This window comes from Carettochelys insculpta, chromosome 7, assembly GCF_033958435.1.
Source record: "Carettochelys insculpta isolate YL-2023 chromosome 7, ASM3395843v1, whole genome shotgun sequence".
Classification (NCBI taxonomy): Eukaryota; Metazoa; Chordata; order Testudines; family Carettochelyidae; genus Carettochelys; species Carettochelys insculpta.
Genome location: NC_134143.1, coordinates 2,529,391 through 2,599,252, shown reverse-complemented (window position 1 = coordinate 2,599,252; position 69,862 = coordinate 2,529,391). Strand labels below are relative to the sequence as shown.

The 69,862-nt window shown below is 52.8% G+C and overlaps 1 long non-coding RNA gene, 8 other non-coding genes and 1 pseudogene across 10 annotated transcripts; 5 read left to right on the top strand and 5 right to left on the bottom strand.

Annotated features, from left to right (window-relative positions):
- Positions 1 to 10,988: 10,988 nt before the first annotated feature.
- LOC142016228 (small nucleolar RNA U3) lies at positions 10,989 to 11,188 on the top strand (annotated as a pseudogene).
- A 3,817-nt stretch (positions 11,189 to 15,005) lies between these two features.
- TRNAS-AGA (transfer RNA serine (anticodon AGA)) lies at positions 15,006 to 15,087 on the top strand. The gene has a single exon. It is a non-coding gene; the product is annotated as a tRNA-Ser (tRNA).
- A 3,778-nt stretch (positions 15,088 to 18,865) lies between these two features.
- On the bottom strand, positions 18,866 to 18,947 carry TRNAL-UAA (transfer RNA leucine (anticodon UAA)). Its single transcript has one exon. It is a non-coding gene; the product is annotated as a tRNA-Leu (tRNA).
- A 9,933-nt stretch (positions 18,948 to 28,880) lies between these two features.
- Positions 28,881 to 28,953, bottom strand: TRNAA-UGC (transfer RNA alanine (anticodon UGC)). The gene has a single exon. It is a non-coding gene; the product is annotated as a tRNA-Ala (tRNA).
- Positions 28,954 to 32,979: 4,026 nt separating this feature from the next.
- On the top strand, positions 32,980 to 33,053 carry TRNAT-AGU (transfer RNA threonine (anticodon AGU)). Its single transcript has one exon. It is a non-coding gene; the product is annotated as a tRNA-Thr (tRNA).
- A 3,014-nt stretch (positions 33,054 to 36,067) lies between these two features.
- LOC142016031 (uncharacterized) lies at positions 36,068 to 51,773 on the bottom strand. Of its 2 annotated transcripts, none has more exons than XR_012646274.1 (3): positions 51,734 to 51,773; positions 48,246 to 48,333; positions 36,068 to 36,567 (listed from the first exon to the last, which is right to left on the bottom strand). It is a non-coding gene; the product is annotated as an uncharacterized LOC142016031 (long non-coding RNA). The 2 variants fall into 2 exon arrangements; XR_012646273.1 differs by lacking the exon at positions 36,068 to 36,567 and adding an exon at positions 41,144 to 41,516 and having other exon boundaries at positions 51,734 to 51,767.
- TRNAT-AGU (transfer RNA threonine (anticodon AGU)) lies at positions 38,313 to 38,386 on the bottom strand. The gene has a single exon. It is a non-coding gene; the product is annotated as a tRNA-Thr (tRNA).
- On the top strand, positions 46,284 to 46,356 carry TRNAK-CUU (transfer RNA lysine (anticodon CUU)). The gene has a single exon. It is a non-coding gene; the product is annotated as a tRNA-Lys (tRNA).
- Positions 51,774 to 59,721: 7,948 nt separating the features above from the next.
- On the bottom strand, positions 59,722 to 59,795 carry TRNAI-UAU (transfer RNA isoleucine (anticodon UAU)). The gene has a single exon. It is a non-coding gene; the product is annotated as a tRNA-Ile (tRNA).
- A 3,113-nt stretch (positions 59,796 to 62,908) lies between these two features.
- On the top strand, positions 62,909 to 62,981 carry TRNAF-GAA (transfer RNA phenylalanine (anticodon GAA)). Its single transcript has one exon. It is a non-coding gene; the product is annotated as a tRNA-Phe (tRNA).
- Positions 62,982 to 69,862: the final 6,881 nt, after the last annotated feature.

Here is a 69,862-nt window from a genome sequence, read left to right as displayed (position 1 = left end):
CCCAGGCTTAATCCCTCTCAGCCCAAATCTGACACCCTCACCCCCAGGCTTAACCCCTCTAAGCCCCAAACCTTCCCAAATACCTCACCCAATCTGAGGCTTGAATGTACCTCTGCTCCTCCAACTCAAGTCCGGGGGGCCCGACTTAGGACAACGCAGAACCTGCCTGACTCCCCTTCCAGCAGTGGCAGCAGCCAGACCTGCAAATATTGCGTTAAGCCCCGTGCAGCTCTGGAGCCACAGGTTGCTGACCCCGAACGGGGAACCCTGACTGTCACTTTGGGAACACCGATTGGGGAACACTGGCCGTGTGAGAGGTGACAAATAAAGACACATCAGTGACAAGACTGGAGCTGAACTGAGATCTTTGGGAAGTGGGTGGAAGACGTCTCTGGCGAGCCCCAAAGTTGCAGTGCTGGGACTTGAAGCCTTTTATCGGAGCAGGTGTTTACTCCCTGGTGTGTGAGGGTTGCAACCTGGCACTTAGGGAACTGGCCTTGGGAGGGATAAAAGGTCTCAGTGTGTGGAAGTTGGTGTCACGCTGGAGAAGTGGTTCCGTCTAAGGGTGGGCAGTTTGGACTCCCCGGAGACGGAGGAGAGGGAAACTGGGACAATGTAGAAAGGGAACTCCAGAGAGTGACCACATGGCCCTCTGGCAAACACCAGACACCAGTCTCTGGGGATAGGGGAGCTGCTCTCATGTGTCAGGCCTTTTCCGTGATGGGGGGCTGCTGCCTCATGATGAGGCCCCAGAGATAGAGGTGCCACAGCGAGATGAAGGGGTGCAGAGAATGGGGGATCCACAGCCCCCTCGTGGGGGTGTGTGCTGAGAATAGGGGCCCTGAAACCTCCCAGGAGAGGGGCCAGGGAATGCAGCAGCCACCCCATGGCAGGGGTCCCTGGAAGTGGGGCTGTCATGTTGGATAAATGTGCGGCTGTCCCATGGAGGAGATTCCCCATAGCAGGAGCTGCCCCCTGAGTTGTGCCATGCCGGTGAATGAGGCAGCTGGCCCATGGAGGAGTTTCCTGGCAGCAGAGTGACTTGCGGAAATAACAGCCTAAACATGTGACAACTATGGCAGCACCAGTAAGGGAGTGGACAGAGCTGAGGTCTCTGGGGAGTAGCTCTCTGCTGTGTGAAGGACCTGCCCTTCCATCTTCCCCAGCCCTCCCAACAGGCAATGCGTATTACAGTGACTCTGGTGGCATTTCAACCCACAGCCTTTGAATGACTGACCTTAACTCCACACAGCCATGGCAGCTTAGCAGTCCAACATGTTTTCCATTGCACCCCAGAGCCCTGTGTGCTATACAGCACATCCTCTCCTCCGGCACTCAGACGCCAGGGGCACCCAGCACATGGGGTCTCCTCACTGACAGTCCTGGCTAAGAGCCATCAACGCACCTCTCCTCCGGGGACTTAGCTCATTCTTTTAGGTACCCAGCTGGGGTTGTGCCCTTCACAGCACAGTGACACACCTCTGAGACCCCAGAATTTCGGAAAACAATTCAAAAATGAGATTGATCCATGCATGGCCTAAAATTTTCAAGAGACAGACAGACAGACAGACAGACAGACAGACAGATTATTTTTTATGTTCCTTTATTGTTCCAGAGTCTTAGGGTGGATGACTTTGTTTCGGTCTTCACTGACAAGTCAGATGAAGGATTGCCTAACATAGTGAATGCTAGTGGGAAAGGAGTAGGGTTAGAAGTTGAAATATGAAAAGAACAAATTAAAAATCACTTCAAAATGAGATGTCTGCAAGTCACCAGGGCCTGATGAAATGCATCCGAGAATACTCAAGGAGCTGATAGAGGAGGTATCTGACCTTTAGCTATCATCTTTGGAAAAATCATGGGAGACAGGAAAGATTCCAGAAGACTGGGAAAGGGCAAATACAGTGCCCATCTATAAAAAGGGGAATAAGAATAACCCAGGAAACTACAGGCCAGTCGGCTTAAATTCTATTCCAGGAAAGATAATGGAGCAGGAAATTAAAGAAATCATCTGCAAGCACTTGGAAGGTGGTAATGTGATAGGAAACAGTCAGCGTGGATTTATAGACAACAAATCACGTCAAACCAATCTGATAGCTTTCTTTGATAGGATAATGAGCTTTGTGGGTAAGGGAGAAGGGGTAGATGTGGTATACCTAGACTTTAGTAAAGCATTGATACAGTGTCACATGATATTCTTATAAAAAAACTGGGCAAATACAACTTCGATGAGGCTTCTATAAGGTGGGTGTATAACTGGCTGGATAATCGTACTCAGAGAGTAGTTCTTAATGGTTCTCAGTCCTGCTGGAAAAGTATAACAAGTGGGGTTCCGCAGGGGTCTGTTCTAGGACTGGTTCTGTTCAATATCTTCATCAATGATTTAGATATTGGCATAGAAAGTACACTTATTAAGTTTGCAGATGATACCGAGCTGGGAGGGGTTGCAGCTGCTTTGTGGGACAGGGTCCTAATTCAAAATGAACTGGATAAATTGAAGAAATGGTCTGAGGTAAACAGGAGGAAGTTAAATAAGGACAAATGCAAAGTGCTCCACTTGGGAAGGAACAATCAGTTTCACACACACAGAATGGGGGAGACTGTCTGGGAACGACTGCAGCAGAAAGGGATCTAGGGGTTCTAGTGCACCACAAGCTAAATAGGAGTCAACAGTGTGATGCTGTTGCAAAAAAACACCACACATGATTCTGGGATGTGTTAACAGGTATGTTGTGAACAAGGCACGAGAAGTCATTCTTTTCCTCTGCTCTGCGGCGGTTAGGCCTCAGCTGGAGTATTGTGTCCAATTCTGGGCACCGCAGTTCAGGAAAGGTGTGGAGAAATAGGAAAGGGTCAAGAAAAGAGCAACAAGAATGACCAAAGGTCTCGAGAACATGAGCCATGAAGAAAGGCTGAAAGAATTGGGCTTGTTTAGTTTGGAAAAAAGAAGATTAAGGGGGGACATGATAGAGGTTTTCAGGTATCTAAAAGGATGTTATAAGGAGGAGGGAGAAAACTTGTACTTGTTAACCTCTGAGGATAGAACAAGAAGCAATGGGCTAAAACTGCAGCGAGGGAGGTCTAGGTTGGACATTTGGAAAAAGTTCCTCACTGTCAGGGTGGTCAAACACTGAAATAAATTGCCACGGGAGGTTGCATAATCCCCATCTCTGGAGATATTTAAGAACAGGTTAGATAAGTGTCATCAGGGATGGTCTAGACAGTACTTGGTCCTGCCACGAGGGCAGGGGGCTGGACTCAATGACCTCTCAAGGTTCCTTCCTGTCCTAGCACTCTATGATTCTATGATCAGTAGATGCCAGTAAATATCCATTTCACTCCAGAAACTGATGTTTCTTTTCCGATTTGGAATTACTGAAGGGCACAGACAGGGCCCAGAGGGATGAGGCGATGGGAGCCCTTGGCAGAGTTGGATTTCAGGCTGTGGAGTTCTGAGGGTTCCAGATCTGCTCTTGACAGTTTTGGTTTTAACGGTTACAAAGTTTGGAGTTTGGAGTGGGTGTCTGCTGCCATTCAGTAAATACTGTCTGAGCACCGTATTGTCTCACCTCCTGCAATGCAGAGCTTCCCACGGCTCTGCCCATTGACATGGATAAAACCTTTGCAGCTGGGAGCGTGTCAGGAGATAAATGTAAAATACTGTAAATATTAATTCTGTCAGAACTATGGATTAAATTCACTGAATGCTGCCTAGGGCTGAATATCACCCCGTAGACACACCCAGTTCTGGCAGCTTATCAGGAGTGGGGGATTCTCGTGTCCAGGTGCAGCCCCAGTGACCTGCCACAGCAGCACAAGTGGCAGATTGCAGGCTGGGCGCCCAAGTGTGGTCGGCTTTTCCCCAAAGCCCCCAGGGCTGCAATGACACCAGCTGGCTCTGCCCACTCCAGCCAAGAGCCGAGTCAGTTCCGGGAAGGGGAATGCCCAGTATTTGCTGCAGGCTGGGCCTAGTCTGAAGTGAGGAAGCTGAAACTAGCCCTGTTCCCCAGCCCCGAGGGCGCCAGGGCTGCAGTGAGCCCTGTGAAAAGTCTCCAGGAGGGAGCGACGTGTCCCGTCTGTCTGGAGCAGTTCAAGGACCCCATGATTACAGAGTGTGGGTACAACTTCTGCCCAGCCTGCCTCAGCCAGTGCTGGGGGGGGCCCGATCCATCCCCCTCCTGCCCTCAGTGCAGAGAGACTGTGTGGCAGGGACACCTCCGGCCCAACAGGCAGCTGCAAACGAAGTGGAACTGCTCAGAGGGCTGAGTTTGCTGGCAGTGAAGGGAGCCGGAGGGGACGGGGTGTATGGGGAGCATCAGGAGGCTCTGAAACTGTTCTGTGAAGAGGATCAAAGCCCCATCTGTGTGGTCTGTGACGGACCCTGGGCTCACCGCGCTCACACGGTGCTGCCCACAGAGGAGGCTGCCCAGGAGCACAAGGGCGGGAAATTCAGTCTTACATTTAAATCGAATCACTGGCTAATTTGATTGGCACTTTCCTGACGCACTCGTCATTCAGCCCGTGAAGCCTTCCTGGCACAGGAGAGGTTGTAAGGAAATAACGGATCTCTCAGTGCGGGAACAGAGGCAAACGCTCCAGTGTCAAAGGAGAGCTGGTGTGGGGCACTTCCTGTGAGGTACTAAACCCTTCTGCAGGGCAGCCCCCGCTGGGGAACTGGGCCACTTGGGAACGAGGGGAAGGGGTTAAGGGACAGTGAGGCTAAATGCTAAGGGCTGGGGGGTGGTTTACGCCAGAGTGCTGCCTTTGGGCTGGAGGAGAGGGAATTGGGAACTGGAGTTGCTATCAGTGACTTATATCATAGAATTTCCTGATATTACCTGTGTTTCCATCTCAGTACTTGTGAGAGACCCTGAGGAGACCTGGACTTTGTGCAACACACTTATACACACCTACACTCATCCACCCTTGACTCCATCTGCTGGGCAGCAGACTGTGAGGTAAATTGGGGTAGTGACTGCAAATTCTGGTACATGGTGAGAAGGCTTCCACCCTCCCCCAGTGTCATGGGTTCACATCACATCCCCTCCTAGGCAGTTTCTTTCTTGCATTGATATTGATTTTCTCAGCCAATACAGCAGGTCTCTCCCAGCTTGCACTGGCGTCTTGGCCTTTGGTAGCACACGGCTGTTCTTGTTCTCCGATTTGGTCGAAGCAAAGACAGTACAAATGGATAATTCCATCCTCTTTGGAGTGTGGCAGAGGATTTTCTTCTCTTCGTTTCTATCCTCACTTGCCCAAGGAGGAGAGAAGAAAACTTTTCCCCAGCTGACTGTCCCCCTTCAGTGCTCTGCAGCTTCAGGGCTTTCTGCATTCGCTCCAGCTGTGCACTGGGCATGTACATGAGCTATGATTATCCAGGGGACGGTGAGAAATGTGGAGCTCGGTGCTCATCCGACTCACTTACACAAGGACAAGAGATGGAGAGTTCAAAAGTGTGATGGGAAAAGTGTCATTGAGAAGGGGAAGGTGATGGTTTGTGTTAAATAAACCTGGGGCTGCCGGAGGGGAGGTGGCAGCCTGGCTGGGGTGTCTGTGGCTGTCTGCAGGGCAGGCATGACGGTGACCCCCTGAACAGTATGGAACATACGTGCTATTGGGAGAAAGCTTTTGCACATGCTGGGGACAGGAGCGGAGCAGTCACTGAAGCAGGCAGCTTGTGCGCCATTACCTGTGCAGGGGCTCAGAGCTGGGTAGAGCAGTAAAGGTGGAACAAGCCTGCACTGCTGTGAGGAAGGGACACTGAGGCAGTCCTACTGAGGAGTTTAACTCAGATTGCAAGAGGCAGAGTCCTGAGCTCTGTGCTTTACACCAGAGGACCGGCTGCTTGTGTATCACTGACTCTTCTCTCCCCCAGCTTACACGCTGCACTCTGCCTTTAGGGCTTGTTTGCATCTGCTCCCTCTCCTGGGCCTGGCAGGGCTGTGACTGTGCTGCTGGACCTCCTGTGCACTGGGGCTGGAGCCTGGGAACACCACGTCTGCCTCTCCTAAGTGCTCTGGGTGCAACCAATGGCAAGAAGAGAATCCATTGAGGGTCTTGCATTTTGCTTTCCTGGTTTGTTGAAGGGGTCCCTGGGTGGTGGCAGGAAACATTGAGCAGATATGAACATTGTTGGTTGGAAGGTTTGTCTCTGTTTCTCCTCCTTGTGAAAAAGGCAAATTGGAGAAGCTGTTGCACCACTGCTACTGATGAAGTTTTTAGAAGTTCTTCGTGCCCTTTGCTTGCCCGTTCTTCGAAGGGAAACTTGCTGATGCACTAGCTCCTGTGAACACTTCATAAAAGCACCAAAACACCAGTGTGTATTTTCTGCAGTGTCGTGGTTAGCACATTGGTTGAACTTGTAAATAATTGCTTGTTCTAAGCCAGGTAGAAACAGTCCTGCTACCTCTTCTGTGGGGCCAACTCATTTGTGGAAGAATCCTTAAGAGCTCTGCCTTCTTCCTCATTGGTTATTTTTTTCCTTTCATGAAACTTTAATATCTAAGGATGGGGGAGAATATGAGCCAATGGCTACGTATACACGTGCAGCCAACATCGAAATAGTCTATTTCGATGAATAACGTCTACACGTCCTCCAGGGCCGGCAACGTCGATGTTCAACTTCGATGTTGCTCAGCCCAACATCGAAATAGGCACAGCGAGGGAACGTCTACACGTCAAAGTAGCACACATCGAAATAGGGATGCCAGGCACAGCTGCAGACAGGGTCACAGGGCGGACTCAACAGCAAGCCGCTCCCTTAAAGGGCCCCTCCCAGACACAGTTGCACTAAACAACACAAGATCCACAGAGCTGACAACTGGTTGCAGACCCTGTGCCTGCAGCATAGATCCCCAGCTGCCGCAGAAGCAGCCAGAAGCCCTGGGCTAAGGGCTGCTGCCCACGGTGACCATAGAGCCCCGCAGGGGCTGGAGAGAGAGCATCTCTCAACCCCCCAGCTGATGGCCGCCATGGAGGACCCAGCAATTTCGACGTTGCGGGACGCGGATTGTCTACACGGTCCCTACTTCGACGTTGAACGTCGAAGTAGGGCGCTATTCCTATCTCCTCATGAGGTTAGCGACTTCGACGTCTCGCCGCCTAACGTCGAAGTTAACTTCGAAATAGCGCCCGACGCGTGTAGACGCGACGGGCGCTATTTCGAAGTTGGTGCCGCTACTTCGAAGTAGCGTGCACGTGTAGACGCAGCTAATAAGAGCTCCCATCACTTGGGTGCTTGGTTGCCCCCTATTTAGCAAAGATGATGATAGAAGAATTCCAACCCTCAGGGTGGCAATCTGGCAGTTTCTCCTTCATCCATTTCTTTTCAGCTAATGTCAAAGCACGTCCCAGCATTAGGTCAGGGTGACTGTGTCTAAAAACCTGCTGTGCTGGAGAATGGCTGTTTGGTGTTGAAAGAGTTGTGCTACAGTTGTGTATGGAAACTGTCTGCCTGACTCATAAAATATTAAAGAAAATTAGTGGCTCAAGAGCATTATTTCCAGCAGTGTCGAGACAGCTGCGTGGTCTAAGGTGCCAGATGTAAGATACTGTCTTTCCTTTCCCTGGATGTTCTGGCCTCCAGAAGGAAAGGTGGGTTCAAATCCATTTCCTGAGGCGAGTGGCTTTCTCCACATGCTGAACTGGCCTTGATTCAATGCCTCACCGAACAGCGCACCAGTGGTTGCTTTGGATTTCTGTTAGAGCAGGGGCAAGACTGAGGCAGAATTCAGATATGAACCTCTCAGGAGAGTGAAGGTGAACCTCCCACTCTGGCAGTGTGACCACACAGTCAAGGGGCCAACACCCACCATCTGCACCAGGCTTCTCTTCTCTGCTCTGAGAACTGCATGAATGCCAGCTCTGTAATGCAGCACAGGAGCTGTGTCACCAGCCCCACCGGGTAGCTGAGCCTTGGGTTAGTTGGCTGATCTCAGCCTGTGGCCAGAAGGATGCCACGGGAAGGGGAGGGAGACACACACCTGTCTGTGGTGCCTGCAACGCCCTGGGGGTGTGGAAGGGAAGGGAGAAAAGAAAACAGGCTGAGTCCCTCTCTGCTCACACAGGGGATGGGAACTGCTGTGGAGATTTCAATAGCATCAAGGGGCTCAAAAAGAGCCAAAGGCATGAACTTGATCCCATCAAACTCCCTTTTACACTTCCCTGTTTCCTTCCCTCCCCTATTGCTCTGCCTCTGGCTTTTAAAGCTGCTCACCCAGCTCAGGCCTTCCCCCTCCTTAGCCACACAGGGCAGGCTGAGCCTCAGGCTGATCAAAGGCAACCAAGGGAACAAGGGATCAAACCCTCCCAGACACACAATCCCACCTGACACCATCACAGAAATCAGCTGCAATCAGCATCAAACGGCAAACACCCAGCGAACTCACTTCACTCCCACCAAACCACAATGCACTCACTGGCACCTCTCCAGCAGCGCCTTCTGCTGCTCCCCATCTTACGCTCCCCTGTCTCAGGCCACTGGCCAAGACTCCATGTTAAGTCACCTAAATTGTTCTGTCCCAAATCAGGGCTAGTTGGCAGACAAACGACTGGGGGGTCCCAGCCACCGTTCCCTTTTTGCTGCCTTACAAAAAGAGACTTGGGGAGAAAAATCACCTACTTGAGCAAGTTCCATCTTTGTGCTGCAGCCGCCGTCGGTGTTCCCTGTAACCGGTGGGCTCGTGCGAGTGCTCAGCAGAGTTTCCAATGCTCCCCAGCCCATTAGCAGAGCATCCCCAGCTCGGTTTCTTGTTTCTACTGATGGTGCACATTTGCTCAGTCACGAGTGTGCATAAAATGCATTCCACACCTGCATGGAAAGGGTCAGAGGGAACATTGACCCCCAACTCCTGGGACCTGACACCATTTTCATCCCCACCCTGAAAAATGGCCTCATCAGATTGGGTTGGACCAGAAAGAGACGGATCATCGCTTAATAAATAATATTTACAGCCCAAGGCAAAGGGCACAGACCAGGCTTTCACCATTTGGGGCCGGAAGACCATGAGCATCAGGATGCCTGAGCTGGGTCCACAAGAGCCTAAAAGATGAGGTGCCTTGATTTTAGCCAAATACCACCACCACCAGCAGCTTCGGCTGAATTGGAAACACCACCTGGGAAGTGAGACTAAGACCTTGTCTATATTACATCATTAGGTTAACGTCGGCTGCCCTGCACTGACCTAGCTGTGGAAGTGACAACGATTCCTCAGCTCTCATCCCCTATTAACCCTCCTCTACTTAAGATACCTTGATGACATTTTTATGATTTGGACTCATGGTATAGAGACTCTAGAAGAATTCCACAGAGACTTTTACAATCTCCACCCCACCATCAACTTATGCCTCAATTACTCCACGCAAGAGATACATTTCCTGGACACTGCAGTACTAATCAAGGATGGTCTGATCAGTACCACACTGTACCAGAAACCCACTGATCGCTATACTTACCTACACCCTTCTAGCTTCCATCCTGAACATATAACGAGATCCATTGTTTTCAGTCAAGCCCTCAGATACAATCGCATTTGCTCTGATCCAACTGACAGAGACCAAAAACTACAAGATCTCTACAAAATATTCATAAACTTGAATTACCCACCAGGAGAAAAAAAAAAACAAATTGACAGGACCAGACAAATACCCAGAGACCAGCAACTCCAAGACAGGCCCCAAAAAGCCAAGAACAGAACACCACTGGTCATCACCTACAGCCCCCAACTCAAACCACTGCAATGCATTATCAAAGACTTACAACCTATCCTTAATCGGGATGCCACACTCCAGAAGGCCCTTGGTGACAGGCCTGTTCTCTTCTCCAGACAACTTCCCAACCTTACGAGGATTCTGACCAATATCTAGAGTCTATCCCGCAGGAACACCAGTTCTGGGACTTTTCCTTGCAACAAACCCCACTACCAGCTTTATCCACATATCTTTTCTGGAGATACCATCACTGGACCTAACCAGATTATTCACAGAATCACAGGCACATTCTCATGTTTCTCTGCTAACATCATTTATGCCATCATGTGCCAACAATGCCCGGGTGCTTTGTATATTGGACAGACTTCAAACTCTCTGCGACAAAGAGTTTTTGGGCACAAAACAGACATCAAAACACTCCTGATCCACAAAACAGTTAGTCTACATTTTAATGGAGTGGGCCATTCTGCTAATGAGTGAAGAGTTTGCGTCTTATTGAAGAAGAATTTTCAGTCTGCTTTTGAAAGAGAAACTGCTGAACTCTCTTTCATATTCTAATTCCACACAGTAACACTTGGTTTCAACCAGGATGCGAATTTTCTGGGACATTTTAGGGGCTCTTTTGCATACTTGGTTTAATCTAATTCTTGACCCTCACCCCGCCCTGCCACTCTGCTCTCTTATTTGCTCACATTGATAGTTTTTTTCTGATTTGTCAACCTTGATTTCTGTTTTTGGTTCTCTGTGTCTAAAATATTGAGTCTGTTCTGGGCTGGCTCTGGTCTGAAGAAGTGGGTCTGTCCCACCAAAGCTCACCTCATAAATTCTTTTGTTAGTCTTTAAACTGCTACTGGACTGCTTTTTTGTTTTCATTTCAATTGGTGCCTGTTGATTTCAGTGCCTCTCTACTTTCCTTTTACATCACCTGCACAGCTGGCCAGAAGGAACTAACCTGTCAGAGTCCTCTGTGCCTTATACCTGTCACATGAGAGCCTGTAAGAAAAGTGGCAGATTGGGGAAGTAAAAGTGAGAGGGTTTGATTGACTCCAAAGGGCGCTGTATGCTAATCAGGAAGGGTGTGTCTGCAAACAGCCACATGCGACAGCCTCTGATACACTGCGTCCCAAAGCAGCTGAATTGGGCTTCAGTGAAAGATGTGGTTGGTTTTAGACTTTTGTCCCTTAGTTCGAGGAGGGTGGAAGCAGCTGTTTGAAAATGTTCCCCATGGGCAGGAAGCTTGTGCGTGTTCTGCTGGGTGTGCAGCTGAGGAGTATGTGGTTAAGACTGTACTTTTAGGGATCATTTTTGTAGTGTGTAGCTAAAGAAGGGCATGTGGGTGTTCTTGGTTTTGCCAACCATGATGATGAATTGAAGTGTTCTCTTCTGAGCATGAGGTAAGCAGGCAATGCTGCTGTTTGCTTTTGATGATTGTTCTTGTTTTCTCTTGGAAACAAGAAGAAGAGAACTTAGTCTGAGTGGTTGGTCCTTATTGTAAAGTTTAAAACAAGTTTTTAGAGTGAGGAGAATTGCGTTAGCTGCTTTTCCATGAAATGTTCAGAAGCAGACAGAGTGAAAATGGTGTTTAAAAGTTTCTGTTTCTTAGTTGTTAAAAGAATTTTATCCTTTTTTGATGTACACACACATTTCCTTTGTTACACTATGCTGCAATCTTCACGTGGGGACCTGGTTCTGCTTTTCTACCCTTTTCCCCGTGGCTGGGTGAGTCTACACCACAGTGTGATGTCAAAAGGCAAACTTTCCAAAGCCCCCTTCTGAGAGATCAGCGTTCGAAAGTGAGCGTCCACACGCCCCAAGCGAAAGGAGATTGTGAGCCGCTCTTTGAAAAGACCAGGCCCTTGGTTTGCAAGGAAGCAGCCACATGTCACCGGGTGCTCTTTTGGGAGAAAAGGGCCAGAAAATGCCGTGGCTGCGCTAGCAAGGCAGATAAGCCCTTCTGGGGGCTGCAGCCTGGTGCTCCTTTAAAGGGCTCCTCCAAAACACACTCATTCTGCACATGCCAAGGGCTGGCTTGTACCCAGAGCACCGAGAACTCAACTACATGGAGAAGCCACTTGGTGGCACACAATGGCCCCCAGAGACTCCCTGGTGCCCGACCCATCCAGGCCATGGTCAGCCTGTAGGCACTGCTCCGAGCTGCCACCCTCCAGCAGCGAGTGATGGGACAGGCTGGTTCTGGGGGACTGGAACGACACCCGCTGCCCCACAACTTCAGTATGACAAAGAGGCGATTTCTGGAGTTAAGTCATTGGCCCTCCCCGGCCCCCCAGCACCATGACACACATGTGCCGCCCACACTCCCCTTGCACAAGGGGGTAGCCATTGCTACTTGAAGGCTCACTACCCTGGACAGCCACAAGTCATTTGGCCATCAATTGGGGGTGGGCAGGGCCACCATTGTGGCTGTTCTGCTGGAGGTAGGGCATGCTTGGGGCACCTCCTCACCACGGGGAGGAGGGCTACCAGGCAAGGGGGACCCTCAGAGACAGGGGAGAGGGACAGGGTGGGGTGGCTGGGACCTGGTGGCAGGAGGGGAAGGGGATGCATGGAGCACCCCACCACGCACACATGGACATTTTCTCCCCACACACCATTCAGGTCTTCTGGGCAATCAAAAACAACCTACTTTACTGGGTTGTCCGTGTCTGCGATCTGCAAGTCACCCTCATGGGTGCTGAGAAGCTGGACTTCCCCAAGTGCTTCAGAGCTCTCGATGGGACCCACATTGCTATCCAGGCCCCAGAATGCAGCACAGGCATCTTCATCAATTGCAAGGGGTACCATTTTGGGGTGCTCCAGACCTGCGTGGACACCAAGGGGCAATTTATGGCATTCTGTGTGGGTTTGTCTGGGTGAGCCCACAATGCCCGTATCTTCCAACTCATGGCTCTGCTGCAGCATGCAGGAGAAGACATCCATCCCAGCCTGGGAGCTACCAAATGGGGACACCACTAGCCCCCCGATATAATGCCCAATGCCATTTACCCCTTGCATGAGTGGCTGAGTGGGCCCTACATGGGCCACACTGAGCCCAGCCAGGACGTTTTTATTTAGTTCCTAAACTGGGCTTGCAATATTAGGTGGCTGAAGGGCACTTTCAGGGCCCCCTCAGGATACTGGAGGTCATCCCACGCAATGTACCAGATGTGGTGGGTACATGCTGCTCCCTCCACAACACTGTGGAGGTAAAGCAAGAGCCGTTCATGCAGGGGTGGGTTTTGGGTCTGGCCACGGCTCCAAGCAGCTGGCTGCTTTCCCATGCTGTCAGGCACAGAGGGTCAGGGTGCAGGTCAGTAAGTTCCTCTGGGAGGCCTTTGTGCGGGGGCCCATGTGACCCCCCAACATACAGCCAGCACCACAACTCCCTTCCCACGCACCCACCTCTCACTATTAACGCCCCCCCCCGACACTCCCATACCCTCCTGGCCTCCGAATAGACACCAGGGACAGGGAGTGTTGAGAAAGAAAGTATTTCATGAAACTCTTGCAATGGATTCCAAACTGCATAAACAGAAGTGTAAACGATTAACAAGAGGGATGGGGGACTATAGACAATGGGGTCCTGGGGTGGGCAGTGGGGGCAATGGAACTTAGAGGAGGTCTTGGAGAGGGGGTGGGGTAACAGAACTCAGAAAGGGCTCTGGGGAGCGGGTGGGAGGCCACAGTCCATATTCTCACAAGGCTGGGATGGAGCTGGGACCATCAGGAGGTGGGGACAAGGAAGGGGTCCAGTGGGCTCAGGCTTGGGCTCACTGGGGGCTACAGGAAGGGAGGGAGGGGATGGGGGAAGGTTGGGGGGAGCAGGGCAGCAATGTCAGTGACTGTGGGTGGAGGGGTGGGGGAACTGTGGGACACTGTGAGGGACGTGTGGAGGGAGGAGCTGCAGGGCCTGTGGGAGGGACTGCTGATGGGGTGGGAGGCTGAGCCAGGCACGTGGTCACAGCCTGTGTGAGGGTGTCCAGGCTGCCTGCCACCCACCCCCAGGCCTCCTGCTCCATCACCAGCCTCTCCTGCGTGACAGCAGTCATGTCCTGCAGGGGGGTGGTGTGAGCAGTGACAGCAGCAGCTTCCTCCTCCCCACAGTGGTACCAGCACATGCCCCAGCACTGGCCCCATGTGGGCTCTCTTAGGGGTGCAGTTCCAGCCCCCTCGCCCTCTGGTGTGGGCCTTTCTGGCTTGTGTACAGGCCTTGTCTGGCCACTGGATGGTGCAGCTCTGGAGACAGAAGGGGACCCAGGGAAAGGCCATCAGTACCATGACCTGGCCCTGGGGGCTGTGTGCCCCCCTCCACCTTGTCCCCCCATCTGTCCGGGGTCCCTGAGGGATCTGTGTGGCTGGGGGGTCCCTGCGTGGGTGGGACATATGCGGTGTAGGTCAGCCTCCCTCCCTGGGCATGCAGCCTGTGGTGCTGTCCACAGGGCCAGGTGCTGAGTGTTGCATGAGGCCCCCATTGAGGCTCAGGGAGCACGGCCATGTGGGGTGCATCCAGACTGGAGCTGGTGGCTGTGTGAGTGGGCCACTGCTGGCCTCCCCTCCCCTTGTGCCAGGCGTCCAACATGCACGAAACCGACCTTGGTGTCCCTAGAGGAACTCAGGGGAGGCCCTGGTGGAGGGGGCCCAGATGGAGACCTCTGAGGACACAGAGATGATGAGGGCCCCATTGCTGGAACCCCTGTCATGGCTCTGGGCTTCTGTTCCTGTGCCTGTTGGGTGGGAGCTGCCGCCTGATACAGGTCCTGACACCTCCTGCCGCCCCCTGGCAAGCGCCATCTGACCTGGTGGTTTGTAGGACATGGAGGGTCAGTGCTGCCTCCTTGGGTCCCAGGAGGCCGTTGAGCTCCTGTAAGTGGGGCAGGTAGCGGCCACTGCCCCTCGGGTGGCTGGCCTCATCCTGGGCCTGGCAGTTGGCCTGCCACAGTTCCTTCACTTTTCTCCCCAGTAGTTCAGCTGTTCAGGTGGGGTGACCCTCGGAGCTCAGGCCAGAGAACAGGTGGCTGAAGGCTGCAGCATCCTGGCACCAGCCAGTCATGTGGAGCAGCAGCTCCTCATTCCCCAGAGTGTCAGAAGTCCTTAAACTCCGTCTCACTCCAGGAGGGGCCCTCATCTGCGTCCCCTGGCTGGGCTCCTGACACACCTCAGACGGCTTGAAGGTGGCCGGGGCTGAAGAAAGGGGAGGGCAGCAAACCCCCCCAGCTGTCCGGCAGTGTTCCTTACCAGCCTCGGCCCACCGAGCATTCACCAGGGTCTCTGGCCTGGGGGGGGGCAAAGGTGATCTCACAGCTGTGATGGTCAAGTGGTTAAGGTGTTGGACTAGACATCCCATAGGGTTTCCCTGTGCCGGTTCAAATCCTGCTCACAGCAAGGCTGCTGTTTTAGCCACATCCTGGAACCAGGACACTACAGCAGCACACACCCTGAGACACTGCCCAGGGGCTGTCTGTGACCAGTGTGTGGAAGAGGTCAGGGGAGTCTGTGCCTGGGGGAAATGCTGACCCTGGGGTGTGGTCACTGCTCTGGCTGCTGCTGGGCCCAGCCTGTCTCCTATGTCAGCCCCACAGTGCTACACTCACCTGTGTAATGCCCTGGCAAGGAGTGGGCAGCCCTGGTTCAGCTGCAGCCAGTGATAGGGCAGCTGCCTCTGAGGGAAGGGCCTGTTCCCAAGGCTGGCTCAGGGGCTCTGGTCTCTCCCAGCTCCTGAGCTGTGCAGTACACAGCTGGGAAAGGGACAGACACTTGCCCAAGGGGGAATGAAAGTCACAATCTCCTCTCTGCCCCAACAGCAATAGACTGATCTACACAACCCGACACAGGCCAGTCTCCCTTCCTATGGTTCTCCCACAGGTTGTGGGGACCAGCTCAGTGCAGGGCCAAAAAGGGGGCACAGCATAAAAACTGTCATCACCCCTGTTCTAGGGGCAGCCGCCACAGCTGGGAGACCCCAGCTCCTCTGCTCTCTGGGGCAGAGTCAGTGATGCTCCTTTGCATACCCACAATGCATTGCGTGGTGTGTCCAGAGTCCCTCATCCACAAGCTGCCTTTGCTCCTGGAGCCTCTGGTTCTGGGGCCGAAATTCGTCTGGAAGCACCTCTGGGCAATGGGCTGCACAAAGGGGAGGCTTTGTGGGTTGTCTGTGTCATCACTGTGATGTGAGAAGAACTTGCTTTCCCCCCGCTCCAGCTCCTTCAGCCGGTTTGGTGTGTAATTTTCCCTGTAATTTTCTCTTCCTTGCTTGTATAATTTTTGTTTGTTTGTTTGTTTTTTAAGCTGTCTATGCAAAGGGACATGTGAGAATTTTTTTCCAGTTTGTGGTTGATGTGTGTTAATAGTTTCAGTTTTTTGTGTATTTTCTTGAATGTTGCTTGCTGTTTAACACCTTTTTTTTCAAATGTACTTGCTGTGCTGTGTGGATGATGCTGTGATTTTGTTAAACTTTTTGTGTGTTGTATAATTTTTGGCTACGTCTACACGTGAAGCCTATTTCGAAGTAGCCTATTTTGATGTTGCGACATCAAAATAGGCTATTTCGATGAATAACATCTAGACGTCCTCCAGGGCTGGCAACGTCGATGTTCAACATCGACGTTGCGCAGCACCACATCGAAATAGGCGCAGCGAGGGAACGTCTACATGCCACAGTAGCACACATTGAAATAAGGGTGCCAGGCACAGCTGCACACAGGGTCACAGGGCGGACTCAACAGCCAGCCGCTCCCTTAAAGGGCCCCTCCCAGACACACTTGCACTAAACAGCACAAGATACACAGAGCCGACAACGAGTTGCAGACCCTGTGCATGCAGCCTGAATCCCCCGCTGCAGCAGCAGCAGCCAGAAGCCCTGGGCTAAGGGCTGCTGCACACGGTGACCATAGAGCCCCGCACGGGCTGGAGAGACAGCGTCTCTCAACCCCCCAGCTGATGGCTGCCATGGAGGACCCCACTATTTCGACGTTGCGGGACGCAGATCGTCTACACGGTCCCTACTTCGACGTTGAACGTCGAAGTAGGGCGCTATTCCGATCCCCTCATGAGGTTAGCGACTTCAACGTCTCACCGCCTAACGTCGAAGGTAACTTCGAAATAGCGCCCGACGCGTGTAGCCGCAACGGGCGCCATTTCGATGTTAGTGCCGCTACTTCGAAGTCGCGTGCACGTGTAGACACAGCTTTCGCCTTTTTAAGCTGTGGGTCATTGTATTCTGGAGGAGCAGGGAGGATAGGTAGTAGACTGAGGGCTCTATTTGCGTCAAAGGAGACACATTGTAAAAAGATCGAGGGTTCTCTCTTTCCAGAAGAATGAGGCACTTTCTAGCACAGAGAACGTGTGTTATGTAGATGTGCAGCAAAAGACAGAACCATTTGCTTCCCACCTGAGGCAACTCCCCCAGCCTTTTCCAATGTGGGCTTCTTTAATATTGTACATTCCTCTAATGCTGCCCTGACTGCACTTGTATCGAGGGCCAAAAGGAAAAGCCCCCTTTACCAGCAGAAGTTGGATGAGCAACAGGCTCTTAGTGTGGCAGTGAAGGGCTCAAGTCCTTCTCTGGGCAGCTGGCTGTTAATTTGCTTTGTGCCCTGGAGCCCAACAAGTCCTGCCTACAGCTGGAGAAGTGGGCCAGGCTCCAGACTGTGGGGTGATGCCCTAGAAAGGAAAGCTCACTAAAAAACTTCCCTAGCTGGCCATGATCGTACAGTGGTTAGTACTTTGCACTGTGGCTGTAGAAACCTTGGTTCAAATCCAAGTCATAGCAGTGATAGCCCAGCACAGGTCTGCTACTGCTTTTATTTTCCCCAAAAGGGCGGTGAAGAACTGCAATGCGTTACCTGAAGAGGTGGTGAAATCTCCATCCCTGGAGGTTTTTAAGCCCTGGCTTGACAAAGCCCTGGCTGGGATGATTTAGTTGGGGTTGCTCCTGCTTTGGGGAGGAGGCTGGACTCAATGATCTCCTGAGGTCCCTTCCGGCCCCAGGATTCTGTGGTTCTAAGCCCATAGCCACAGGAATGGGCCTGGAAAGCAGATTATCTGTCTGGTGGAAGCTTTGTGGGGCCAGGTGCTGAGAAAGCCCCAGGCAGAGAGAGGGAGTCCTGGGAGACACAGGATCTCCAGAGAAGCAATGAGGACACAGTCCATGCTGCCAGCTGAGGGTGAGAGGTGTCCAGAGGGCAATGCCAGCCAGCCCCAAAGGGTAAGGGGCCAGTGGGGAGGGCTGGAGCCATTGTTCACGGCTCTGCTTCCTCCAGTCTGAGTTCAATGTCAGAGGCACCTGCTGGGGCTGCCTTACTGAGGCACAGCCCTAAAGCTCTCTGAGCTGCTTCCTTCTCCTGTCCTGCACGAGAGTGAGTGGGGTGACTGGCGCCTGTTGGAGCCAGGTCTTTGGCCCAGCCGGATGGAAGGGTTCAGGCAATCGGTTGGTGCACTGGAACTTGGCAGTGTGCCCAGAGATCCCTGGAGTCCTGATGCTGGTGTGGTCTTGTGAGCCTGGGCCAGCCCTCCCTGGAAATGCCGTGTCTCTCCTGCTGAAGGCTCTGGTGCAGAGAGAAGTGATTTAAACTCCCCACTCGCATGTACACAGGGCTCTTCTGACCCCAATAGGCCCCCTGCTGCCCACCCCTGCAGTGTGGGAAAGAAAAGTTTGTGACCAAGAGAAAACAAAGGAACAGGACGGGAGGTGTTACAAGGCAGGTCACAGACATACAAAGCCTTCAGAAGCCTTCTTCCACGCCGTGCTGGGGAGTTTGCAGGCCTGATGTTCCCTCTACAACACACCCCCAGCTGGGGCGGGTCATTCAGTGCTTTTCTCAGAGCTCTGCTTGTCAAAAGGTGACCCCAGAGGGGAGGAGCAGGAACCTGGGAGAGGTGCAGCCTTCCTCTGACCTTCCTGGTGATATGTGGCTTGTGTTTCCTCTGTCCCAGCCACAAGCTGCCCAACATGTAACCTGGAAGCCTCAGGGTTATGTGCATGGGCATGGCCAAACCGACCTGCTGAGCCTTCAGCTGGGCCCAGCAGCAGCCAGAGCAGTGACCCAACCACAGTCTCCCCTGGCCTCTTCCACACACTGGTCACAGACAGCCCCTGGGCAGTGTCTCAGGGTGTGTGCTGCTGTAGTGTCCTGGTTCCAGGATGTGGCTAAAACACAGCCCTCGCTGTGAGCAGGATTTGAACCTGCGCAGAGAAACCCTATTGGATTTTAAGTCCAACACCTTAACCACTCGGCCATCACAGCTCCAAGGCTATTTTTCCCTGAAGGCCAGAGACCCTGGTGAATGCTCGGTGGGGGAGAAGGAGGTTCACTGGCCCTGGGGCAACTTGTCACTTGATAGCTGTGTTTTGAGCACACTGCTGTACACCAGTGAAACATGGACTTTGCACTCAAAACAAGAGCAGCGGCTCAACACATTCCACATGCGCTGCCTTAGGCACATACTCGGTATCTCATGGCAGGACAAGGTCCCCAATAGCGCAGTGCTTGAGAGGGCACCGCCTCCATGGTCACCCTTCTCAAACAGAGGCGTATGCGCTGGCTGGGCCACGTCTCACGCATGACGGATGGCCGAACACCGAAGTGCCTCCTCTTCGGCCAACTGGCGTCTGGAAAGAGGCCGAAAGGGCGACCTAAATTGCGCTACAAGGACACGTGCAAGTGTGACCTCAGTGCTCTCTCCATCAGTGCGAACACCTGGCATTCGCTCGCCTCAGACAGGCATGTCTGGAAACAGGGAGTGAAGGAAGCGCTTGTTATGTATGAAACTACCTTGGTGAAGGAAGCGGAAGGCAGGAGAGCCCTCAGAGAGGTCCGTGCCCGTGACACCAGAGCGACGTCTGCCTCCTGCTGCTCACTGTGCGGAAAGGACTGCCACTCCCGCCTTGGACTGCACAGCCACAGGAGACACTGCGCGAATCAGTCCAGCTGGGGCGCAAACCCAGGATCCCTTGGGATCGAAGGATGCCTACAACTAATGAAAAAAGAACCGGGGTGGGGTGGAAACCACATGGTCAGTAATTCATATTTCTGCATGTTGCCCTTTTAGCCCCCCTCCCAACCCACAAAGAGGTGCTGGTGGTGTAGTGGTTAGCATGGCTGCTTCCCATGCAGTTGGTTGGGTTCAGTTCCCAGCTAGCACAGCTTTGCTTCTTACTTCTTCTCCCCCCAGCAAGTGCTCTGTTGGAATTGGAGAGCAGGGATGATTTGCTCCTTGGTGAGATGGGGGGTGTTGGAGTTTTAACCTGTGGTGCTTGGTGTGAGCTAAGAACTGTTGGCCAAAGCTTTCAGGCAGCTTTTGTGCAACCCCTGTAATGTGGTCAAAGGGGCCCAGGACAAGGGGAGAGCAAAGCAGCTGGGGTCACCAGGAGCTTCAGGTGTCTCCAAACAGACCTACCCACATGGAAATGAGAAGTGGGAGGAGAAGAGTGAAATCAAGCTGCCTCCTGGGGGCTGAGGCAACTCAAGGCCTCCTGGGGCTGCTCTGCTCCAGTGGAGTAGTGGTAGAAATGCCGTCACCACCAGGCTGTGGGTGTTTGCCGGCTTGTCAAGAAAACTGGCAGCAGAAAAATCCTGAATATTTAATACCCAGCCAGCAGTTCCCCTCTTTCTGTTCTTTCCAAATAACTACAGAGAGCCTCTGGTGCCCTTTCATGTGAGAACAATCTCGTGACTGATGCTCACCTGCCCCGACTGCCCTGCCTAGACAAGTGTCAGGTGTGAAGAATCAGAACTCTCCAAGCAGAAATCTCCATCCAGCCCTTCAACACGCACCATCCCCTCCCCCATCTCAGTAACACTTTTCCCATCACCTTTTTGACCCTCCATCTCTTGTCCTTGTGTAAGTGAGGAACAGGAACGCTGAGCTCCCCATTTCCTTACCGTCCCCTGGATATACGTAATTCATGTCTAGGCCCAGTGCACAGATAGAGCTGATGTGGAAAGACATAAGACATAAGAACGGCCATACTGGGTCAGACCAAAGGTCCCTCTAACCCAGTGTCCTGCCTGTTGACAGTAGCCAATGCCAGGTGCCCCAGAGGTGCTGAGGGGGACAGTCAGCTGAGGAAGGGTTATTTTCTCTCCTCTCTGGGCAGGTGGGGATAGAACTGAAGAGAAGAAAATCCTCTTCCACTCTCTGAGGATGATGGAAATACCAATTTCTCCTCTCTTCACTTCTACGAGAGCTGAGCACAAGAAGAGACTTTTCCTGCCTTAGGCCACGATGTCAAAGGAAACAGAGCGAGAGAGAGAGAGCAGAGCCCTGGCTGAGTGTGTCTTGGGGTCATGACTACAGCTATTTTGAATATTTCAAAAAGCTCTTTTAACATAGGGACTGTGTAGAGAGGGAATAGTGCCTGGTTCAAAATAAGCCACAATCCTTCCAATGACTGTATTCAGAATAGGCTTCGGTGTCTGCAGCTGCTGTATGTCAAAATAGCTGAGCCATATTTTGAAATCCATATTATGTGTAGTAACAGAGAGTAAGCCGAGCTAATCTATACACTATCAAAACAAAAAGCAGTCAAGTAGCACTTTAAACTATTTTGCTAGTCTTTAAAGTGCTACTTGACTGCTTTTTGTTTTGATATTGTGTGTAGCTGTGCTATGTTGGAATCGGCTATTCTGGAACACCTCTTCTGGAATACCTCACTCAGGAATAATGCTGCTGTGCAGACATAGCCTTTGGCTGTGTCAACACGTGCCGCATCTTCTGGAAGCCTCAGGTTCATGAGTTATCTGGAAAATGCTAATGCGGCATGGATGCAAATTTTCCACACCTCATTAGCATATCAGCACATGGTTCGGAGTCCAGAAGAAGCTCTTCCTGACTCCGAAGTACATGTGCAGACGTGTGGCCTGCGGGGATCTTCTGGAAGGAAACCCACCTGTGCCCCAAACTCGCTCACCCGTGCCCCCAGAGCCCTGAAGTCGCTCTTGACCTGCTCAGCATCACACTTTGCCGTATCATTAGTGCCCACGTGGATAAGAAGCACAGGATAGTAGTCAGAGGGACGGATAATCCTCGACAACACCTCTGTAATGTCTTGGATATGGGCCCCCGGCAGGCAGCTCACCTCCCGAGATGAACTGTCAGGGCGACAGATGGGCACCTCCTTCCCCCTTAGAAGAGAGTCCCTGAGCACCACTAATCTGCACTTCCTCCTCGCAGGGGTGGCAGCAGACTTCCCAGCCGTGGGGGCACGAGGCTTCTCCTCTGCTGTGTGGGGCGATTCTTTGTCTCCTGTATCAAGTACAGCGCGTAACGGTTTCCTAGTACCATGGTGGGAGGGTTTGGAGCAGGGGTGGAACACTGCCTGCTGCCAGCAGTAACCAGCTGCCAGTGTCCCCCCGATCTGTCTCCTCCGCCACCAGTGGTTTATCAGCCGTCCTGTGTCCTGGGACAGTGACCTCAGCTGTCTCCACATGAATACTGTCCAGGAGCTGCTCGTGGAGTCGGGTACTCCTCAACCTGGCCACCTCCTCCTGTAGCTCTCCCACCTGCCGCCTGAGAGATTCCACCAGCAGGCACCTTTCACGCTGGATGGTGCCCCCAGCCTGGATATCAGTGAGAGGGAATTGCAAGCCACAGTCCCTGCAAAGCCGCACCAGCATCTGGGCAGAGGCATCCACGGCCAGGCAGTCTGTCTGGCTACAGGCGCAGGTGGAGGAGACAGGAGTCGTGTTCGCACAGGTGTTGGGGGTCTTCCTAGCCATCGTAGGCCTCCCTCTGTCACACTCCCTCTTCATGTCCCCGTCTGCAGCTCCCTGTCCGTGTCTCTCCCCTGGTCGCCCTTGCCTCTGACTTTCAAAGCCGACTGGCCTGGGTCAGGCTCTCCCCCTGGGGGTCACACAGGGGAAGGCTGATGAAGGCAATCAAGGGAACAAAGGTGAGGCAGGTATCCCACCCGCCTCAGAAACTGAAACTGAAACTCACCCACCTGAAATCAAAATGGCAGTTCAAATTCAAACAGTTAAGCACACGCACTCACTCACGCACTCACTCACTCACCCGCCCCAAAAGCCAGCGCTCTCACCTGGTAGCTTCTGCCGCGGCAGGATCACTTGCTCTGCCTCCGAAACTCCCCTGTCTGCAGCGCCCTGTCCGCTTCGCCATGGTGTCTAGCCCCGAGCTGAGACTCCTTTCTGCAGCCCTATTGGCAGCGTCCCAGAGCAGTTGATTGACTGGCTGACCCTGCTTTAGGCAGCGGCAGAAACAAAAAGTTGTGTCAACAACCAGGGTGAACTTGCAAATGTTACAGCTTCTTACCAAGGGCGCTGATGAGCTCTGTCCCTGAACAACCTGCAGGAGAAAGACGAACCAGGCAGAAGTTCTCTGTCTGAGCTGGAGCTCACAGATGCAATGGATGCCGGTTTCCCTCCCATGCGACTCAGCAGGTGCAGTTACAGTCCCCTCGAACTGGCACAACAATGTGAATCTGATAAACTCTTGCTAGAGCTGGAGCTGCTGAGCTGTCAGCCGGCACTTTAATGGAGTGGGCCATTTTGTTAATGACCATTTGCATGGCCATTTCGAAGTGTTTGGCTTGTGCAGACGTAGCCTTAGAAAGACGTAGTTTTCACAGCTCAGAAGAGAAAAATTGTTCTCTGTTGTTGAAATATATCGTAAAGCTTCCCACAGAGCTGTCACTAAAAGCAGTGGGGGTTCATCTGGGTAAACGTGTGAGTGTAGGAGGCTCTGAGTGTGTGTGGTCGTAGAATCATAGAATCGTAGAACAAAAGAGCTGGAAAAGACCTAAAAAATCATCGAGTCCAGCCCCCTGCCCGAAGCAGGACCAAACCCATCAGATCAGCCCTGCCAGGGCTTTGTCAAGGCGAGACTTAGACACCTGCAGGGATGGAGACTCCACGACTTCCCTGGGGAGACCATTCCAATGCTTCACCACCCTCCGAGTGGAAAAAGTTTTTCCTAATGTTCCACCTGGACCTTTCCAACCGCAACTTGAGTCCATTGTTCCGTGTTCTGCCATCCGTGACCACTGTGAACAGCCTCTCGCCAGCTTCTTTGCAACCTCCCATCAGTAAGTTGAAGGCTCTTATCAAATCCCCCCTCAGTCTTTTCTTCTGCAGACTAAACAGTCCCAATTCCCTCAACCTTTCTTCATAGGTCACATACTCCATCCCCCTAATTATTTTGGTCACCCTCCGCTGGACCCTCTCCAATGTATCCACATCCTTCCTGTAAAAGGGGGCCCAGAACTGGACACAGTCCTCCAGATGCGGCCTCACCAAAGCTGAATAAAGAGGAATAATCAGTTCTCTGGATCTACTGGCAACGCTCCTCTTCACGCAACCTAATATGCCATTAGCTTTCTTGGATACAAGGGCACACTGTTGACTCTTGTCCAGCATCTCGTCCACTCCAACTCCCAGATCCTTTTCGGCTGTTATTCCCCACTATCCCTCAAGTGTTAAAGTTTCATGAAAGGAAAAAAAAACCAATGAGGAAGAAAGCAGAACAGGTGAGGGTTGGACATCCCTGGACCCAGCCTCCCAGAGCTACCAGCCCTCACTGCACAGCGCTCCTTACTCAAGTAGGAGCAGCAGGATCACTCTCCCAAGGGCACCAGAACTCCACAGCAGCTCCATTGGCTCTCTCTGCTTCTCATTTCCTTGCCAGGTCTTCTGGCCTCAAGAACTCCCTCTCGAGGAAGCAAGAAAGTTATGGAAACAGGAATCCACTACTCAAGCCAAACAAACACAGACACACTTTAGCAGAGACTCGTGTGGCACCCGAGAAATCCCATTCAGCCTGGTTCAAATGCCTCTGGCTATGTCTGTACTACAAAATTAGGTTGAACAAGTTTGTCATGGCTGGTTTTAGTAAGAGGGAGGCCAATGTTACAGAACAGAGAGACATTTGCAGGCTGACAATTCTGGGCTCCTGGGAAAGGAAAACCAGCAGTGGGAGGATATGGACATGGAACCGATTCTCGCCTCACCTGAAAGAGGAGGAGGTACCACTTGAGCTAAGCCCCCACATATGCAAGCCGTTTGAGGCACCAGCCAGGGAAAGTGAACGCTCCAGAGTTTGAAGTGGAACAGGGTCAGATGTGTGTGGTGGGAGGGGAATATGTACATTTGGGGAAAGGGTCCTGAGTCCTGGATCCCAGCCACATGCCTTGGCACAAAGAGCAACGGCTCCTGCATGAGGTGTGATGTTGGGCTAAGAGTTCCACCCCCCCCAAAAGCACCATACCCCAGAAGAGAAAACCACTGTGATGTAAACCAACAAACCCAGCCGCACACCCAGCTCGGAAGCCCCAGCTGGCCTTCCCAAAATTCCCACTGAGGTCCATCACACTATGACCAGCCCTCCCTTCACCTTGCTGGACACCCACAGACAATGTCCCGTCCAGCCTTTTCCATCGAGGGCTGGATTCTCCCCTGGAGCTTGAGCGGAGGCGACAGGAGAGCAACAGGGGCTCAGCTGCAGCTTTGGCGCTGGGTCTTGAGCCGAAAGCCACGCCATCTTTCTTAGTGGCACTTGCTTCTTTCCTCTAGTTCCTCTTTGGCAAGTATAGGAAAACAGGCCGGGGGAAAAGCTGGCCTCCAAGGGCAGAGGAGGCCAAGCTTGAAAGCTGTTTAAAAGAGCTGATTGGCCTTTTGCCTCTAGTTTGCCCCGATGGCACCAAGGGGCGTTCTCTTGGGCCGGGAGGTGATGGTAGAGCACAGGCCGGCGGGAGAAACCGAAGCGCCTGCCAGAAGAGAAAAGGGATGAGCAAGGATGAGATGCCGTGTTTCTGTCTGCTTTCAAGCGGGAGCCATTTTGCAGGCCTGGCTAACACGAGAGCCCAGTGGGCTACAGAATCTCCACTTTCTTCTTTTGCCTCTTCCCTGAAATGGCATCCGCTCGGGAGGCGCTCGCCCCGACGCATGCAGATGGGCCTAGCTGGGCAGAGTGGACATGACCGGATGGGAATAAGGGGAGTTCGAAGTAGGCGGGGTCCCTTCGAAAAGCAGCCCCGTCTGGACGAGACGTGTGGCAGCGAGGCGCGTCAATTTCGAAGTGCCGCGGCTGCCCGCATGCTAATGAAGTGCTGATTATGCGTTTCAACGCTTAATTAGTAAACTTCGAAAAGGCCATTTGCGTGGCCATTTCGAAGTTTGGGGCACATGTAGACGTAGCCATGAGGAGACGCTAGAGAGACTGGGACTTTTCAGTCTTGAAAAGAGGAGACTGAGGGGCGATATGATAGAAGTATATAAAATCATGAATGGTGTGGAGAAAGTGATTACAAAAATGTTATTTACTTGTTCCCATAATATAAGAAGTAGAGGACACCAAATGAAATTAATGGGTAGCAGGTTCAAAACTAATAAAAGAAAGCTTTTCTTCACACAGCGCACAGTCAACCTGTGGAACTCCTTGCCAGAGGACGCTGTGAAGGCCAGGACTCTAACAGAGTTTAAAAAAGAGCTCAATAAATATTTGGAGGTTAGGTCCACAGATGGCTATCACATGTCACAGTTTTAGACAAAAGCCAAACCAACCACCCCCCTCCCACACACACACCAGCTGCACTTGAGTTCTCTTTGCCAAAGCCTTCCCCACACTTCCTCCTGCCTGGAGGGAGATTCATGATCTGCAGGGGGGCTGGTGCTACTGGGCTCAGTCATTCACAGCTCTGCCTGGTCTGTGTGACTCCACCCAGCACAAGTTGAGCTTCCTCCGGTGCCTTATAAGATCTAAACACCATCAAAGCTGGGTAGCCCCAAGTGTGGGGGCTGGCAGGGGGTCAGGTGTGGGCAGACAGCAGAGCTTTATCTGATATTTCGAGGAAAAAGGTAGAAAAATTAGTGGTACAACTAAAGAAAAAGAAATGCCCTAGAAATGATAAGATCATGGGAGAGATGATCAAATACAGCAGAGAAAGTATGAGTCAGGAAATACACCGACTATGTAACGTAGCACGGAAGGAAGGAAAGTCCACTAAGGAAAGGACAACATCCGCGCTGGTGACAATACACAAGAAAGGACGTGCACAGAAGGATTCCCTAACAAGTCACCGAGGCAAGCTGCTGCTGCTGGTACTGACGGAGAGACTGAGACCAAAGATAAAGGAACATCCAACAGGCAAGTAAGTGGGATTTGGGAAAGATAAAAGTACCATAGAGCATATTCAGACACTAAGATTAATAGCAGAGAACGCTCGCTGAAAGACCAAGGACATCTACAACTGCTTCATTGGTTGGGAAGGAGGCTCTTGAAGAGTTCCACCAGGATTTCAACAGTTTCTACCCCACCATCAAACTTAGTCTGGACCAGTTCACACAAGAGATCCACTTCCTGCACACTACTATGCAGATAAGCGATGGTCACATAAATACCACCCGATACCAAAAACCCACAGACCTCTATGCTTATCTACACGCCTCCAGATTCCATCCAGAGCAGACTACACGATGCATTGCGCACACCCAGGCACTAAGGTACAACCGGATTTGCTCTGATCCATCAGAGACAAACATCTACAAGACTTTTACCAAGCTTTCCTCAAACTACAATACTCACCTAAGAAAGTGAGGAAACAGATTGACAGAGCCAGACGGGTACCCAGAAGCCACCTGCCTCAAGACAGGCCTTGCAAAGAAAACAAGAGAACCCCACTGGCCGTCACATAGAGCCACTGCCGAAGGCCTCTCCAATGTATCAATTGTGATCTGCAAACCATCCTGGACAATGAGCCTTCACTCTCACAGCCCTTGAGAGGCAGGCCTGTCCTTGCCTACAGACAGCCTGCCGACCTGAAACAAAATGTCACCAGCAAGTAACAAAAGGTCACAACACAGTAACTCTAAACTGGGAACCAAGCCCTGCAACAAACCTTGCTGCCAATTCTGCTCGCAAATCTACACCATAAATATCATCACAGGACCGAAGAGCAAGCACACTTTCAGGGGTTCCTTTAGCTCACATCTACTAATATAATATATGCCATCATGCACCAGCAATGCCTCACTGCGATTCACATTGACCAAACTGGAGACTCTCAATGGCCGTGTCTACACTAGCCAAAAACTTCGAAATGGCCATGCAAATGGCCATTTTGAAGTTTACTAATGAAGCGCTGAAATACATATTCAACCCCTCATGAGCATGCGGGCGGCCGCAGCACTTCGAAATTGACGCGTCTCACCGCCACATGTCTCGTCCCGACGGGGCTCCTTTTCGACAGGACCCCGCCTACTTCGAAGGCCCCTTATTCCCATCTGCTCATAGGAATGAGCAACTGAGCGAGCCGGCCTGCCCAGTGACAGCTCACAAGGGCCCTTTCAGAAAGGAGGAACAGGGAGCTGCAGGGTCACGGGGGCTCTGGAATTAGCTTGCTACCCCTCCCCCACTGCTCAGAATCCCAACTGGGCATCCCCTCTGCCCCTCCCCCACCACCCTGAACCCCAACCTGGCATCCCCCCCCTCACACTTTGTCTTCCATTCCCCACTACCCTGAGCCATGGCTGGGAATTCCCTCTGACCCTGCTGCCCCTCACCCCCTGTCCCAGGCCCCTGAGAGATGTCCCCACAGACCCTGCCTATCCCCTCCCTCCGCTGCCTTGATCACGAGATTAACATGGCCCATGTTCCCTGGCAGAGGGTAACACCATCACCCCCTGCTGCAACGTCCTTCCCATGGAGGGACCCCAGCCTGCTGCCTGCTCCTGAGTTCAGCTGCTCCAGCTCACCCAGAGCACATGGCCTTGCACCAGCAGCTGCCCTGTCTGCTCTCCTACCCACAGGCACAGAGCCCAGAGGAGCAGAGCCCACAGCTGTCACCCCAACTCCAGAACCTTCTGCGTGTGCAGTGCTGAACCTGCCCACCACAATGACTGACCTACAGCTCACTGCTACCCGCTCTGGGGCATCACCATATTAGGTCCATGGCTCACATGAGCATCACCACTTTCTCTCACCTGAGGCAGCCCATGGCCATGGCTTCCTCCTTCAAATTCAGCCTCCAGGTCAGAGCTGTTCTTCTCAGCAGGTGGGAGAGAAGGTGTTCAAATGCTCTTTTGTGCCATTGCACACAGCCAAGCAGAGACAGCTCCAAATGCCCCCTCTACATTGAGAGCTTCCTGGGGAGCAGCCAAGCAGAAGGAAGGGAGCCTGGTCTCACATTGCCTTGCAAGAAAAGGCTGCAGAAAAGCCACTTTCAGTGGAGAATGTGGGTATCGATCCCACTACCTCTTACATGCAAAGCAAGCGCTCTGCCATCTGAGCTAATTCCCCTCTGGCTAAGTAGAAGCTTTGCCCCCATCACCTCTTTGTTGAGTCCATCTGTCCCTGCCACTCCCTTGGCTCCTTTCCTAAGATGACACTTGTAAAACCAGTTCCTATCAGCTGGCTGAGCTCTTTAGACACAGCTGCTTACAAGGCCACGGTGGCGGTTTCAAGCTCTAGGTGAGCCCTTGATGCATCTTGACTAAGTGGCCTGGCTGCTATGGATGGGGAGGTTCCAGCAGGCACAGGGAGCTGTGCAGCTCCAGTCTTGTGGGAGGGCTGTAAGGGAGTCCCTGCCTGCATCACAATACCACTGCCTGGGGGTGCTGGTGCCTGGCAGCCTGGCTTTGCAGAACCTGGTGTCCTGTGACCAGGTATCACCTCCCTGGGCTCAGACTTTCATTGAGCTGCATGGGCAGGTGATCTACATGCAACAGGGGTGGCTCTGTGAACTGCAGAGGTCTGTAGCACGCGCTGCTTTGACAGATGCTTCATTTCTGAGAGCAGCTGCAGAGGAGATGATGGACAGTCAGTGTCTGTGGGAGGAGGGGTTCACATTGGGGCTCTAGGGCATATTTGTATGCTTTTAATTACTGGCCATTTCTGTGATTTATTTGTGGAGCTGTTTTCGGAGTGCCCCACCCGGGTGTGTTCACGAGCCAGAGCTATTTGAAAGCACCCACCCGGGCTGAGGGGTACGACCAATGAACGAGCAGGACCCACCCGGGCTGAGGGGTACGACCAATGAACGAGCAGCACCCACCTGGGCTGAGGAATATGACCAATGAATGAGCAGCACCCACCTGGGCTGAGGGGTACAACCAATGAATTGAACATCCCTTCCTCTCCACGGCCTCCTACTCAGAAGATAAATGGTACATTAGTTTGCCACAGGAGGCAGGATCCAGACATTCGGCACAATGGGGTGCTGGGCACGTCGGACGCTGGCCTCAACCAAGCACCCAACATTCCCTGGGGTCTGGCCAGCCCCAGCGGGGGAGTGTGCTGATGGGAGGGCATGTGTGTGGGTTATAAGCCTGTGTGTACTTAGCTGGGTTAAATTGGGATAAAAGTGAGACCATGAACCGTTCGAGCTGTGCATGACTTTTGATTGGCTTTCTAATTGGTAACGATTCCAATGAAACCTGGTTTGGAAACAATTCACTCGTCGGTTACTTTGAAGTAACCGGCACAATATCAAAATAGCGCATTGTGTCTGCTCGCGCCATGAGCTATTTCAATGTTAAAGTCAACGTCAGGTGGCGAGACGTCAAAATCACTATTCTTATCCAAAGATGGGAAAAGCCCCCGACTTCGACATTGAACGTCAAGGTAGGGCATGTGTCAACGATCCGCGTCCCACTACTTCAAAAGAGCGGGGTCCTCCATGGCAGCAATCAGCCGAGGGGTTGAGACATGCTGTCCACGCCCTGCAGGGCTCTATGATCACTCTGCACAGCAGCCCTTAATGCACCATGGACCCGGATTTCCTGTAGCAGGAAGCTGAGAGCATACAGGCAGGAGCACACGCATGTGCTGGCCTGGAAGCCCTCTATGGACCTCAACCCGACCGCCCAGCACCAAGGCATCGAGCCAGCCCCCTGAGAGCCCCCAGGGCTCCCCCCCAAGGGGACCCAGGGACTCCCAGCAGCCAAATGGGGGGCCAAAAAGCAGCAGGGCCCTCCCAGTTGGAGGCCAAGCTCTGAGACCTGTTGGGGCTCTGGGGTGAGGAGGACGTGCTCCATGTGATGGGGAGTAAGTAGCGGAATGCAGAAGCATTGACCTGACTGGCCAAGGGCCTGGCCACCCAGGGTCACCCTGCCTGTACTGCGGATCACGTCCACAGCAAGGTGAAGGACTTGTGGCAGGGTTACACCCGGGACTGGGAGTTGGTCAGCTGGTCTGGGGCTGCCCCCACCACTTTGCCCTTATTACAGGGAGCTCAGGGATATCCTGGGCCCCCAGAACACCTCCTCCCCCCAGACCACATTGGACACAGCAGCTGAGGAGTCCCAGCAGGCCTTGGATCTGGAGTCCATCCCGGAGGCCAACCTTGCACCCCAGAGCCCACCCGAGCAGCCACCCCTTGGGATGGAAGAGGAGGGGTCCTGCAGCAAGGTGGGGGCTCCTCATAGACCTCCCCTCCCAAAGCACCAGCTGGGCATCAACCCACCAGGGTTCCCCCGACCATGCAGTGGAGGGTCAGGTACATACCCTACAGGGCAAAAACCTCCCTGACATGGGGTGGTGGCACCAGACATGACCGGGAGCCCCACACACCACCAGGGGACCCCGAACCACAACTGCCCAGCCACAGCACGGTCCCAGGATGGCGGCATGGCCAACAGCACCCTGCTCAAATTGCCACACATTCTGGGTGCACATGGCCCAAGCTCAAAGACCCACCTGGCCCTGCGTGAGCCAGGGCTGCCCATTGCAACAGCCTGTCCCTGGAGCAAGGAGCTGGGACTTGGGGCATGTGCCTCAGTGCTGTGAGCTGCACCCCAGAAAGTCCCTTGCTGCATTGCAGAGCTTGTCTACATGAGCCGGTGGCATCAACTCAGTTCCATTCTTATTAAAGCAGCCCAGAGGCTTTCCAATTCAGGCGGCCTGGATTCCTCCTCTGCCAGCTGCCATCTCCTCCTGGGAGCCACAGATCTGATCCCAGGGCAAGAGGCAAATCCCCTGGGACCATATCCCAGCCCCAGCTCCCTGCGTGGGGCAGACACAGCAGGGCTCACACTCAGCAGAAGAGCCGCCCTCGGCCCCAGCACACACTGTCTGTGCTGCCCAGGGAGTGAATTGCACTAAGGGAGCCTGTGAAACGAAGGGGCCTCACCACAGACCTGCAGCCCTCGCCAGTGCAGACGTGTGGTGCCCCCCACTCCTGACCTACAGCCCCTAACAGCCCTGGGAAGCCTCTTACTCATGACTTGCAGCCCCTACCAGCCCAGCTCTCTGGTGCCCCTCACTTCCCACACGCCGCCCATGCTCACCCAGCCCTGTGGTGCCCCTCCCTCTGTCCATGGGGGGAGATTGTCACACCTCAGCTCTGCTATTGGAGTGTGACCAGCACAACTGTCTCCTGTGCACAAGCCCCTGTGCACCCCCACTCCGGCACCATCAGCCTGAGGTGACACCGAAGCACCAGGCTGGTGGGGAAGGGGCAGAGATCTCTCTCCTCAGGGCTAAGGACACTGAGATACTCGGCCCGAGGGCACCTCTGAGCTGGGCCCCCAGTGCCAGTCCTGTCTGCACAGCTCCACACTCCCTGCAGGTGAGTGACTGTCGTGAAGAGGATCCAAAGGTCAGCTGGTCCCTGTGAGAGGAGTCTGGGCCAGGGCTGCCTGTGGGATCCCCTGGAAAAGCCAAGAGCCCCTGGGAGGCCATTGACTGGCTGCCAAGTCCCCGGCCCTGCTCAAAGGTTTCACACAGGGAAAGCTGTAAAGTCAGCCCCACCCCCAGGGCACAGGGATTTGCACTGGGCTGGTAATAGAGCAAAGGGGTTGTGTGGAGGGTCACAAGTGGGACTGAAGGGCAGAAGGAGACAGAAAGGCAAAATGTTCTTCTCGTTACGCTGCATCAAACACTCCCCCTGACGAGCTCCAGCTGGGGCAGCGCAGCCCATCCCCCCTCCGTGAGAGACAGGAGATAACTGTGCCCCACAGCTGGGCCCTCCTCGCCCCACCCCTGGGGTGTGAAGAGGGAGAAAGGAGGGAGTGGGGAGCACAGAGTGAAAGTGAGGGGGGGACTCAGGCTGGGGGAGCAGAGGACGGGCACGACTCCAGGCTCTGCTGGTGGGATCCTGGCACTGGGGCAGGTGGGGAGAGAGGAGGCTTCCCTCAGGCACAATGTCTGTGCTGGGGAATGGGAAGGGCTGGTTGTGGGCAGTTCATCACAGTGGTTCAGCCCCACAAAAGCACCTCACCTGATAAATTAGGTCAGTAACCTTTAAAGTGCTGCAGGGCTGGTTTCTGGTTGGACACAGACAAATACAGACACCTCTCTGTCAGGAGACACAACTTGCCAGAGGGGGGCACCAGGGCTTAGCTGGTTAAAGCACCTGCCTAGTAAACAGGAGATCCTGGGTTCAACTCCCAGTGGTGTCTTGTGGAAAGTCCTTAACAACATTTTCCTCCCTGTGTCTGGGGAACAGAAGAGCCCTCCCTTGGCAATCCCGGCCCTTGCTGGGGAAGGTAAAGGCTGATGGGAGAGGGGCATTGGAAACTATCCAGTCACAGAGCAGAGCTCAGGCAAAGGGAGCTGGGACTGGTGTTGGGAAGGTGACGACTCTGGCTGCAAGAGCAGAGTCTGATCCTCCCAGCGCTGGGGCTCTCTGGGGCTGTCTGTGCACACAGAAGGTGGCAGTGGGGCAGGGCAGGAGAGGGAGAGTTACTCTCCTCTCACATCCTTTTGTTTGTCACTGACAAAACCCAAACGAGTGAGGAGAAAACTCCCAGAGAGGCTCTGTGGCTCCCCTGGCCATGGACCTCCCAGGTACGTGGGGATTAGGAAAGCAGCACCCAGTGGTGCCTGGCTAAATATTTCTGGCTGCCTCTCACCTGCTTTGCAGCACCTCTGGGCTGTGCTGGAGAGTTCAGAGCTGCAGGAGGCGGCTGCCGTCCTTCTGGAGGAAGAAGTAACAGACACTGACAGGTGGACAGCTGAGGTGGCTGCAGAGGGGGCCTGGGGAGCATGGGAGGAACCCCAAAGCCCTTTGTCTGTTACTAAGGCAGGGAGGTGACACCCTTGATTCTTGTTATTCACCACCAGGTCTGTGCAGCCCAGTGCTCAGCACTAAGTCCTGGGCCACGGAGCACGAGGGAATCCCGGTCACAGTGTGTGCTGCCTCCTGGCCCTCTCCAGACAGGTCAGTGCTAACCAGCTCCTGCAGCACATTTGTAACACAGACACAGTTGCCTGAGACGGCAGGAGCCACGTTCTGCCCTGTCTGCGGGAGCAGCTCCTGCCCCAGCCCTGCCACTGCAGAGACACCCCACGCTAGTGAGCGACAGGGAGAGTCTCACTCCCAGGTGCACACACCCAGCTCTGCCCCCCCAGTGGTAATTCCCCCTCCCCCAGCTGCCCCCAGTGCTGAACTGATGCACCCGCACTGCCTGGGAGCAGCCTGGGACCCCTCCTGTGGCTTCCCTTTGCTTCCCCTCGAAATGTCCTTGTCCTGCTGGGAGCAAAACCCCTGCAGGGACATGAATGGTGCAGGTGGGAGCGGGGCAGGATCCCCCCGGGCAGGGGCTGCACCCACAGGCTGTCTCTGTTCTCACCCAGCCCCTGGGCAGGACCAAAGTTTTCAGCTGGTGACTGTGCAATGGAAAGGGAGGGGGAGGTCGGGTGCCAGTGGGGAGGGGTGGCAGGTGTGGGGGGAACCCAGCCAGGGATTATGGCTGAGGGAGGAGGGGAAAAGGGCAGTAGGGGGTTGGCAGGGTCTGAGGGGACAAGGGGCTCAGGGCAGTGGGGAGGGGTGGGAGAGACAGGGTCTGAGGGACACACTGCAGGGGCCCAGGACAGCTGGCAAGGGGCAGCCGGGGCTGAGGGGACCCCCTAGCTGGGCTCAGAGCAGTGGGGGATGGGTGACAGAGGCTGAAAGGGGAGGCCAGGCTGGTGGGGGAGGGGAGAAAATCTCATTCAGGGGCCAGGGGCCCTGCAGCTGCCTGTTGCTCATTTCCAGAAGGCCCCTTGGGAGGCCCTTCTCTGCAGGCTGGAGAGCTCAGCTGGGCAGGGCCTGGTACTCAGAGCACCAAACTCGTGAGTCCCAGCCCCATGCCGGCCACTGAAGGGTGTTTCCTGTTGCCCTTCACCTGACCCCTCTGGGCAGGAGAGCAACAGAGCTGAGGGAAACAGGCTGAGTGGCTGGCAGGGAGCAGGCCAGAGTCACCACCCCCGGCTAAGGGAGGGGCTGCAGCTGGGGTGTGGGCCAGGAGAGGATTCCCCAGTTCTTCAACACGGGAACACCCACCTCACACAGGAAGAGACACCAGCAACGCTAGGCCAAGGGAACCAGCCGTCCCCAACAGCTGCTGCACTGGCTTTCTCTGCTCTGCATCACCTCCCCAGGCCTTCCAGCCTCACATCAGACTGTCAGGCAAAGCTTGAGAAAGGAAAGTGCTCCCTGCAGGCCTCCTGTCGCTGCCTCTGACTATACAGTGGTTAAGTACTCTGCATTGTGGCTACAACAACCTTGGTTCAAGCCGTAGCAGTAATAGCGCAGTGTTTGGGTCGTGCTGCTTTTAGTTCACCAGGAGGGTGGTGAAATACTGCAGTGCTTTACCTAGACGGGTGGTGCAATCTTCATCCCTAGAGGTTTTCAAGTCCTGGCTTGAGCAAGCCCTGGCTGGGGTGATTTAGTTGGGGTTGGTCCTGTTTAAGGCAGGGGTCTGGACTGGATGACCTCCTGAGGTCCTTCCCAGCACTAGGATTCTATGATTCTAATCACATCTCCACAGGAATGGGCCTGGACAGCTCAGTCTCTGACTGGAGGAAGTGCCGTGGGGCCACGTGCTAAGGAAGCCCAGGGTGGGGAGAGGGGGTCCCGGGAGAAAGAGCAGCTCCAGGGAAGCAATGAGGGCAGAGTGCTGCTGCCAGCTGAGGGTGAGAGGTGCCCAGCGTGGAATACCAGCCTGTTCAAATGCGTAAGGAGCAGCTGGGGAGGTGTGAAGATCACCATTCAGGGCTCTGCTTCCTGCAGTCACAGTTCAAGGTCAGAGGCACCTGCTAGCGCTGCCTTGGCAAGCTCTCTGTGCTGCTTTCCTCTCTCATCCCATGCGAGAGGGAGAGCAGGGTGACTCAGGCCTGCTGGATCCAGGTGTTTGGCTTAGCTGGCTGGAGGGGTTGGGGCAATGGGTTGGTGCTGTAGAACTAGGCAGTGGGCCCAGAGATGCCTGGAGTCCTCATTCTGGTGAGTCTGGGTCCATCCTCCCTGGAAATGCTCGATGTTGCCCCTGCTGAAGGCACTGGCCACTCTCAGGGCTTCATTTGATCCCAGTTCTCTGACTCCCAATCAGGAACTAGGTCTGGGACAGTGAGAATCAGTTTAACCGCCCTGCTCACATACAAAAATGTTCTTCTGACCTCACAGGCCACCCAACCCTTTAGTGTGTGAAACAAAAGGTTTATTCTGAAGAGAACACAACTGAACAGGATGGGAGATGTTAAATGGCAGGTCACAGGCACACAAAGCCTCCCAGACCTTCCGATTCCAAGCAGTTCTGGGGAGTTTGCAGGACTGAAAGTCTCTCCGTGATCCAGCCACAGCTGGGGTGGGTCTTTCGGTGCTTTTCTCAGTGCTCTGGTTGGAGAACAATTACCCCAGAGAGAAGAAGCAGGAATGAAGACAAGCTGGGGAAGATGCAGCTCCCTCTTGTCTTCCTGTTGCCATGTGATTTGCGGTTCTTTTGTCCCAGGCAAAAGCCGTTCAGCATGTGGCCTGGAAGGCTCTGGGTTCTGTGCATGGGCATGGTCAGAGCTACTTGCGTAGCCTTCAGCTGTATTCCTGGCTTTCTCATTGGGGCAACTGGATAGGAGGTGCCACAGGATGGGCCATCGAGCAAGCTAGGCAGTGCGTTGCCCAACTGGCTTTGAGCGTGACCCAGAGACAGAGCAGAAGTTCTGAAACACAGACAGACAGACAGACAGACAGACAGACACAGCCATCACCCAAAATAGAAAGTCTGCACACACAGAAATGAGCTTGTAATATGTGAATGATTCAAACATTTCCCCCCTACCTTACCGCCTCTGTTTAGGACAATTGCCTCAGATCTGCCTCCTACACAAGCTGGCTGGGGCTTCGTGGTGTCCAGTGGCTCACATCCAGCCATGCCCAACACTATGAACCACTCCCCTGGCTCAGCTGCAAAGGGTCAGTGCTTCTCAGTTCCCTGAGGCTGACAGGGAGCCCCCTCAAACCCACTTCTGCTCACTCAGCTTTGCCACAATGGAGTGGTGGGTCTTGCCCTCTTGGACACAGCTTTGCTTCTTTCCCTTCCACTCCGACACCCACGTCTGCTCCTGGGCTGCCATGAGCCACCCCGGACATGCCATGAGACAGACACAGGATTCTTCCTTCCCTCAGGCAGCCTCACCTCCACAGGCTTTGGCAGAAGAAAGGGTGGTGCTCCATTTATGGGCCTAAAGCACTCAGCTTCCCCCCCGCCCTCCTTCCTCAGCTTGGCTTCCTTCTTCCCCTACATTCCTGCCTCACTTCTTCCTTCAGCAACTCAAGCAGAGGAGGCCAGCAGGGAGAGCCGACCTCCACAGGAGAACCTCCAAGGGCAGGGAGGCCAAGATTCAAGCCTCCTAGAAGTGACTGGTTTATCTCCTGCAGCTTCCCCATGTTCACAGCAAAGGCAATGCTCAGCTGAGGTCTCCATCTTCTGTCACACACGAGCTGGGCTTATTAGAGGGACAGGTGGGGGCAGAAGGAGGTGAGGGGAGAGAGAATAAGGAAAACGTTGAGGCTTCTACTTGTTTTTGAGCAAGGGACCTTTTACATGTTAAGCAAATGTGACAACCACTACACCACAGAAGCTCTTGGGGCAAGACTTTTCCATCCCTCCAATTCCATTGACATTCTGTCAGGCACACAGGGCTGGAGAGCCTTAAAGAAATTGTGGGGAGCCCTTCACAGGCTCAGCTGCTGGATCCGAGGGCTGCAGCTGCGTTCAGGAAGTATGACTGGGGCTTCAAGGGGAGTGTGATACACCACAGCTGGGAAGAGGAGCTAGTAACCCCCATCTCCCTCCTGTGTGTGTCAGTGTGATCTGAAATGGAAAGTGGCCCAGTGAGGAAGTGACTGTCTAGGAAGGAGAACGGCAGAAATGGATTTAGGGTTCATTGCAGGACCACAAGCTAAATATGAATCAACAGGGTGATGCTGTAGCACAAAAAGCAAATGTGATTCTGGGATGTATGAACAGGAGAGTTGTGAGCAAGATGTGAGAGGGGGCACAGTACATGCTGTACTGTGCAGGTACTTCTCTTACCCACAGCCCACACCTCCATGTGCTTCCCCACCATCCTGGCCATGTTCTGCCTTTCTGGGACTTTTCTTCTAACTTGTTTGGGTTTTGTCAATGACAAAGGGATGTGAGAGGAGAGTAACTCTCCTTCTCCTGCCCTGCCCAGACAGCCCCAGAGCTGGGAGGATCATCCTCTCTTCTTGCTGCCAGAGGAGTCACCTTCCCAACATCAGTTCCAGCTGACTTTGCCTGAGCTCTAGTCTGTGAGTGGAGGCTTTCCAATGCCCCTCTCCCATCACCCTTTACCTTCCCCAGCAATGACTGCGATTGCTTAGGGAGGGCTCTTCTGTTCCCCAGACAGATGTAGGGAAACATTGCCACAGATGTGCAGCAAGGCACCACTGGGAGTTGAACCCAGGATCTCCTGTTTACTAGACAGGTGCTTTAGCCAGCTGAGCCATGGTGCCCCCCTCCCCCCCTTTAACCTGTAGGTTTTGACAAAGAGGTACCTGCATAAGTCTGTGTCTTCAACCAGAAACACGTCCTGCAGCACTTTAAAGGTTACTGACCTAATTTATCCAGTGCTGAGCTTTTGTGGGGCTGAACCACTGTGATGAACTGCCCACAACCAGCCCTTCCCATTCCCCAGCACAGACATTGTGCCTGAGGGAAGCCTCCTCTCTCCCCACCTGCCCCAGTGCAGGATCCCACCAGCAGAGCCTGGAGTCCTGCCCGTCCTCTGCTCCCCCAGCCTGAGTCCCCCCCTCACTTTCACTCTGTGCTCCCCACTCCCTCCTTTCTCCCTGTTCACACCCCAGGGGTGGGGCGAGGAGGGCCCAGCTGTGGGGCACAGTTATCTCCTGTCTCTCACGGAGGGGGGATGGGCTGCGCTGCCCCAGCTGGAGCTCGTCAGGGGGAGTGTTTGATGCAGCGTAACGAGAAGAACATTTTGCCTTTCTGTCTCCTTCTGCCCTTCAGTCCCACTTGTGACCCTCCACACAACCCCTTTGCTCTATTACCAGCCCAGTGCAAATCCCTGTGCCCTGGGAGTGGGGCTGACTTTACAGCTTTCCCTGTGTGAAACCTTTGAGCAGGGCCGGGGGCTTGGCAGCCAGTCAATGGCCTCCCAGGGGCTCTTGGCTTTTCCAGGAGATCCCACAGGCAGCCCTGGCCCAGACTCCTCTCACAGGGACCAGCTGCCCTTTGGATCCTCTTCACGACAGTCACTCACCTGCAGGGAGTGTGGAGCTGTGTAGACAGGACTGGCACTGGGGGCCCAGCTCAGAGGTGCCCTCGAGCCCAGTATCTGGACAGCGTGTGGGAAGTGAGGGGCACCACAGAGCTGGGCTGGTAGGGGCTGCAAGTCATGAGTAAGAGGCTTCCCAGGGCTGTTAGGGGCTGTAGGTCAGGAGTGGGGGGCACCACACGTCTGCACTGGCGAGGGCTGCAGGTCTGTGGTGAGGCCCCTTCGCTTCACAGGCTCCCTTAGTGCAATTCACTCCCTGGGCAGCACAGACAGTGTGTGCTGGGGCCGAGGGCGGCTCTTCTGCTGAGTGTGAGCCCTGCTGTGTCTGCCCCACGCAGGGAGCTGGGGCTGGGATATGGTCCCAGGGGATTTGCCTCTTGCCCTGGGATCAGATCTGTGGCTCCCTGGGGGAGTTGGCAGCTGGCAGAGGGGGAATCCAGGCCAGCCTGAATTGGAAAGCCTCTGGGCTGCTGTAATAAGAATGGAACTGAGTTGATGCCACCGGCTCATGTAGACAAGCTCTGCAATGCAGCAAGGGACTTTCTGGAGTGCAGCTCACAGCACTGAGGCACAAGCCCCAAGTCCCAGCTCCTTGCTCCAGGGACAGGCTGTTGCAATGGGCAGCCCTGGCTCACACAGGGCCAGGTGGGTCTTTGAGCTTGGGCCATGTGCACCCATAAAGTGTGGAAATTTGAGCAGGGTGCTGTTGGCCATGCTGCCATCCTGGGACCGTGCTGTGGCTGGGCAGTTGCGGGTCGGGGTCCCCTGGGGGTGTTTGGGCTCCAGGTCATGTCTGGTGCCCCCGCCCCGTGGCACAGAGGTGTTTGCCCTGTAGGGTACGTACCTGACCCTCCACTGCCACGGTTGAGGGTACCCTGGTGGGTGGATGCCTGGCTGGTGCTCTGAGAGGAGAGCTCTATGAGGAGCCCCCCCTCCTTGGTGCTGGATCCCTCCTCTTCCATCCCAAGGGGTGGCTGCTCGGGTGGGCCCTGGGGTGCAAGGCTGGCCTCAGGGATGGACTCCAGATCCCAGGCCTGCTGGGACTCCTCAGCTGCTGTGTCCAATGTGGTCTGGGGGGAGGAGGTGTTCTGGGGGATCAGGATATCCCTGAGCTCCCTGTAATAAGAGGAAAGTGGTGGGGGCAGCCCCAGACCAGCTGGTCGACTCCCAGTCCCGGGTGTAATCCTGCCGCAACTCCTTCACCTTGCTACAGACGTGATCTGCAGTGTGGGCAGGGTGACTCTGGGTGGCCAGGCCCTTGGCCAGTCAGGTCAATGCTTCTGCCTTCCGCTGCTTGCTCCCCATCACATGGAGCGCGTCCTCCTCACCCCAGAGCCCCAACAGGTCTCACAGCTAGGCCTCTAACCAGGAGGGGCCCTGCTGCTTTTTGTCCCCCCGTTTGGGTACTGGGAGTCCCTGAGTCCCCCTGGGGGGGAGCCCTGGGGGCTGTCAGGGGGCTGGCTCGATGTCTTGGTGCTGGGTGTTCGGGTTGAGGTCCGTAGAGGGCTTGCAGGCTAGCACATGTGTGTGCTGCTGCCTGCATGCTCTCAGCTTCCTGCCACAGGAAATGCAGGTCCATGGTGCATTAAGGGCTGCTGTGCACAGTGATCATAGAGCCCCGCAGGGGGTGGACAGCACGTCTCAACCCCTCAGCTGATTGCTGCCATGGAGGTCCCTGCTATTTCGAAGTAGTGGGACGTGGATCGTCGACAGATGCCCTACTTTGACGTTCAGTGTCGAAGTCGGGGGCTTTTCCCATCTTTGGATAGGAATAGCGATTTTGACGTCTCAACTCCTAACGTTGATTTTAACACTGAAATAGCGCATGGTGCGAGCAGACACAATGCGCTATTTTGACGTTGTGCGGGTTACTTCAAAGTAACCGACGAGTGAATTGTTTCCAAACCAGGTTTCATTGGAATCGTTACCAATTAGAAAGCCAATCAAAAGTCATGTGCAGCTCGAACGGTTCATGGTCTCACTTTTATGCCAATTTAACCCAGCTAAGTACACACAGGCTTATAACCCACACACACTCCCTCCCATCAGCACACTCCCCTGCTGGGGCTGGCCAGACCCCAGGGAATGTTGGGTGCTTGGTTGAGGCCAGAGTCCAACGTGTCCGGCAGCCCATTGTGCCGAATGTCTGGATCCTGCCTCCTGTGGCAAACTAATGTACCATTTATCTTCTGAGTAGGAGGCCGTGGAGAGGGAGGGATGTTCAGTTCATTGGTCGAATCCCTCAGCCCCGGTGGGTGCTGCTCGTTCATTGGTCGTACCCCTCAGCCCAGGTGGGTGCTTCAAACAGCTCTGACTTGGAAACACACCCAGATGGGGCACTCTGAAAACAGCTCGAGAAATAAATCACAGACATGGCCTGTAATTAAAAGCATAAAAATATGCCCCAGAGCCCCAATGTGAACCTCTCCCGCCACAGACACTGACTGCCATCATCTCCTCTGCCGCTGCTCTCAGAAATGGTGCATCTGCCAAAGCAGTGTATGCTACAGACCTCTGCAGTTCACAGAGCCACCCCTGTTGCATGTCGATCACCTGCCCAGGTAGCTAAATGAAAGTCTGAGCCCAGGGAGGTGATACAGCAGCGGAACCTGGTTTGAGGACAGCAGGCTCTGCAAAGCCAGGCTGCCAGGCACCAGCACCCCCAGGCAGCGGCATTGTGATGCAGGCAGGGATGTCCTTAGAGCCCTCCTGCACAGCTGGACATGCACAGCTCCCCATCCATGCTGGAACCTCCCCATCCAAAGCAGCCAGGCCACTTCATCAAGATGCCCCAAGGGCTCACGTAGCAGATGTGTCTGACCAGCTCAGCCAGCCAGCTGCTTGGAACTGGTTTTACAAGTGTCATCTTTGGAAAGGAGCCAGGGGAGCTGCAGGGACATATGGACTCAACAATGAGGTGGCTGGGGCAGAAATTTTCTTTAAGCAGAGGGGAATTAGATCAAATGGTAGAGCAGTTGCTTTGCATGCAAGAGGTTGTGGGATGGATTTCCCTGAGAGTGGTTTTATGCAGCCTTTTCTTCCAAGGCAATGTGAGAGCAGTGCCCCCTTCTTTCTTCTGACTTTATTGTCACTCCACCAGTTCCTGCTGGCTTGGCCTGTCCCCTGGTTCAGCAACCCACTGGCCTGGCCACTCTTCCTCATCCAGTAGCTAAAAGCTGAAAACTAAGAAAGCAGAGCCCTGGAGGCCTTCTAATCCCACCACCTCCAAGGGAAGGAAGGGAGTGCTGGGGGGAAGACTCGGTATCACATCTTGAGGGAAGGTTGCAATCCAAAGTTATTCAGAAGGTTTTTAGTTCCTGCTGAGCATCCCACCCCAGCAGAGGAATGAGGTCCCCCCACCCTTCACATCTCTGCACTAATTTGTGTAGCACAGCCAGACACTTAGACACTTGAACGTCTCTGAAGAGGATTTCCAGAGTTCCACAACAACCTCTGCAGAAGTGCTGGGGGCCATGACTGGCTGGGGCAGTGGTCTCCTGTGTTCATGACTTCCCTGATTCCTAGAGCTTTGAGGCCAGCAGAACTGGGGAGGAAATGGAGAGCAGAGAAAACCACTGGAGCTGCTGTGGAGGGCAGGTGCCACTTGGCAGGGTGCTCCTGCTGCCCCTTCCTGGGGTAGTGTGTGGTGCAGTGTGAGCTTATGGGGGCCTGGCTTTGTGTTTTGGGAAGCTGGGTCCAGGCAAGCCCCAGCCTCCCCTGGTCCAGACCCACTTGGAAGCCTGTCCCTTTTGTAGAGGTGGTGACTATTAAGCCTTCCTCTGCCTCATGGGCTGGAGACCCTGCCCCGGTGGGGTGTATTTGGACCGCAAGAATTTTGTCCGTCAGGTCAACACAATGAGGACTGGACAAGAACCTTGTGATCAACATCATCTCCTGGGATGGGGAAAGGCTGGTCAGGCTGTGCCCAGGGCCCAGGTGCTTCTCAGTCAGGTGAATCAGTGATAGAATCATAGGACACCAGTACTGTAAGGGACTTTGAGAGGCCATCGAGTCCAGCCCCCTGCCCCAATGGCAGGACCAAGTACCATCTAAACCATCCCTGACAGACAGCTCTGTAACCTGTTCTTAAATATCTCCAGAGATGGAGAATCCACAACCTGCCCAGGAAATTTATTCCAGTGTTTGACCACCCTGACAGTTAGGAACTTTTTCCTAATGTCCAGCCTAAACCTCCCCTGCTGCAGCTTAAGACCATTGCCTCTTGTTCTATCCTCAGAGGCCAAGACGAGCAAGTTTTCTCCCTCCTCCTTATGACACCCTATGAAGTAAGTAGCCAAGCGAGGGGAGGGATGGAGATGGCCAAAGCCCCTTTCCAACAGGCTGGCCAGCCTCACCACATGTGCGTGCTGGTGTCTCCTCCTATCAGAGCTCTAGATTGCTCTCTGCCAGCTAAGTATCCGGTGGCAGGGCCGTCCTTACCCACATGCTGACTGCACTGCTGCATAGGACACCTCAGCATTTCCCGTTTCATTCCATTCATTGCAACGGCAGCTGGGCACCTGAGTCCCCAGTCTCAGCCCTGTGTTCCTTCTGTGCTGTGTGGGCCATGCTGGCAGGGAGCAGAGAGGCCCTGGGGATGCCAGACCTGATGTACAGGGTCAGGGACTCTGCTTAGACAGCCCTTTGCCTCCAGCAAACCCTCCAGAGGCTGCAGTGCATTGGGTAGCTGCAGTGTCCCTTGTGCAGCAGCGTAGATTGGGGCATATCAAACTCTGGTGCAGCCATGGGGTGGCGCAGTGGGGCTAAAGCAGGTTCACCTCCCACTAGCAGCAGCTCCTGGGGGTGAGGGGAAAGTGGCTCCATGCACTCCCTGCCATTCGTAGGCACCACACACCACTTCCTATTGGCTGCGGTTCCCCCTTCCTGGCCAATGGGAAACGCAGGGGCGATTCCTGCAGTCAAGGGCAGATATGAGTTCCCCCTTCAGTGCCTCCCCCAGGGGCTGCAGAGGATGTGCCGGCCACTAAAGAGAATACTTGACACTCCAAGGCTAAGGAGCAGGGCATAGAAATTCAAAAGTCTTTAGAAGTGAAGCAGGGCCAGGGCCAGGGCCAGTGGGAGTCACAGACTCATAGGGCTCTAGAATTGAAGAGACCTGAAGTGGTCATCAAGTCTAGTCCCCTTCCCTCATGGCAGGGCCAAGCACCATCTATCGTGGGGTGAGCAAACCTCAGGGGGCATGAAATTTCAGAAGGGGGGCACAGCCCAGTTACCTGCTGGGTCTCAGGCACATCCATCTAATGAAAAATGATGAAATCTGTCACTGTTTCTATGTCTGTGTCATCACATTTATACACTGACGAAAAAAGTTCTTCTATTTTACAGACTTCTTTTCTTTCACACGCCCAAAGGGGCGTTTAAACCTGTGAACATCACTGAAATTTCTGTAGGTTCTGATCACATTCGAGAGGTTGTGCGGTAGCTCCTAATTTCAGAGATGAAAAGTGGGGACCAAAGTAAAAAGTTTCCTTATCCCTGATCTAGGTATTCCCTGTTGGATATTTATCCAACTTCTAAAATATCTCCAAAGATGGAGATTTTGACTTTACCCAAGGCATTTTATTCCAGTGCTTAACTGCCCTGACAGGAAATATTTCCTAATGTCCAACCAAAATCTCCCTTGCTGCAATTAAAGGGGAATTCAATTTAATTAAAATGAAAGGGAAGGAATTTTATGACATATAGTTGTATTCCCAATTAGATAGATAGATTGATGGATATTTGGTGTCTATCTATCTATCTATCTATTGGTCGTTACTCTGGCCCGATTAGGAATTGTAGAACTCACTGCTCAAAGAATTCAATTTCAGCTTGAGAGAGATATAAAACTGTGAAATGTGCAGACCTGAACACAGAGATGTTCTGCATGTGGATTATGATGCAGAGCCACAAGAGTGGACTTTGGGTCCTTTCCTTTCCGGTCACTGCATTAATGTCCTCCAGATGCCCCAGGGGCATGAGGCTTTCTCTAGCCCTAGGCACCTTCCAGTGCAGACCAAGTGCTTGTCTGGTGTGCGCTTTGGTGCCCTGCTCCCGACTGCGCCATGCAGGAGGCCTGTGATGTGCAAGGAGGTCATACGAGATGATCTCTGCAAACAGCCTGTGGCACAGAGCAGCCTCTGGTGTTCCCATGTGCAGCCGAGTTGAGCCCCAGAATGTCCCTGAGTGAGTGGGGGTGACACAGGGGTGGAAGCTCAGCCATGCAAAGGGGCTGCCAGGGGCAGGACATGAACCCTGCAGGGTACAGGTAGGTGTGGGAGTGACATCACAAGGGCCTCTTACAGCACCTCAGCTGATTGGTTAAAAGAAGTTGGAAGGTGATGACCTCACAGAGAGGCCATGACAACAGCCACGCGGGACAGGCTGCAGGGCAGGTGACATCTCAGACCCCCCCGGGGCTTTGCCGCAGGGACTCTCCTTCCTCAGCTCTGCCCACGAGGCTGGAGAGGAATCAGGGTGAGGAAAACGAGCATGAGGAGGAGCCTCTTTGTCCCGTTCTCCTGCCCCATAACTTACTGCGCTGGGCGACCGACGTTCATCTGGGGCAGGTCAGAGCCTGATCCAGCTGGTGCTGGGCACATTGAAGGCAGGAAACACTCGGTTAGGGTTCTGCCCTCCCCAGTGGAACTGAAGGGTGAGTGAATCAGGTCCCCCTTTCTGCTCCCTTCGCCCAGCGTTGTAAAGCACAACCGCCTGTGAGCCACTAACGCCCCTTTCTCTGGAGAGTCACTAACAGGCAATTTCCCACGGAAAACTCTCTTCACCTGCGTGTTCTCTCTGTATGAAAAAGAAACGTGTTCGACTGCCTGCACCGGCTCTGCGCTGGGGGAAACGGTGTCAGCGTTAATTTGTTGCGCAGAAATGGCCGTAGGTGTGTGAGGTGTTCGGGAGAGCTCGCAGCAGCAGTGAGAGGCTTGGCCAAGATTCACTCAAACCGTCTGTTTTCTTTGCATCTCACCTCCTGCAGCCCAAAGAACAAAGACTGGAGTCTGGCCCTTGTGAGCACTTTGCCACGCACATTTGACTGAGATCCAGCTGACATGCACATTTGACTCCATCTCCTCTGTGATAGGACATGGTAAGCTTGTATCTTTGTGGCCTGGCTAGCTCAGTTGGTAGAGCATAAGACTCTTAATCTCAGGCTCGTGGGTTCAAGCCCTATGCTGGGCACTTCCCTTCTTGCCCTCATGTTTTCAGCTGATTGAGCAATTCTCAAACAGCTCTTCCTGACGTCCTGGCCTAAGGCAGGAAATGTGTGTTCTTGTTCTCATCTCTTGTACAAACTGGTATTTCCATCATCTTCAGAGAGTGGAAGAGGATTTTCTTCTCTTCGTCTCTATTCCCAACTGCACAAGGAGAAGAGAGGAAATCCTCTCCCCAGCTGACTGTCCCTCTTCAGTGCTCGGTAGCTTCGCATCTTTCTGCATTGGCTCCAGGTGGGCACTGGGTGTCCAAATCAGCTCCAACTGTCCAGGGGATGGTGAGGAAATGAGGAGCTCTTGTTATTCACTTACATAAGGACAAGAGATTGCGGGTTCAAAAGTGTGATGGGAAAAGTGTTATTGGACAGGGGCAGTGATGGTTTGTGTTCAATGGAGGGATGGAGATTTCTGCTTGGAATGTTCTGATTCTTCACTCCTGCCGCCCGTCTCGCCAGGGCAGTGGAAAGGTGAGTGTCAGTCACTAGATGGCTCTCACATGGGAAGGGCACATGGGGCAATTTGTAGTTATTTGGAAAGAACACAGAAGGTGCGTCTACACGAGAAAGCGAGATGGAAGTAGCAAGCACAGCTTCGAAATAGCATGTGCCACATCTCCACGTGAGACACGCTACTTCAAAGCTGCAATAGATGTGAGCCAGTGTGATGTCAAAGCTGCAGCTCCTATCAGAAGATGGGAACAGAGCCCTACGTCGACATCTGACATCGAAGTAGGACGTGTGTAGACATTCCACGTCCCTCTACTTCGAAATAGTGGGGTCCGCAATGGCAGCAGTCGGCTGTTAGGAGGACTTCCTGGACTGAGTCTGAGCTCCGTGACCTCTGGGGCTCTGAGTGAGGAGAAGGTGCTCCACGGAATGGGGAGCAAGCAGCAGAACGCAGACGTGTTCCCCAGCTGGCCAAGAGCCTGACCACCCTCGGTCACCCTGCCCGCACCCCTCACCATATAAGGAGTAAGGTCAAGGAGTTGCAGCAGGGTTACGCCTGGGCGCAGGACTCGGCCAGCTGGTGTGGGGCTGTTCCCACCACTTGCCCCTATTACTGCGAGCTCATTGCCATCCTGGGCCCCAGCGACACCTCCTCTCCCCGGCCTTCCTTGGCGCCATGGCTGAGGAGACCCAGCAGGACGTGGAGCCTGAGTCTGGACCGGAGCCCAGCCCCGCACCCCCAGGGCCAGAGCAGGAGCCAGTCACCCCACCGTCAAAGTGGTCCAACAATGAGGCTGAGCTTGTGCTGGACATCCCCTCCTGCAGCTCCAGCCAGGCATCTGCCCAACGGGCGTTCCCTGACCACGGCGCTGGACTGTCAGGTAGGTACCCCACAGGGCACACACCCCCCAGGGCATGACCCTGGCATGCCTGGGCCTGGCAGACGACAGCCCATGGATGAGGCCACGGCCACCAGCGCCAATGAGCACCCACACCCTTGGGCAGTCCCATGTGCCCCGTCCCCCCATGTCAATAGTTAGTGTATCTCGTTTCTCCCATGTCCACACTGAGTTATGATGGTGTTTGTTATGTTCCACACTCAGAGGTGAGCTTTTTGGCTGTTTAACAAGGAATCAGTTTTATTTTCACACACACCCGTGTTACGTGTGGGGGTGGTGAGCGGGTGGTGGGGGTGGTCAGTGGGTGGTGGGGCTGGTGTGTGGGTGATGGGGACAGTGAGTGTGTGGTGGGGGCGGTGTGCAGGTGGTGGTATGAGTGTGCAGGGTGTGCACCAGGGGTGGCTTGGGTGGTGCTCACTGGGACCGCCCCAGTCAAAGTACTCCCATAGGGCTTCCCAGACATGGACCCACTCTTGGTGGGCCTGATGGCTCCGGGCAGCAGCCCAGCTCACCTGTCCTCCTTCGGGCACCCGGAGGTGCAGCTGCTGGTAGTGACACATCTGTGGGATGGCTCCAATGCCACAGAGCACCTCAGGACAGCTGAAGAAGAAGGGGGACCATGACTACATGTGTCCAGAGGACTTCCATAAAGAGCCCCCCCACCTGGCTTCTCCCCTCCACCAAACCCACCCCAAAAGCAGCCTGCACGCTGAGGCCAGCAGCACAAGGTGGTACAAAATCAGCCAATCTCCAAGTGGGGCCTCTTTACTGCAGGGCTCCTTTTAGCAGTGGGGCAGGAGATATGTCCCAAAGAGGCATCCCCAGCTGCTGAGAAGCACAGAAGAACTCAGGGCTTGCCCAGGGTGGCACAGTTGAATGGAGACCTGCCCCAGGGCTTGGAGCTGGTGCTGTGGAAGGACCTGTTGCAGTTGGGGCAGAGAAACATTCTTTCCCCTGAGCAAGTATCTGCTCTTTTCCCAGCTGTGCACTGCCCAGCCCAGCCCAGGAGCTGGGAGAGACCAGAGCCCCTGATTCAGCCTTGGGAACAGGCCCTTCCTCAGAGGCAGCTGCCCATGTCGCTGTCTGCAGCTGAACCAGGGCTGCCCCCACCTGGCCCCCATGTCTGCCTGGGTACTGCACCCCTGCACCCTGGCAGTGTTTGGGTCTCTGCTCTCCCCGGGCAGCAGCACTGCAGGGGACTGAGGTGAACACAGCACTGTTGGGCTCACACTGGAGACAGCCTGGGGTCTGTGAGGCAAATTAAATCATCCCACCCCTTGCGGCCAGAGCTCAGCTCAGCCTCACACAGATGGCCTGTGCTTGGAGTCTGCCCAGCACAGGAGCTGGGAGGCGGCAGGCTCAGCTGTAGTGGAAGTAGCATCACACACTAGCCTGGAACTCAACACAGCTCAGCCGGCTGGTGACTGGAAAGGTTCGATAAGAGCTGGATTTGCACACGTGCATTCAGAGAACAATGGATTAGCAGTCCACTGCCTTCACCCCCAGCCACCTCACCCAACATGCCTGGAACCTTTTTGTATGGCCCAACTTCACCCTGCCAGGAACCTTTCTGCCACTCGCTGGCCGGCCGGGGACACAGGAGGGGCAGGTTTTGCCCAACAGGGCTACGCTCACTCCTGTACCCTGCAGTGCTGCTTGCTGGGGTGAGCAGGGCCCTGTTGTGCCCTGTCCTGAGAGCAGCACAGCCCGGCCGTGGTCAGTCTCTGCTCTGGGGCTGGGCCCTGCACCGGCTCTCTCCATGTGTCCCTGCTGGGTGGATACGGACCAGGGCCATGGCCGGCCATCGGCAGGGTTTGCAGCCTCTGTGTCTGCTCCTGACATGCTCTGCTCCTTTCCAGCTGCTCCGTTAGCACAGCAACTCCAGCTGGCTTGGCCCCTTCTCTGCCAGGCCAGGCTGTGAGGGAGGGGGCGGATGGGGAGCAGGCTGGGGTGGGAGGCAGGTTCAGGAGCAGGCTGGGGCTGGGAGGGAAGGTGTGGGAGAGGACAGGGGCACTTGCCTGGCACAGCTTCTGTTGGCTGAGAGGCAAAGACAGCTCTGTGGTTCCTCGCCAGGGACATCAGTGAGGGAAAAGCCTTCAGGTACGTGCAGGGACACGGTTTCTGTGCACTCGCTGCAATGCACCTGCTGGGCTCTCCTGCTGCAGAGCAGGGTCTGGTTCAACTCCTGTCACAGGGGCGTTGGGCTTATCAGAGGGAAAGGTTATGGCAGAAAGAGACGAGCCCTTGTGGGCATAAGGGGGAGCTCGAAAAACAGAGGCATTGAGGCTTCTGCCTGGTTTTGAAGGAAGGACCTTTTGTGCGTCAGGTAAATGGAATAACGACTCCACTACAGGAGCTTGACCTGCTGCTGTGTGGTACCTTGCCCTCCCCTCATTCACATCCTGAAGCCACTGCTTGCCCTGCCACAGGCAGGTGGGGGCCCTTATAAAAACTGGGGGGAGTCCTTCACCGGCTCAGCTGCTAGAGGAGAGGGAAGCAGCTGCACTCACAACTGGGACTTTCAATTTCAGCTCTTCCAGAACTGAGGTCCTGAGTGGTTATGCAACTAAGACACGCAATATTTAAATCTGCACCTCATTTGCATTTCCTATTGGCCACATTTCCATGCCACTTCCAAAAGGGCTGGGCAGTGTAGCCACAGGCCTCGTGTGTCAATGCTCCACAGGACTTTTTGAAAGAGCTGCAGCTTTTTTGAAAAAAAAAAACTCTCCAGTGCAGACATAGCTGTGGGGGAAAAGGTAGAAAAGCAGAACCAGGCTCCAGCCTAAACATTTGCAACAGGTTATCACAAAGAAATGTGTGTGTGCAGAACAGAACACGAGAATTCTTTCAACAACTTCAGAACATAGAAATGTTTAAACACCAGATTTATTCTCTCTCCTCACACGTGCTTTAAAAAAAGTAATTCTCAGCACTATGAAATCGATATCAAAACTTTCTCAGAAGAGCTGATCACTTAGGCCGTGGCTACACTTTCAAAAGGGGGATACTAATGAGCCATTTCAACAGCTGCTAATGAAGCTCTGCCATGCATATGCAGCACCTCATTAGAATAATAGTGGTCACATGCGGGGAGTTGAGTTATGGTAGTTCAGGGTGCACGGGGCAGCCGGGGGGGCTTACGTTTCAGTGGTTCAGGTGTGTAGGAGGTTTAGGTTTGGGGCTGCAGGGCTGGCGGGGGGTTAAGTTTTGGCAGTTCGGGGTGCACAGGACAGCCGGGGGGGTTATGTTTCGGTGGTTCAGGTGTGAGGGAGGTTTAGGTTTGGGGCTGCGGGGCTGGTGCGGGGGGTTAAGTTTTGGCAGTTCAGGGTGCACGGGGCGGGGGGGTTACGTTTCGGTGGTTCAGGTGGAGGGAGGTTTAGGTTTGGAGCTGCAGGGCTGGCGGGGGGTTGAGTTTTGGCAGTTCAGGGTGCACAGGGCAGCGGGGGGGGTTACGTTTTTGTGGTTCAGGTGTGTGGGAGGTTTAGGTTTGGGGCTACAGGGCTGGCAGGGGGGTGAAGTTTTGTCAGTTCGGGGTGCACAGGGCAGGGGGGTTACGTTTTGTTGGTTCAGGTGTGTGGGAGGTTTAGGTTTGGGGCTGCAGGGCTGGTGGGGGTGTTGAGTTTTGGCAGTTCAGGGTGCAGGGGGCAGAGTGGGGGTTGCGTTTCAGTGGTTCAGGTGTGTGGGAGGTTTAGGTTTCACTGGTTAATGCACCTTAAGCACAACTCAAAATCCCACCCCCTTGGCCCTGGCTCACCACACCTGGCCTTGTGCAGTCTCAGTTCAAGCCCTTGAATGTCTCTGGATCACCACCCACCGTACAGCTCTGACTCACCCCCACCACGTTCAGCTCCAGCTCAATCCCCTGCATGGCCCTGGCTCAACTTCACCATCTGCAGCTTTAACCCACCCCAAGCTTCACCCTGCTACTCCCCTGCCACGGCCCCAACTAGCAGCCAGGCTTAATCCACCTCAGCTGCCCCCCAACCCCAGGACTTACCTTTCTAAAGGAGCTCCAGGAGCTCAGATGCTCCTGCTGCTTCCCAGGCTGCAGAAGGGGGCTTCTGCCAGGAAAACAGCCGGTTCCCAACTGACGCAAACTTCACGTCATGTGGGGGTGCTGGGAACACAATCCTGGCACAGCTGCAGAGACTGCTGGACTTGCTTAGCCATGTGATTAAGCCAGAAACCAGCTCCCTGCTGTGGGGTCTGTGGTTGTGACCCCATAACCCCTTCCAAAGCGCCCATCCATTAAGGACCTTGCTGTCTTGATTCTGTCTGCAAGGCCAGGCTGCCCTGCAGACAGCACTTGGACTATTGACTGTGACCGCAAGTTTACGCTGCCCTGTGAAACATAAAGGGGGTTCTGAATACACCACCCCTCACAAGAGCATAAATATGAAAATACCATTTACTCCTTATAACACGAGAACGAGCATCACTGAGTGAAATTAATGGGCACCAGATCTACCAGAACCAAAAAGGAAGCATTTTTCACACAGCTCAGAGCCAACCAATGGAACTCCTCACCAGAGGAGGCTGTGAAGGTCGAGATTAGTCCAGCATTCAGTCCAGGATTCAGAAGTCAGAGGAAAGCAGAAGGGAGGAGTCATCCCAGGCTGCAGCCCACCACAACTCCCCTCCTCTGGGAACCTGCAGCAGGGGGCTGCTAATGCTGACAGCTCCATGGGGGGGCTTGAAAAACACAGAGTATCAAAGGTGGGGAAAGCCCTGGCCTGCAGGCCCCCAGAGAGAGCCTCCCCACCCCCCAGGACCCTGCCCCCACCAATAGAGGAGCCAGGAGCACTGAGCTGTCAGCAGCTCTGCTATGAGTCCCTGCCAGCATCATGGAAATCATCAGAATGTACATTTGGGGGTCATATCTAACATGCACCAGTCCTGTTTACTAACAGTAGCTCTAGTAAGTACAGGCCTAGTATGAGGCCTGAACCAAAGTAATGGTCAAAACTTTGCTAACAGAAAGCAAAGTGCAGCTGTAAGCAGAAGGAATGCATTGCTCACAGAAGTTGGCAAGAAGAGGGTTGATGTTGCAGAAACCTATCTACTTAGCATGTTGAAAAAAGGAACATGGTACCAGAACACCCGACCCTGGACCATTCCACAGATAAGAAAGAACAGGCCGACCCATCCCAATGACAGGGGCAGAAGGGTAATACGATGGATAGAGTTTTGTTCAAACCACCATGTACAAGGTGAGAGGCGGCACCTGATTACGTAGAAGGGTGTACCTCAATACGTCAGGAGTGATGAGTAAGTTGTTTGTACCTGTGTATAAGAATGTAATCTTGGGATGTGGTCTGGGTCCGGCCGAGGGGGCAGTGGACAGTCCCGCCACTGACTGAGCCGAGTCCTTTGACCGTGGGTGCATATTTGTAGTATGCCCTGACTTAGACTAAGAAATCTACAGGGAACTTCTACTGTATCCAATACAGCAATGTACCTGGCCAACGCGCCTTTGCACCTTACTAGACTCTGTGGTCATTGGGGGTTCTCTTTGAGTCTGCTGTGTCAGCTATCTGCAGAGCTGGGGCAGCACACAGAGGGAACACACGCACACAGCCGAGTGATACATTGGAGAGAGCAGAGCACCACGCTGGTGGCAACTCTGACGACGCTGGTGACCCCGACGTGATGACACGTGATGACCCCAACTCTGACGACACTGGTGACCCCGACCGCCGATCTGGTGAGTAAGCGAGCTGCCCGCTGTAGGAATCGCGATCTAACATGGCAGAAAACCTCGAGCTAGGGAACCCCCTGATCCCTTCCCTTATGATCCCCACGGAGTTTGATAACTCTTGGACCCTCTGGATTGCCAGTAAAGGGGGCCGATATGAATTTAAAAAAGAGAGTGGGGAAACATGGACTGGCATATGTAGAGCGATGGTAGAAACAGAGGCTCTAAAAAATAGTAATAAAAGTAAAAAAGCAAGAACCTTGCAACTTATGTCTATGGCTGTAAGATGGCTTAGACAGCATGCTGGCCTGTTGGCCAAACAAGTAACAGAAAAAACAGGGGAAGTAGAAGAGGTAACCCATGCAGTTGAGCACTGGAAAGCCCAAGCTCTTTTAGCAGAGCAGCAGGCGATCCAGACTCATGATATGCTCGAGCAAGTAAAGCAGGAAAATAAACAACTGGAGACAGCTGTAGAAAACCTGCAGAAGCAAAAAGTGCCATCCCCTGGGATTCAATGTAATTCAGGTGCTGTTCCAGTGCCTGAGGAATGGGGACAGAAATGGAAACAGGTGGCTCTTGCCAAATTAATAGAAGGAACTTGGGACAGTTGGGATGGGCGTTGCACTGGGGACCTGTGGAATGGCCCTGGTGACCCACCCTTTTGTGACCCATGGGCAGGGGCTACCGCACCGCAACCGCCACCTGATGATGTAAGCCAGGTTCTGGATAAGCCCTCCCCAAAACCTAGATCAGCTCCAGTAAAAACAGGAGAAATGGGTGAAAATGGGACAGAAATAGGACCCGATGATCCCCCGCGGTCACAGACCCCCCCTGCATTAAAGTTATTGGGTGAAGTGGAAACTGTAATGAAAAATTTAACTGAGCATTTAAGGAAGCCCTGGCCCCGCCGTAACGATGCAGCCAGGGAAAGAGATCAGGAACCTGCTCCCATCCCCCGCGCGTGAGCGGCTCTGCAGCCAGGCTCGACGCTTTACAGATTAATGAACTAACTGCGCTGGCTGGAGCTGTTGGACCTCCCTCCTCTGAACTTTTCAGTGAGTTTCTGGCATGGCTCCCTAGAGGCTCTCACAGTCACTCAGAGCAGTCGGGACTGACATGCTGCAGGAACCAATCTTGGTGCAAACCCTGTTGGGACCCCTGGACTGTCACACCCTCGGTTTTGATGATGATGTGGCACAAATGCTTAAACGTGTGGTCCAGAAGCACTTTAAGTTGTCCAGTGAGTTAGCTACTCTCAAAGAAATTGCAAGATTGCAGGGGGAGGCTCCAGCCAAACTGGCGGACAGAATTCAAACGTATCTCAGATTAACAGCAGGGTCTGCTAACGTGGAAGATTTGAAGCAAATTGTTTTGGAGGCGCTGCCTCCCGGTGTGTTAGACTGGATGAACGCTTGGTGTGAGAATGGAGGTAAAGAGGTACCCTGGGACAAATGGATTGCAAAGGTGGAGACGGCAATTAAGCAGCAGGAAGGAACTCCTGTTAATGAGCTGCGTACTCAGTTAGGACAATGGAAGACAGAGGGTCCTGGATACTCTCCCCATGGTCGTGGCCAGGGTTGGAGAGGTCGAGGACCAAATAGAGTTAGAGGAGGTGATAGAGAGAGTCCGTGGGTACCTCCTGGAGTTCTAAAACAGGAAAACTTGAACTTGAAAGGAGAGATTGAGAGGCTGCAGGCACACCTGCAGGCATGCATGTTTGGCAAGGAGTCTCAACAGGAAAAAGATAAGACGGGGACGAAGGTAGCCAGGGCGACGGTCCTGACTTCAGGACTGAACGACCCAATTGCTACCGATACCATAGCATAGGACAGCCCTATCCTCGACTCAGAATGCATCTTTCAGCAACCCATGACGGTAGATGTATGGGGACGCCCCCATTTAAGCATTCGAGTCGGGGAAGGGCTAGTAGATTTTCTACTGGCTACAGGGGCTGGAATTCCTATCGTAAGAGACAGTTTTGATGCATACCCAGCTGGAGAGTCTGTGCACATACAGGGAATATCTGGAACTAACTGAACATATGATGTGAAAATCCTTCCCCTGCAGTTGGGGATGCATACCGTTCATGAGAAGTGCGCCATTGCAGGGAGAGAGAACTTAATTGGGGCAGAAACCATGAAACAACTGGGATTAATTTTGGACTTTCCAAATATGTGTATTAGACAAACTCTCACTGTAATGCAAGGTACAACTGATACCAATCTAATCCCTATGGGACTGGCTACACAGACAGTAAAAGCCATAAAGCCTAACAACCGCCTCCCGCACCAAAAGGCTGGGAGAGATGGTGGACTGAAATTCAAACTGTCTGGGCAGCAGACTCCCTAGATACGGGTAAAATGCAGACCTCTGTTACATTGGAGGGAGATACACCCCCATCTATAAAGCAGTACCCAATACCTCAGGAAGCAAAGGACTCATTAAGGCAAGTAATAACAGAATTGGAAAAACGAAATTTAATTAGGTGTTCAGCGCCTAACGCAGCACCAATTTGGCCAGTCAAAAAAACCTGATGGTACATGGAGATTAACTCTTGACTATCGGGGGTTAAACAAGACTGCCAAACAGGGGGCTCCTGTTGTGGCAGCGTACCCCGAGCTGCTGGAGGTGGTCACCCCTGACATGGAATGGTTCTCAGTACTTGATGTGGCAAACGGCTTTTGGAGTCTACCTTTAGACCCAGAGTCTCAGTATCGAACAGCTTTTGTATTCCAAGGCATGCAATACTGCTGGAAAGTTTTGCCAATGGGGTACTGTGACGCACCAACTATTTTCCATACAGCAGTGAGAAATATGCCAGAGAAAGAGGGGCTATTACAAACGGGAAGAATTGTTCAGTATGTAGATGACATTTTAATAGTCAGTAAAACAGAGCAGGAGCATGAAGAGTTCCTGAAACAGCTGTTGACTAGCTGCCAAGCTTACGGCTTAAAACTTAACCCCTCGAAGTCTCAGATTAAACAGAGAGAAGTGCAGTATCTTGGAATTCGACTCAGTTCTGGGGGAAGGTCTGTTGATAAGGAAAGAGTAAAGTGTCTTGTTAACCTGCCCATGCCGGTAGACACCAAGTCTCTGCAGTCCTTTCTGGGACTCACTAACTTTTGCAGAGAATTTATGGTAGAATACGCAGAAAAGGCAGGTCCCCTGTATGAGGTACTTAAAGGACCACAGTGGACCTGGACAGAAGAGGCAACTAAGGCATGGGAAAGTCTAAAACAGGGATTGATGGACGCACCTATTTTAGCCTCCATAAAATGGCTATGAAGTATTACTGCTTAAAAATATATATATATATATCTGTAAGAGAGAAGCGAGTGTTGTTTTGTATTTTTACAGGTTAAGATGCCAACATGGATATGGACCTTGGCAGGAGTTTTGGTGATAGACCAAGACTCAAAGGGACTGGTTAAAGTCATTAAGATCAACCGAACACATTCGGTAACCCGGGACAGCAGATAACCCTGACAGATGGGAGACAGCAAGTCAGCAGCACCCTATCGGGACTGTATTAAAGCTGGTGTGTGAAACTCAAGGAAAGCGACAAATGGAAAACATCCTCAGGTTTTCGCCCTTCCCGATTCTGATGGTGTGGGGATGGACAGTTAAAAACGGCAGCCAAACTCAACGCGTTCCCATCCCAAAGCTTGAAAATGAACGAAGACGAATTGGAAAGGAACTGATTTTAAGTACAGAGACACAGGGGGAGTATGCATGCTGCTGGAAGGTTGATGTTGTTGTTAACTGTAAATCCATTGAGATTATTGCCCGTTCTCACCCAGGTAGTACACCACAACCCCATGAGCATCATACAAATAAGGAAAGGAAACGAGCAACTCCGGATGTCGAGCGTGCTCTAGTGGCGCCAAAGCAAATTATGGAGGTATACGTTACAGGTATGGTGGGGGAGGATCTTACTCTAACATGCATTATACAACCACACCTGCTTCAAACCAATACAGTATATCTGGATTGGTTTCGAGCAGTAAGCCCAGTAATCAGTTACATTAAAGGACAGGTAAAAACATATGGGGATTGGCTAAATAGGGTGGAATTTACAAATGTGCAAAATAAGTGGAGTGCATCTATTCGCATTCGCAGTAAACAATTAAGGGATGCAGGTACATACACAGGGACTTGGTCTATAACCCCGAGTACCAGTAAATGTATTTACCATGTGCAGGTCTGTGAGGATGCCTGTCCTACAGCAGCCCCAACACCATCCTCTTCCCCACCTCCACACATGGATACTACCCCAAAGGAAGATGCCCATTTATACAACCATGGCCCACATCCAGAATCTTCCTACACCCGACGACGGAATATATGGTGGAGAATGTAGGATGGCTTTATATGTCACTTAGACTGGATTTTACAGGTATGGACATGCCAAGGCAATGTCCTAGCCATTATAAGGATTGGTTTAACTCTGAGATGCAAATGCAGCTACAACTTTGGAAGGGCCCTCAAAATACCCCACAACAACATAGAGACACAGGGGATATATTGGGAACAGCCCTGGGAGGGTCTAGCCTTGGCATGTCCCTATGGAACTCGGCAGATATTGAAAATCTCAATTTAAAAATCAACACTGTGGTGAATGGAATAGGCAAAGCAGTTAAAACTGGGGGAGGAATTAGTAGTCTATTACTGGATCAGAATGAAATCACTATTGACAATATGCATTTAATTGCACAAGGGTTTAAACACCTAAATGCTACTATTCTGTCTCTTATCAACAGCATACAAAACAATGACGTTTCACTGGCAGTTGCCTGTACAGCCTATGGCAATAGGGTAATAGAGATTGTACAGCAAAGTTTGCTACAGTTACAGCTTCACAATTGGCCACGTATCTTAGACCAGGCATCCATCATGAACCAAAGACAACAACAGGGCATAAATCACATGAGGCCGATCTTTTTGCAATTTGCTGAATTTGATAAAATCCCACGACAGAATCATGAGGAGAACAAGAGTATAAACCTCATGATGGCAGTGCCTAGATGGGTACAAGAGCCAGTTAAGGTTTACTATGCGAATAGTGTAGGGACATTGGTAAATGAGACATATGTGCATATACACTCCATATATATATCCATATATATCCGTAACCTACATTGGTATATCACCAAGTTATAAAACCTATATATTAAATATTCCATATGCACATATATTCCATAATACACATTTGTATCTTTGGGATAGTCTCTATATCCCCAGGAAGCCCTCAGTAGGACAATAGGTGCCTGACACACCCCCACGAACTCAAGGTCCCGGGCCTAACATTCCCAGGCCCATCATAAGGGACTAAAAAATAATTGGATAATAAAATCTGCCTAATAGTCGTACGAGGGAATGTGCAGACTAAAAGACAGATGGGGCATGAATGTATGGATGATGACATCGGATAACCACACAACAGTGTTTAGCCCACTGGGTTATCCTTAGTCCATACATTATGCTTTTCCGGGACGATGGGTAAACATCCTCCCCATAAAAGGACAAAAAGTGGGGGAATGTAGTAAGTACAGGCCTAGTATGAGGCCTGAACCAAAGTAATGGTCAAAACTTTGCTAACAGAAAGCAAAGTGCAGCTGTAAGCAAAAGGAATGCATTGCTCACAGAAGTTGGCAAGAAGAGGGTTGATGTTGCAGAAACCTATCTACTTAGCATGTTGAAAAAAGGAACATGGTACCAGAACACCTGACCCTGGACCATTCCACAGATAAGAAAGAACAGGCCGACCCATCCCAATGACAGGGGCAGAAGGGTAATATGATGGATAGAGTTTTGTTCAAACCACCATGTACAAGGTGAGAGGCGGCACCTGATTACGTAGAAGGGTGCACCTCAATACCTCAGGAGTGATGAGTAAGTTGTTTGTAGCTGTGAATAAGAACGTAATCTTGTGATGCGGTCTGGGTCCAACCAAGGGGGCAGTGGAAAGTCCTGCCACTGACTGAGCTAAGTCCATTGACCGTGGGTGCATATTTGTAGTATGCCCTGACTTAGAAATCTACAGGGAACTTCTACTGTATCCAATACAGCAATGTACCTAGCCAACGTGCCTTTGCACCTTACTAGACTCTGTGGTCAGTGGGGGTTCTCTTCAAGTCTGCTGTGTCAGCTATCTGCAGAGCCAGGGCAGCACACAGCACACAGAGGGAACACATTCACGCAGCCAAGTGATATCAGCATTGAAGAGAGCAGAGCACCACGCTGGTGGCAACTTTGACAACAGTAGCCAACCCCAAAAATGGATGGTAACCAGGCACCACTGGGACTCAAACCCAGAAACCCCTGCTTATAAGGCAGGTGCTTTGGCCAGCTAAGCCATGGCGCCTGTTCCCAGATTAGTTCTCCTGTCTGCCTCCACCTCACTCCTTGCCGCCCCATCTGGGCCTGCTCAGCTCTGCTTGAGTGGAGATCCTGTCAGGCAGAGGAGCCTGTGGAGTTTAACTCCCAAGGGGGGTGACTCTTTGGACAGGTCTGGGCTAGAAAATTCGGTGGTGTCACTCCATGACTCTATGTAAAAACTGTCACCCCCCAGCAACACAATGTAGACCTCCCGCAGTGCACATATCATCCTGGCAATCAGAGAGCTTTTGTGGTCCACGTTGCTTGGGGAAGGGCAGATTTAGAACTCCTAAGGACGAGGTGATTTCCAACACAGAAACAAGAGCCGCTTCTGTGACAAATGATATGTTTTTCACAGGTCCCTCCCATGGCATCCCTGGTCAGAATCCTGCCAGCTGGTCGTATTGGGGTTAACAATAAGACAAAGTCTTCCCCTTTTTTCACACACTCTCAGGCATTGCTTTTCTCACAGCTTCACCTCACGCCCGCAAGTTTGGCCCTTGCACTTCAACTCAGCTTTGTCCCTCGTCCCTCTGATGCGAAAGGAAAGAGGCCCAGGGCCAGGCTGACAAGTCAGGGGAAAGCAGGAGGGAGCAGGAGTTGCAGGCTGCAGCCCACCACAGCTCCCCTCCTCTGGGAAGCTGGAGCAGGAGGCAACTAATGCTCACAACTCCATGGGGAGGCTTAAAAACACAGAGAACCAAACGTGGGGAGAGCCCTGGCCAGGACACAGCCACAAAGAGCCTCCCCAACCCCCAGGCGCCAGTAGCATGTGGGGTGGCTGCTGACACGCAGGGACCAGCATGAAGGAACACAAACAATAATTCCTGACCAATAGACTTGAATCTATGATCCCTGGACCTCAGCAGAGGAGCACTGAAGTGTCAGCAGCTCTCTTACGAGCCCCTGTCAGCATCTTGGAAACCAGCAGAATGGGCATTGGGGGTTATATCTCACATCCGTGTGGTACAATGTCCTGGCAGGTTTCCTGAAAGGGCAGTAGTTGGGCACCCCTGGGACAGGAAACCAGGGGTTCCTGTTTAGAAGGGAGGTGTTTTAGCCAGCTAAGCCATGAGGCCTGCCTCAGCCTGAGCTCTGCTGTCTGCCCACACCTGACTCCTGCCAGCCACACCTGGGCCTGCTTCGCTCTGCTGCAGTTTAGATCCTGTCCGGCAGAGGAGCTGGGGAGGTTTAACTCCCAAGGGGGGTGACTCTTTGCACAGCTCCGCGCTAGACAATTGGGTGGTGTCTCTCAGGGGCGTAAAAAACTGTCCCCCACCTCCGGAAGACCTACTGCAGTGCCCAGATTGTCATGGCAACCACAGGGCTTTTATGGTCCACATTGCTTGGGGAAGGCTCTTGGCCGGTGAAGACCCAGAGGACAGGTGTCCTGGGACTGCTGTACTGGGGAAACTGTGGTCAGCACTGGAAGCTCCCTAGAAATGGGGAACTGGTCACATCTGAAAGATTAGGTCATCATAGCACATGACCCAGGTTAACCTTTGTTTTAAAGAGAAATCGTTAAGGCCAAGGAGGCCGGGGTCCAGCAGCTTTCGAACCCAAATGGGCTGTTTCTTTGCAGGGAGCAAAATGGAGGGAAATGGAAGAGGGCACTGGAGAAGCTTCGCTCCCGGCCTGACGCGGCCTTGGAAAAGAAGGAAAAAAGACACCACTTCTGTTGGAGAACGTGGGCATTTATCCCAAAGCCTCTCGCACGCTAAATGAGCCCTCTGCCAACTGAGCTAATTCCCCTGTGTCTGAACATAATTTCTGACTCACCGATCTTATTCCACAGGCCACAGCATCCCTGTGGCTGCCCATGGCTATGGCTGAGGGACACAAAGGCTGTGTGTGCACAGCAGTGTTCTGCCTCGATAAGCGATTCCAGAAGAGGGATTCCAGAGTTGTTGATTCTGATATCGCAGAGCTACACACAACATGGGTTTGGAAATACTGCTTGCTATTTGGACATTCAGCATCTACAAACAATGGAACCTGTTTTGAAGCCCCTTTGTCAAAAGAACTATTTGAACTAGCTGGAATCATGATCCCAGGAGATGCCCAGCCAGGGCTCTGCTCTCCCTCTCTCCCCCTCTGTCTCCTTTGAGCTCCTGGCCTTAGGCAGGAAAAGTCTCTTCTTGTCCTCAGGTCTGGAGAGGAGCAATTGATGTTTCTGTCACCCTCAGAGAGCAAAAGAGGATTTTCTTCTCTTCAGTTCCATCCTCATATGCCCCAAGAGGGCAGAAAAAAACCCTTTGCCAGCTCACTGTCCTCCTCAGCACTCTGTCGTGTCATGTCTTTCCACATCTGCTCCGTTTGTGCCCTGGACCTATAAATGATCTACACATAGCCAGGCAAGGAGGAGCTCTGAATTCGTGTTATTCACTTATACCAGGACAACGGTTTGAGCGCTCTACCACTTGAGCTAACTCCTCTGCCTGGGAACAACTCTCTTAACCCACTCACCTTGTTCCTGAGCCCATACTGGGACTCTTTCTGCCCCTGAATCTTCTCTTTGTTAAGTCATCCCATCTCCTCCTTGCAACGTGTATGCCCAGAAGAGAATCCCATGGTTGAAGAAACCATAGCTCTCTCTCCGACATGATCTGCACAACCACACATTTATCTCCATGGTTCAATGATCCTGGATCTTTTCCTTCAACAGGGAGAATGGCCGAGAGCACTTGAGGACCTCTGGATGCTTCATCCCGATGGGTCACTTCTTCAAAGACTCTTCCTGGGGTTGCTTTGCTTTGTAACTCTTGGCCTTTACACACGAGTGGCCCTGCTTACTTCTTGTCCCTCTTCAAAAGCTTGGGCACCATCCGGTCACACAATGATCTTGAGGCTAAGTGGCCAGGATGTGGTAAGATACTCTTGTGGTGAAAGGGTCAGATCCCATCTTCTTCCTTACCATCAGTATCCTGCAGTCCCCTGCGGCCACTGGGTGAACCAGGAAGTAAGGCAGAAATGGGGCAAAAGAGGAACTCAAGCTGAAGGAAGTTGCCAATATTCCTCCTGCCTCTCAAGGACACTCGCAAAGGCAACAATAGCTGAGAAAAACATTTCCAATAGTGAGGTGGCAACTTTTGAGCAGCTGCTGAAGTAGCTCAGTTGGGAGAGCATTAGACTGAAGATCAAAAGGTCCTTGGTTCAACCCCAGGCTTCAGCAGAGGTTTTCCTAACATAGGCCCCAGAGCAATTAGTGACTACGTCGGTCCTTGCTGCTGGCAAATGCTCCTGAAAAGGACATTGTCAGACCTTTCCAGACACCTTGGTGCTTGAAGGCTTTTCATTTCTTCTCTTGCTCTTCCTCAGCAAGGGGAGGGTAAAAAGACCCCATTGTGCCCACTCTCATCCAGTCAACTACACAGAACTTGCTGAGAGTTCCCGAAAGTCCACTGCTCCACCCGCTGAGCTAGTGAAAGGCAGCTCTTAGGGCCTCTCACCACCACTTTCTCTAGGTTGGCCTATCCATGTGTCATGGCACATGCCACACAGGTGGATGGCATTGCAGGGGAGGCTCAGAGGAAGCCAGCGGAGATTCTGTGGAGCACTGGTTATCCCAAAAGTTTCCAAGCTGAAATCAGCAACAAACACAGGATGTCATTTGTGTCCTGGCATGTGTTCCTGCTTGTATGGCTGGCCTGGAGCCTGGCATTCCCTGCCCCTATGAGTGCCAGCAATCAGACAGCCTGCGGTACCTTTCAATGAGCCAAGGGAACACTTTTGTTCTAAGTGAAACAAAAACCATCCACCAACAGCCTTGGCCAGGGAGCCTGTCCTTCCTCTCTGGCTGCTATGAGCAGAGGCCCAAAAAAAAGGACACAGGCTGAGTGGCTGGCAGAGAGCAATCAAGAGACCTGATGGGAGGCGACTTCAGCATTCACAGGTGGTGTGGATGGCAAGTTAAAGGAATGTGGATTGGATAAACGGACGGTAAGATGGAAAGAAAGCTGGCTAGAAGGTTGGGCCCAGTGGGACGTGATCAACGGCTCAATGTCGGGATGGCGGTCGGTTTCTAGTGGAGTTCCACTTCGGTTCAGTTCTGGAGCCTGGTCTGTTCAACATACTTATCAATGACCTGAATGAGGGGTTGGATTCCACCCTCAGCAAGTTTGTGGATGACAATGAGCTAGGGGCAGAGGTAGATATGCTGGAGGGTAGGGCTACGGTCCAGAGTGACTTCAACAAATTGGAAGACTGGGCTGCAAAAAATCTGATGAGGTTCAATAAGGACAAGTGCAGAGTCCTGCACCGGGGCCGCAAGAATCCCAAGCATTGTTAAAGGCTGGGGTCTGACTGGTTCAGTAGTAGTTCTGCAGGAAAAGACCTGGGAGATGAAGTGGATGAGAAACTGGACATGAGTTAACAGTGTGCCACTGTAGCCAAGAAAGCTAACGGAATATTAGGTCGCATCAAGAGGAGGGTTGCCAGTAGATGCAGAGAAGTGATTATTCCTTTTTATTCAGGTTTGGTGAGGCCGCATCTGGAGTACTGTGTCCAGTTCTGGGCCCCCAGTTATAGGAAGGATGTGGATACACTGGAGAGGGTCCAGAGGCGGTGACCAAAATAATTAGGGGGCTGGAGCATGTGACCTATGAAGAAAGGTTGAGGGAACTGGGACGGTTTAGTCTGCAGAAGAGAAGACTGAAGCAGGACTTGATAACAGCCTTCAGCTTACTGAAGGGAGGCTGCAAAGAGGCTGGAGAGAGGCTGTTCACAGTGGTCACGGATGGCAGAACACGGAACAATGGACTCAAGTTGCATTTGGGAAGGTGCAGGTTAAACATGAGGAAAAACTTTTTCACTCGGAGGGTGGTGAAGCATTGGAACGGTCTCCCCAGGGAAGTAGTGGAGTCTCCACCTCTGGAGGTGTTTAAGTCTCGTTTTGACAAAACCTGGCAGGGCTGATCTGATGGGTCTGGTCCTGCCTTGGGCAGGGGGCTGGGCTTAATGGCTTTTTTAGGTCTCTTCCATCCCTGTTCTATGGTTCTAGTGCAGCCACCCCCCTTTGTCCTATGGATTGAACAGCTCTGATAATAGACAAACCCCCAAAGGACCATCACTCCTTTGCTTTCACTTAACCCAGCTCTGCCCTCTCCACCTCAGCTGCTGCTCCTCGCATGGAGTCTTTTCCAGGAGCACACACCCAGCTGGCTGCAGTTCTCTCCCAGAGGCCAAGGGAGGAGGGTTGATCTCACATCACAGGAGCTGAAGAGGGAGAGGGCGGGAAAGGGCCTCTGAGAGAAATCCTGAGCACGGACTTTTCTCATGTGACTGGGGAGGTTGAACTGAGGCTGTTTCTTGTGGCCAAAAAGTGGGTGTGTCAGGAGAGGAGTTTGAAGCTGTGTCTCCCGACAGACACCTAAGCACCCAATTGAGGGCAGGGGAGACACTTTGGTCAGGCACTTGTGAACACTTTGCCACATGCATTTGACTTTTACAAACTTAACTCCTTCAACTGTGTGACAGAAGGTTGGAAAGGTTTTTCTTGGGGCCTGGATAGCTCTATTGGTTGAGAATGAGCTGTTTCCATGCAGTGTCAGGGGTTCAAAGCCCATAGTGGGCAGTTTTCTTCTTGCATTGATTGTCTCATCCCACACAGCAATCTTCTCACACCTTTCACTGACATGTTGGCCTTTGGCAGCAAATGACTGTTCTTGTCCTCAGCTCTAGCAGAAGCGAGTACATTACCAATTGCTATTTCCATCATCTTTGGAATGTAGAAGAGGATTTTCTTCTCTTCACTTCTGTTTCCACCTGCCCAAGGAGAGAAGAAAACCTCTCACCAGCTGACTCTCCCCCTTGGGTGCTCTGTAGCTTCATGCCCTTGTGCATTCGCTCCAGCTGTGCACAGGGGGTATAAATAAGACACACCTATCCAGGTGAGGGTAAGGAAATGTGGAGCTCATAGCTCATGTTACTCACTTCCAGAAGGGCAAGAGAGTCAGGGTTCAAACGTGTTCTGGGAAAAGCCTTATTGAGAAGGGGAAGATGATAGTTGTGTTAAATAAACATTGGTCCTGCTTGAGGGCCTGTGGCTGTCTGTGGGGCAGGCATGATGGTAAACCTCTTCAGAGTGTGTACCATGGATGATTTTGGGGGGAACTTTTGCACATTCTGGGAACAGGAGCAGAGAAGTCACAGTACCTGCAGCTCATAAGCCATTACCCGTGCACAGGCGTAGAGCTGGGTAGAGCAGCAAAGGCGTAACAAGCCTGCACTGCTGTGTGGAAGGGGAAACTGAGGGAGTCCTACTGAGGAGTTTACCTCAGACTGCAAGAGTCAGAGTCCTGAGTGCTGTCCATTACACAAGAGGACCAGCTGCTTGTGCTTAATTGACACTTTTCTCCCCCAGCTTAATGTGCTCTGTATTTATGCCTTGTTTGCATCTGCTCCCTCTCCTGAGCTGGCAGGGCTGTGACTGTGCTGCTGGGCCTCCTGTGCACTGGGGATGGAGCCTGGGAACACCGTGTCTGCCTCTCCTAAGTGCTGTGGGTGCAAGCAGTGGCTAGAAGAGAAGCCATTGATGGTCTTGCATTTTGGTTTCCTGTTTTGTTGAAGGAGTCCCTGGGCAGTGGCAGGAAACAATGAGTGGATATGAAAATTGATGGTTGGAAGGTCTGGCTGTGTTTCGTCTCCTTGTGAAAAAGGAAATTGGAGAAGCCATTGCACCATTGTTATTGGCAAAGTTTTGAAAAGTTCTTGGTGCCCTTTGCTTGCCCATTCTTCAAAGAGAATCTGGCTGATGCACTGGCTCCTGAGAACATTTCAGAAAAGCACCAAACTGTCAGTGTGTGCCGCAGTGTTGTGGTTACCACTATGGGCAAACCTGTAAGTAGCCACTTGTTGAGGAACAGTGCTCTTTTCTCTTGTTTTTTCTTCTCTGGGGCCAACTCATTTCTGGAAGAATCCTTAAGAGCGCTGCCTTCCTCCTCAATGTGGTTTCTTTCCTTTCATGAAACTTTATCATCTAAAGATGGGGCAGAATAAGAGCCAATAAGAGCTCCCATCTCTTGGGTGCTTGGTTGCCACCTACTTTGCAAATATGAGCACAGAAAAATTCCACCCCTCAGTGCGGCAAACTGGCGGTTTCTTCTCAGCTAATGCCAAAGCACGTCCCAGTATTAGGTCAGGGTGATTGTGTATAAAAACCAGCTGTGCTGGAGAAGGGCTGCTGGGTGTTGACAGGGACGTGCTGCAGTTGGGTACAGAAAGTTTTCAACCTGACTCATAAAATATTAAAGAAAACTAGGGTAGAGTGAGTGTTGCTTTCAGCTCTGTGAGGATGGCTGAGTGGGTGAAAGCAACTGATTCGATATATTGTCTTCACCTTCTATGAGTACTGTGCTTTCTAAAAAGAGGTGTAGGTTCAATTCCCACTAATGACATCAATTTGATTTCTTTGACATCCCCAACTGGCCTCTTTTCAATGTCTCTGCTGACATTGCCCCAGCCCCTGCTCCAGGTTTCTGTGAGAGCAGTGGCAAGACTGAGGCATAATTCGGACATGAACTTCTTGGGAAAGTGACGGCGAACCTCCTACTCTGGCAGTGCAGCCACACAGTCAAGTGGCTAAGACCCCCCATCTGTACCAAGCTCCTGCTCTCTGCTCTGAGGACTGCACAAATGCCAGGCTTGTAATGCACCAAAGGGGTTGTATCCCCTTGTGTCACCAGCCCCACCTTGCAGTTGAGCCTTGGGTTAGTTATATGGGCTCAGTCTGTGGCCAGAACAAGGCTATGGAAAGGGGATGGAGCCACACGCCTGTCTGTGGTTCCTGCAGCCCCCTGAGGGGAGAAAGGAAAACAGGCTCAGTCCCTCTCTGCTCACACAGGGGATGGAACTGCTGTGCGGAGTTTCATAACATCAAGGGGCTGAGAAAGAGCCAAAGGATTAACTTGATTCCATCAAACTCCCTTTTACACTTCCCTGTTTCCTTCCCTCCCCTATTGCTCTGCCTCTGGCTTTTAAAGCTGCTCACTGAGCTCAGGTCTTCCCCCTCCTTAGCCACACGGGGGCAGGCTGAGCCTCAGGCTGATCAAAGGCAACCAAGGGAACAAGGGATCAAACCCTCCCAGACGCACAATCCCACCTGACACCATCACTGACATGACCCCCAATCAGAATCAAACTTCACACAGTCCAGAAAACTCACTTCACTCCCACCAGCCCATAGTACACTCACGGGCACCTCTTCAGCAGCACCATCTCCTGCTCTCCCTCTTACACTCCCCTGGCTGCAGCCCCCTGTCCAAGACCTCATACAGAGTGGAACCCTGCTGACGGAAGGCATTGGGAGCAACCAGGGCTGGGTTCAACAGCTAGGGCTTCCTTTTCATCCATCTCACGCAGAACCAGCTTGAGCCCAACCCAGTAGGCTGGGAAATTCTCACACCCCTGAGCACCTCGCACAGGCAATGCTTCCCCACGCGCAAGCACAGAGTCTGAGTGTAGAAAAGGACTTTTAAGAAAAGAGGCAGAAAAGTCAACTAGCAACAGCTTGGGAAATTTATCACACCCAGAGTTCATAACCAATCCCGAAGTAACTGGCCCAGGTCAACTGCCTTGAGCAATGTCCTTGGCCTCTCAGGCTCACCAGTCCAATACAGTCAAGCCACACACCGGACTTTCTCTGCACCTCCGAATTCAAATGCCCCGCTTATGACTTGGTCCAGTCCATGTGGGCACTGACACCTCACACTGATGCATTCCCTCATGTCACCTTTGCTCCCGTCCAGTGTTCTGCTTGCTCCTACCAGCCATGCGCCAGTTGTCCACTTTCTACTTCTCCTTCCAGCTGCCCACTGGTGATGCCACCTGTTTGTCCATGTGGGTCAAGCTTGAAGTAAAAGCCTCTGATTTAAGCTCTTGATATCTATAAAAGCACAGCCTCATAGAAAATCACTAATACCCAACTCTATTTTATAACAGGCAAAAAAAGTTGATCAAACACAACTTTTATTTACATATATGCATATACAGAGCACCAACTTATACACAACACAAAGAACTGCATTATACTTTAACTGAAACCCCACCCGCACACAAAGCTTTAAACCAGGGAGCCCTGTGCAATCCATGTCTTAGGCAGTTACATCGACTGCCCTGTCCCCCACAATGACTTGGGGCATTGGTGAGATTTCACAATTCTTCTGCTGAGTGTTAGTATAAATTGTGATTTTACAACAATGTGTTTACAATTGGAAAAAGCTCATTGCTTCCTTGCTACCCATCAGGCTTTGTTTGCAAGGTATCACACATGCACACCTTTGCATTCTCATGCAAATGATCTCTGGGCGATACATTCCTCCCAGCCTTCAGCAGCATTGAGTTCCCACTGGCACATTCCTGAAGTAAGGAACCTAAATTGTTCTATCCAAAATCAGGCCTAATTGGTCGAGAAAACCCTGAGGGGTACCAGAAATTATCCCCTTTTTGGTGCCTTACAAAAAGAGACTTGCGGAGAAAAATCACCAACTTGAGCAAGTTCCATATTTGTGCTGCAGCTGCCGTCGGTGTTCTGTGTAAGGTTTGGGCTTGTGTGAGTGCTCAGCAGAGATTCCAATGCTTCCCAGCTGGTTAGCAGAGCATGTCCACCTAGGTTTCTTGTGTCTACTCATGGTGTGCATTTGCTCAGACATAAGGTCCAGGGGCAGGGCTGGGGGGGCAACAGAACTGTGAGAGGTCTTTAGGGAAGGGACATGGGGCCATACTCCACATTCCCACCAGGGTTAGGCTGGGATTATGAGGAGGTGGGGGCAAGGGAGGGGTCCAATAAGCTTGGGTTAACTGGGGGCTGCAAGAAAGGAGGGAGGGGTTGGGGGCAGATTGGGTGGGAGCAGGGCAGCAATGTTAGCGTAACCCTTCTATTAATGCCAGATGCCTGCCAGAAAGGCCGGGTTCAACTCTTGTGGGGTTTTCCTGTCAAGGATACAACCAGCTGGCTCGAGCCCCCACCCAGTGGCCTGGAACAATTTCACCCCCGTGCTGGGTGCCTGTAAGGCAGTTCTCCCGCCACCTCACTAGCACAGAGTCTGAGATAGAAAT